We start from the raw sequence: 56,493 nt of genomic DNA on the forward strand, positions 1-56,493 counted from the left end.
AAAAAAGATAAATTAAACAAACAATATTGTTGATTAGTGGCTAAATAGCCTAGCCAATATGAAGAACTAAATCAAGAAAGTCACTCAGCTATTCACATGCTCACTTTTATCAAGCAAAATGGTTTTGATGTCTTCAAGCTTGGTTAGGAAGCGCAATCTAAACTTTGAAATCTCCTCTTCTACATATATATGCAATTTCAGCGTCTCTATGGATCACCGAATTTGCAACTAACCATGGACCTTGCAATTGATCTCGAAGCTTTATATTGGAAACGTTGAATTTCAGATTTGATAAAGACGTAGTGCCCTACACACGAATGTCCAGATAATTTTGGGTAGTCCTATTAAACCAATGGGGATGTTTCACCCCTCTACTTAAAGTTTTGAAGTTTTTAATCACCAGATCTTATAAACTAGGAACGAAATCAATTTATAAACCGATAACCTTAGAGGCTGGGCTTTACTGTAAATAATACAAATATTATTTAAACAAAACAAAAAGCTTTCCCTAACTACTTCTGAAAAAAAAAACAAGTTTATAGTATGTGAAAAACAGCTAGCATCTGGTGACAGACGATGGAACCAAGTCAGATGGGTGATGCAAGTTTTGGTGAAAAAACACAACACACACTGCTGCAGAATATATCTAATTCGTTATGCGTATCCAGTGTTGCTTGTCTTGTCGGTGGAGGGGAGATTTGATTTTATTGAATGAATTTATGATGAATAGTGGTGAGAGTTTGAGGTTAAGTTAGCTAGTGATAGTAAAGTAGCTTAAGTAGTATAAAAACTTGAAAATGGAGGATGATAACGATGATAGTACGGTTACAATTGAAGAAGATTATTACACTTTTCTCAATGTTCCTAGAAATGTGAGTATTTAGTTCTAGTAAGTACATTCAAAATAGGTTAATGTTACAATTATACATGCCGATTCGTCTTCTAAAAACATGGTTCCAAGCATTATTACAAAATCTTTTTCCTTTACTGAATTTACATAATGACTTTATAAAGTTGTCTTGAACATCCAGGATTAGTCATGGTTAATTATTAAAATTTAAATCTTAAACATTTTGTAAAACAACACCTTTTTAAGATTGAATCTGTAGACTTGCTAGGCTTTGCCAAGTATTTGAAGACATTTAATGTAATACTACTGGTGTATACAGTACAAAAATAAAGTATTAAATTCAAATGGACTACATAATTTAAGATTCTTTCTATAACTTTTAGCAGCTTCTTGTGGGTTATGCAGTTTTGTCCCTTTCTCCTTTTGTGAATTAGAAGGATTTCATAAGCAGTGCTTCAATTTTCACATTATTAAAATTCCTTTTGTCCATTATATTGAGAAAATAGAGACAATTGTATTCCAGTAGCCCATTGTTTAAATTATTAATTGAAAGTACAATAATTTTCTACTGATGCCTACTTTTATTATGTGACTGCTTATAAAAAATGTATAGTTACTAATAATACTTTGTACCTCCAAAAGTGTCAAGTTGGCAATTACATTTGCATTTTACTAATTCTAAATCCAGGATACCATCTAAAGTAATATTGATGACTATGGGGTTTGGTTAAGCTTGGATCAAAACAAATTAACTTAAAGTCAGGGTTTTTGACTATTATAAAAACTTTTATTAATATAATTGCTGAGTCTTTGCAATGCATTTAAAGAGGAATTCTTAGCATACATCTAAGTCAAGTCTTTGTTTTCAAGATATAATTTAACTTTCATTTACAAAATCCCCAAAGTACAATGAGTAAGAAATGTGTGGCTTAAATAAGTAAGTTAAAACATTAAAATTTCCTGAGGCTGTATTTGAAAGATTATTTCTTCGGACAGATTAGTTTAAAATTGAAAATTATTTATCTCACTCCGATCATGTGCAGGTCTCACTTGAGAGTAAATAAACAATCTGCGAGGTGTAACTTCACAATCTATAAGTAGACCTGAGTTCATGTAAATTTGAAGCTTTCCTTTAAGTGTTGTCTAAAACGTCTAATTTATCTAATTGTAAAGGTCTGATACAGTACTTATGATTGCATAATCATGTGATAACATAATCAAGTGCCAGGAATGTTAAATGAAAATTATGATTATTATATTGTCTAAGGCTAATTTACATATTGAAACTAAAAAATAGGAATATTCTAACAAAATGTATAACATATTTATTTATAACTGTTTATTATCATAATTATTATTGGCTTAGCATTAGCATTATTATATATATATATATATATATATATATATATATATATATATATATATAAGAGTCTTTTTGAAGGTTTTGAGATGTAAGAAGAGTTTTAGTGCTATACACGTATTTACCATATGTTAGGCCTGTTCAAAGTAATCCCCTTCAGCATCATTGCAATTTTAGTCATATTTTCTATTAATTAAAAGCATTCATCATCAATTTTGGCTTCCAAAGAAATCAATGACCGCACCAAAGTTTCTCCAGATTATAGAATAACCAGAAGTCACACATCGTGAGATCGGGTGAATAAGGTGGGTTGCTCCATCGTTTGATGCTATTTTCTGCCAAAAACTCCTAAGGTTTTATAGTTGTGTGAGAAGAAACTTTGACATGGTGCCAAATTAAACCCTTAATGTTAAGTCCTAAAGAACTTTTGGCACGCATTGTTCAGTGTATTAACTTGCTTTTATAGTCCTTTATAACTCCAGCTTAATAGTTTTCACCAGTGCCCTACATACTCCAGAAGAAAATAGTATAACATTACTTTTTTCACTGGTCGTTGTTCCTTGACCATTGTGGGGGATGGTTAATCTTCAAACACGTGTAGGTGACTCTCTCTCCTTGAGTTTGAACATCATAAAATGATATGTACGTCTCATCACTAAGGAAAATTTCAGAAAAAATCTGATGATCACCATTATTGATCAATTGGAGAGTCTGCTGGATGATTCCCATATACTTAGCTTTCTGATCATGTGTTAGCAAATACCCATTGAGAAACAATTTGCCTCACTTTTTAAAAGTCTTACAAGATTATTTGCACTGTTGCAGATCCAATCTTTCGGGAATCTTCAATCATTAAATTAGTGCAGGTGACTGTCTTCTTGGATCATAGTACGCACCCGATCAATGTTCTCTTAAGTTATAGCAGAATGAGGCCTTTCCAAATATTTGTTGTCTTGAAACCGAATTATGACCCCTTTTAAATTCTGAATATGACAAAAAAAATAGTACGAGATGGTGCTACAGAACCAAAGGCAATTTAGATATTATGTTCAATGCATTCCTCTGGAGGCTAACCGATTTTAAAATCATAGAAAATTATAGACTGAAACTGCTCTAGATAACTCCATGAAATTTATGTTTCCAGACAGACAACACAAGTACACTGTGAAACCCAAGCATAAAATTAATTACTGTCAGGTACTGATAGGTGCTCAGGCAATCAGACAAGAATGATAAGATTATTACAGTATGCACTGTCTGCTGGTATTTTAAAACTTACATAGTGACCCTCTTTTATATACATATATAAAATAATATCTCTCTTCTATTGTGTGTGTGTGTGTGTGTGTGTGTGTGTGTGTCCAATATATATATGTTCCATGTATTTGTATTGATAGTTAAGCGGAAAGTATAGTACCTACATTTAACAAGTTGAACTAATTTTATTCTAGAGATTATAATATATATTTTAATGTTTGTAGGCTTCCAATGAAGAAATCATCAATGCTTACCGTAGACTAAGTATATTATATCATCCAGATAAACATGTCGATCCTGTCCGGAAGAAAGATGCTGAACTTTTATTTCACAAGGTTAAGAAAGCGTATGAAGGTGAGTGCAGAATTTTATAATTTGACACTACGCTATATTACATCACATATTATAGACTACTGTATGTGCAGGTTATTTGTAAAATGTTGTAGTATATACGATTTATAGCAAAATGTATATGAACTATAATTATGACAGGATTTTGGATTTTTGCCATCTTTATATGTCAAGAAAGGTATAACACAACGTTTCGTGGAATGGAATCTATCCTCTTTGTCAGGTGGGGAAAGTATACATACAACAATAAAGAACAGAGAGAAAAAAGAAGGGAAAGAAAACGGTTCAAACATACCCAAAAGCTGCTTGGAGTCCAGTCCAGGCTTTGTCACTGCACAGAATGCAAGTGAAAAGAACAACTAAAACACGGATGCAAAAAATACAGAACATGTCAAAAATCTGTGACCTAGGGTGCTAAGTCCAACAGAATCTGCTGTTTTATTTAAAGGGTTAAACTTTTCCGTGGCCTGCAAGTCTGTGAAAGCTCTGGATTTTGTAACTGGAATGGAGTTGGCTGTTTCACAGGTATCTGAGGAACAGGGTGACTGAGTTCAGTGCAAAGCCAGTCCCTTACTCAACAAAATTCTTATACACACCTTGAAACTAAGGCCTGGGACCAAAACACATGGCCGGAAGCACCTTGACTTTACCCGTTCCCCATCCTGATCTTCACCTTCCTGTTCCATTGCAGATGACACAACAAGGTGCTGACGAAAGAGCCGACATCGATATTCTTATTAGTATCCGACTTTCACCTGTACTGGTGTGATTGTGACTCGTGCTCAGAATTTGCATTCTGGGCAGTGACAACGCCTGGGTTGGACTCCAAGCAGCTTTTGGGTATGTTTGATCCCTTTTCTTTCCCTCCTTTTCTTCTTTCTGTTCTTTATTTTTGTATGTATTAATACCTCCTCCACCTGACGAAGAGAATAGATTCCAATCCACAAAATGTTGTGTTATACTTTTTGTAACATATAACAATGGCAAATGTCTGAAATCCTGTTATTCTCTCAAACCTTCCATCGTCAATAATACACTTTAAACAAAGAATTATAATTATGTTTTCTACAACTACAAAATGGAACATCCATAAAACAATTAAAATAAAATCAATAATTGAGTTCTACTGCATGGGACGATATCTATTGTTAGTATACAAAATAAATACTTGCATATATTTTCTTACAAAACTAGGGACCTAAAGCATATGTGATGCATAAAAATGTTTTACATTTTGATTTTTTACTTATTACGCAAATGCAGAAATGTTTTGGATTTTCCATACAGGATAATGTTGGTGGTTGTAAGTTTGGTGTACTTACATGAACCAGAAGGCTTGAGTCTGGTGCAATAAATGAATTAAAATACAATAAAAATAAAACAATTCCAATTGTTAATTCAATTTAAAATTAAGTTTGATTAAAATAATTGTTGAAAATAAAGCGTATGTAACCAACAACTACATCAGTAAAAAGTAGCCATGTTTTATTTCATTAGTTCTTATGCCAATGTTTGTATAACAGTTGTTTTAATATAATGTCAGTTATTATTCTATGAATTAGTATTAACATTGTACACTTAAATAAAACAGGCGGATTAAAATCAAGTTTTGAAAATAAACAATGTTTGACCTTGACCCACCAGTTATATTTGAGTCCACTTAAGCATAAAACCCAAGCTATTATTTTAATTTTATGAAATAGTATAAATATTAAATAAATACGTAAATCTTAGGAACTACGTATATATGGAACATCATCCTGGTTTCAATATTACTTCTTTAAATGCTTCTAGCTTATATCCAAGGACATGCTCTTTTTGGATTTTTTGAACTTTAAGCTCATTGATGCAGGCAAAGATTGGTGTTTGCTTATTTTTGTTGTTGTTTTGTCTAAAGGGAAAGAGACACATACTCCATAAGGACCTTTTTATGGTGATGCTTTTACAGAAGCCCATCAGGTTTGAGGGGTGTTCTCTGATATCCTTAGGGCTAAGAAGATACACCCTAGAAATGTTTCCTATTTTTACATATACCAGTACAGTTTAGCCATATATGTTCCTCTGATTCTTGTGCTTCTCCGCAGAGTCTGCATTCATCACCCTGGCTTTCACCCACCTTTATCAGATGTTTCTAAGAAGGCCATGTCCTGTCAACATCCCTAATACCAGTTGTATATCCTCCTTACTTTGTTCAAGGAGAGCTGATCACTCATTTGCATAAGGAGAGATAAATATTTTAGTGTCTTACTCCACAGTCCTTCTCTAGGTTAAGGGTCTAATTCTCTTTACTCAATCTTTTACTAGAGCTTTGCTGTAGAAGAAGCTACTCCACAGCTTGGCTCTGGCCCTACCAGAAGCAATTGCGAATGCCCTCGTGGCCCAGGACCCAATTGAGTGTAACTTTGTTCCTCTTTGCCAATTCTGCTAGTACATTCTTACATTCCCATACTGCATTTGAGTCAAAGGAGCAGCTCTCTTGCATTTCTCTCCATAAATTGACTCGAGAACTTCTCATAATTGCCACTCTCACTGTGGCTCTCAGTTCTTGCAAGGCTTTATTTTATATATTTTATGTTGTTCTTGAATACTCAACCCACCTCGACTACGACCTGTTCCATAATTATGATCAATACTGAATTGCAGAAGAACTGTGTGTTGAACATACTGTATCCACAGTTTTTTATAATATTTTTGTATATGAAACTTTGATTGTAAACATCTGTTTTCTGTAATTTACTCTTTACATATAATTTCACTGTGGAGAATAGAATCTTCAGCCAGTAAATGCTAAACTGAAACTATTTTGGTTTAACCTGTTTTGACTAAAGACAAATTCATAACAAGGCTGCAACATTGTGAACTCAGTTGTGAGCAATGATTCGATGTGGTATGAACTGGAAAGCTTAACCCTTTGTGGTCAGGTACGGTATTTATAGTTTGTCCTCTGCGATTGCATGGCCAATCTGACGGGCCACAGCCATTTGCGCAACAAGTAGGAATTATTTTCATTAGAATTGTCCTCAGCGATCGCCTGGTCCGTGAGACTGCCCAATATAGATTTCCTTTTACGCTCGGTTGGCCTGTGTCACTGGCCAGTAAAACATTGTTTTTAGAAATATTTAACATGTGATAGTAGGTCTGTGAAGTGCTGAAACCTACTGAGAAATTATTGAACTAAAAGACAAATGCCTTTCATCACATTTTACCGCCTTCAGTCTTGGAAACAAAATATAAATTCACAGCTGTGTTGCCGGTTCCATCGGCACTGTTTGTTCTGCTTGATGTAAATGTCTGCACACTGTTTTGTTTATGTTTATTTATCCATTTGTTTTAAGTCGTGATTTTAACATGGGTTTTATTTGTGATTTGTGCAAATAGTTCTAAAGTTTTAAGAAAACATAGTGGTGAACCAAAAACTGTCTTGAAAATAACGAGTAAACTTTGTTACCTGGTAAAAGTAAGGTTATGCCTACCTGTAGATTTGTTGTAAGTTTATTTGTAATGGTGTTAGTTATCCAACAGTTTATAAAATCCTGTTAACATGGATAACCTTGTAAGTAATGAAGATTACGAAAAAATAATCTTTGATTAATCTAGTGATATTGACTCACATCATGATAGTGACGTGCAATCTAATTATTGTGATGACAGAATATTATGCTATAGAACAATTAGAAGGTGAATATAATGAAATTCTTCCATTAGAAGAGGGTCAAATTTTTGAAGACGATAATGTTGTTGGCGAGACAAAATAGAGATATAGTAGGAGTGGAAAGAATGGTGTGAGGGCGATACAAATTTTTATGAATTTAAATGGGCATAAGAGAGGTTACAAACTTTCAAGTAATGAAAAACCATCAACCTCTTTACAGTTTTTTCAACTATTTTTCAATGACAGCCTTTTAACTTATATAGTTAAAGAAAATATAGGTATGCTGCCGAAAAAAAACCAAGAAAAATACGCCATTACAGAAAAAATTAATCTGGCGGTCATGGGTAGAAGTAACACTTCCAGATTTAAAAAGAACTAATTTCTTTTGCGACGCCTGCACAAACAATCCGGGACTCCATATCATCGAGTGCTTTGAAAAATATCACTCCAACAAAAGGTTCAAACAAGATTAAATAAAAAGACTGTCATGTTGTTTTTACAAGGCTCAGTATTATCAGTGATTTCTTTTAATATTGAATAAGTATATAATGCCATTTAAATAAAACAACCAATGTATATTGTACTTCATTTTATTATGTTTGCGTTCATATCAATAAAACACATGTTTAAATGTAATTAGTTTTGAGTTATTTAAAGTTTAAATGCCCTATATAAACATTGAAGGTTGCTGTAAAAACAATTCCGAGTTGGTAGGAAGTGGCCGCCATGTTAAATGTCGAGCTGACGCAAGGACTGGCGTGGCCAGTGACACGGGCCAGGCGAGCGGGGAGGACTGCTCATGTTGAAATTATTCTGCGCTGTCTTTGACAACTGTGTGGCCAGTCTCTCGGGCCATCCGACAGCAAAGGGTTAAACGATAATTGAACGATTAATACGATTAATGGTCCAACAATACTAAGTTAAAATTGTGTTTGTTTATAAGAGGTTCAGAAAATAAAACTTTTAATAAATAACAATACCACAATCAATCAATATGATCTAGTTAAGCTTGGTACATTATGTGTTTTCAGTAACATTGGCCTGTTGAAGTTTTTAACAACTAGTACTATGGGAAAAAATGGCTGATTGACTCCTTTGACAATATAGTCAAATGCAGACTGATCTAAACTGAACAGCTAACATCACAAAGATCATGCCATTGTGAACTCCACTTAAGTGGTAGACAAAAATCAAGATTACTTTCTGTGTATCCGTCAGTTTTATTACTTCACTATAATAGTTAAGTGTATTTTATTGAATAATATCCTGTGTTTAAAATTTAAATTTTTAAATAAATAATACATTTTTTATTTTAGGGAGTACTTTATTCAGTTGAAAAATAGAAAACAAATTTTTATTGGATATTTTAGTTAAAAAACTATAGTATTCCTTTTAAGACTTAACTTTATTTATATTTTAATTTGTTATCCAATATATGATTATCAACCTAAGCTGAATGACTTTTTGTTTATATAGTGCTAATTGACCCCCACAAGAGGGCAATCTATGACAATCTGGGTACCAATGGTCTGGAGACTCAGGGCTGGGAGATTGTTCAGCGCACCAAAACTCCACAGGAAATCAGAGAGGAGTATGAACGACTAGCAAGGTAAGTGTAACCTTAAAACACAGTGAGATAAATTTAACATAGTGTGTATGTTTTATTTAAATGTATTTATATGTAAGATCCATTCAAAAAGTATTTGGATTTGTATCATATCTTGTTAGATAAAATATTTATTACATGTTTATTCCTATGAGTCAAACAGTCACTAAAGCTTACTATCGTGGAGTCTTATGATGGTTTCGGGATGCCATTTGTCAAAAACACAAACGCATCCAAGTGACAATTGGTAACTCCATCATGATAACACTCCAGCTCAAAAATAGCAAGTTCTCTAGCAGTTTTTGGCGAAGTATCAAATTACAGATGTCAAAGAGTCTGCTTATTCATCTGATATTGCTCTTTGTGACTTTTTTGTTCCCCATAATCAAACTTCAGCTGAAAGTACATCGATTTCAAGATGTCGTGAAGTTGTGAGATGATCACAAAATGAGACACAGGAACTTTTCAAAAAAGCAACTTCTAGTTAGTCTGTGCTTCACTTTCAAACTTGAAAATCTAAACTTTTTAATCTGAGAGTCGGATTGGCCTTTTTGTCTCCTAAACCTATGGATCAGCCCTAGTACACACACATCATGGATTTCCAGGTCAAAGTGTTTGCACGGTTTCTTTTTGGTTTCTACTTACTGGTCCACTCAGCTAATTAATCATCAGAAAGTAGTTTTAATAAAAGTATTTCTTCATTAAATATCACACTAATAATGAGTTCTATTTCATAGGAATGTACAAAAAGAGCCTTTGTGAAATATATAATTAGAAAAAGATTTTCGGTGCCTTCATTCAATTAGATTCTGTTTTAATAAACAAAATCATATTCAAATGATTCAAATTGAAATTGTTTACTTAATTTTAATTTTGTTTTAACAAGATGTATTGATGTGTGTGTTGTTGTCTTTGTCATATAGAGAGCGAGAGGAGAGGAGGTTACAGCAACGGACAAACCCGCGCGGTAATGTAACGGTCAACATCAATGCCACTGAGTTATTTGCTCAGTATGATGATGAAGACGGTTATGAAGATATGTGAGTATTTAATTATACAACTATCTAGGTTGAAATACCAATCAAAAGAGTTGTAGTATTTTAGTAAGTAATAATTGTAGATTGTATTTAAAACAAATTAAGATTGCAGTCTTTTTAAATTCTAAATAAAATGAGATTGAAAATTGTATTTTAACAAAATTAGTCTATATAATATTTTATATGTGTGTGTTGATCTTCAATAAAACAATGTTATTCTGTGGGTTATTGTAGTTATTTTTATTTTATCAATCACTAAGTATATTTAACCTACTACATACATTTCTTGTTAAGTGTTAAAACAATAAGAAGAACATTTTTGTAGTTTATTGTCAGTGTGTATAATATCGATTGTTGTGTGTACAGTGGTCTGCCGTTGGTAGAGATATCTGGTATGTCCATCTCCCAGTCTGTAGATGCACCACTGACACTACGCAACAATCTGACTATTGGAGGTGCTCTGAGCACGCAGAATGGCACAGGTAACCCTAACCTATTCGTTCTTTAACAATATCATGTTCCTCATTTTCTATTTGGATTTTTAAATGGAGTTGTATCATTTAAACAATCCTTAGATAAAAATGTCAATCCTATAAACATTACGAGTTCCAATCATAACACATTAGAGTGCTGCCAAAGCAACAAGTGAGTGAGCGCTGCTGGAGTGAAATCGCAAGTGAGTTATCTGCACCCGATATCGTCAGGATGACTTTTTGGTCTAAAGTAGTACTCTCAGACGTGGGAGTTGGCTTTGAAGTTGCAGGTTCGATTCCTGCACCTGATGTTATGGATTTTTGCAGTGTTATGTGCAATTATGAGAGTCACTGGTCTGTGGTAAAGCTTAATGTAAAAGATTGTATGTAATATAAAATAATATAACACGACCAATCTAAAGTAACGTTATGACAATAACGTACTGTAAGTGTTACTGTTATATAAAAACTTATTTGTTGATCTGGTGTTCTATTAAATATTAAGTTAATTGTAACAACTACTTTAACCCTTTGAGTGCCGCAGCGTTTTGCTATATGGTATGCATAAAATGCCGAGTGAAAATGCAAGGGTCTAGTTAAAAATTCATAACAAATTTATTTATCAGTAAAATGTTTTGGGTTTTTGTTTATTTTTTTAGATAAATATATTTTCTTTATACATATAATACATTGATCACTTATTTAACGTTTTTATACAAATAAAAAAAATCATTAACAAAAACTTTATGAGCAAAAACAGTTAGTTTTTTATTTTGACACAACTTAGTGTTAATTAAATATTTTATTTTTTCACTTTTAGTTATTCTATCTTATACTCCATTTAATTCTTTACAAAAAGACAGATAAACATTTTTTTTATACTTATAAATAAAGTTTGGAAAATAAATATGAAAATGTGAACCACTACAAAACTAAAAATTTTCTAACCTAACCTAACACTCTGTGTATTGTCTACACTGATAATGCTTAAATCTAATGCCTGCAATACTAGGTCTTCATTGTCAGCAATGTTTTTACGACTCGTTGTTTATAAATATCACTGAACGAACACAAAAACTATACAAACGTATTTAGTAAAGTACTAGATGCTTACGATCGCCGTAACTCGCGGCCGTCATTGTTCTACTTATACACAGACTAGAACAACATACACAAACGAAATAATTTGTAGATAATAACACTACAAACCCATTTACACATAAAAGCTTTCAATATCATTTGTGAAATAAACAGCAGCGCAAACAAAACACGTGACGGCTCGTCCGCGTAGCGGCCGATTCTAAACGCGACTGACGCGCTCACTTTACAACTGCCGTAAAAATCAGAATCTAACCAAAATGCAACAAAACCTACATTAAAAGTTACGTTGAAGCCTTTGGAATGCGTATGTATAGTAATTGAGCCAATTTAGATAAATACTATATAAAATATAAGCGTTACTGCAGAAGTCGCTAACAGCGATTCTGGCATTTCTTGCATATAATGCGGGATCGTTGACAGCGATGCTCCGGCACTCAAAGGGTTAATGCTTTGGACCTTGGGAAAAATTTTACTGTACAGTAGATGGAGTTCTCACATATAATGGATTGTTATCACCTGGAGTTGATAGGATTTATAATCGAAATTCTTTTAAAAACAATTTTGTTTAATATTACAAAAAATATGTCATCTAAGATACGTGTTATTACGCTGTTTTTTTTTTCATATATCAGGAAATGTAAATTATTCCAATCAAAATTTATATTAGAAGACGTGTGGAAGATGTATTACTATTACTGGGATTAATTGTGTTCACATTAACTACACAATACCTTATCGACTTCAGAATCACATAAGATTTTGTGTTTTATCATTACACAACATGTAAACAAACTGTTTAGAACAAAACAGAGACCCAAAACAAAAAAGATTAATCAGACTAGCCAACTTGAACAAATGGAATTATTTTGTTAGTTGTTACATCTTAATGCTTAGAAAGGACATTTGAATGGTATGTATTGGGAATTCAACAAACTAAAGAATATAAAGTGAAATGTGCATCATGTGTCCAGTGTGTATACCTCAATCGGTTAAGAGTTACTTTAACACCACAAATAGTTTTGAGAAAGGTACTTTGGGATTTCAAAGAGATCATGGGTTCAATTCCTGGGGAGGTCAATTGGCTATGTATTAGCAAATGGGTTTAGGCCACTTTCCTTAAAAATGCAGTACAGTAGATAAGAATGCGACTTCGAACGTACCTCTTAAAAGAGAAGGATAGAGTGGTAGTCTAGTGAACAAGCCTTAGTTATTTACTATGATGAAATATATATTACACGTTTCATCTCAGCTCTAGAGATAAGAACTGGTAGTTTTACAGGGACGGGGTCTCTGACACTGGCGGCCAAACGGCTGCTGGAGGATAATAAGTGGGTGGAGCTGGACCTGTCTGTGGGCGATGGTGTAGTGTTTGGCCTGAAACACTTTCGTACCCTCACACGCCGCATCTTCGGCACTGGCACGCTTCAGTTCCACTTCACCAACTCCGGCATCCACACCGGCGTTGAAACCAGTGAGTAATAATAGAATTACGCCTGCAACTGTAATTGTAAAAAGAGTAAACCTCTAATGATATCAGTCTCCTTATGAGTCTTTCAAGATACAGCTTACACGATTTGGTGCGACTGACTCGTGATTAGAATATTGTAATGGTTACAAAAGAAAGAACAAAGTTTTTAAATTCCTGAGGATACTTACTGGTTGTGGTTAAATTTTCAATGGAGCTGTAGTGAACAAATGATGGATGTCATTTTTATTAGTTAACAAAATATTTGATTAAAAAATAAAGTATAAACCAAGCAGTTTATTGTAAGCAGTAAAATATGTGGTAATCAAGGATAAAATGTGTATGTGTAGTTGAGTAAACTATCTGAATAATATTGGTAAAGTAGACAATCAGTAATGAAAATTAGTTTGAATTTTCTTCATTTCATAATTTAATAATAACAATGTCTAATACAGCGAAAACGACTTGCACATCTGTTTTAAAGTAGACAAAAGCAGGTATATCTATTATATTATTCATCCATCATGGTCATTTTGAATTCTAGTAACAATTTTTGTAAGCATATTACTTATAAGTTTACAAAACTTTTTTTTTTTTAATTTATTTATTCATATCATCTATTGATTTATATGGAATTGGTTAGTATAATAATGGTCTTAGTATGCCGGAAATACTACTTTTAATGATTAAAATAAAGTAGTGATGGTGATAAGAATACTTATGGAAACTAATTTATCAATATTAATGCTCAATCTGGCATTCACCACACATCTTGTATATTTATTATGTTTTAAAAATGTATCTCATGGTTTAGAGTCAAAATTAGTATAGTTTGAATGTATTTACTGCATCATAACAATAAGATATATTAGATTAGCATGATTGATGAGAGCAAAAAAATAGCATTACATAAGTAAGAAATTTTTATGGGAAGAACAAACTTTTTTTTAATTAAGAGGTTGTCTCTCTTCTTTGCAACATAAGAGACATTAAATAAATACACATAAATGTGATATTTTGTGCCTATTTGGATTTATCTCAATCACAGAGAGATTAAATTTGAAGTATCCAGTATTTGCCAAATTTTAGAAACAAAGAGGTTTTACTTTCACTAAACCTTATTTGAAGGGCTTCCAGCTACTCTGATTTTGAAACAGTTATTGAAAGAAGTTATAAATTGTAGCTGGTTGAGTGTTGGGTAACAGGTTTGTCTTCATATTTGTTTTTTATGTTATGTCAGTGGCCATTTATGTAGTTCCTATAGTAGTTGGAGGATACTGTAATAGGTCTCTGTTTTGAGGAGAAGCTTGTACACATTTGTAGCCTTAATTGAAAATGTTATTAAGAAATTGCAGGCTATGATAGTACGTAGTGATGAGCCATAAATGTTCTGTCCTGATTTTTGGGTTGAAGATGTCTGTGCTAACTGTTTGATGAACCAAATGCACTTTTCTTGGCTATATAGGATAGTTGTTTTTATGTTGGATGGATTGCAGCTATCAAAGTGGAGATATTAGAGGTGGTTGAAGGTATTGATGTGTAACCAGTAGTATATTTATCCTTGCACTATTTTTACATTTATATCTAGAAAGGTGATCTTTTTTTGGGAGCAGGTATGAGTGAATTATTAATTTAAGTGACTCTTTTTCATAAATGAATTATCCATTGAACCTATGTAGGTGAATTAATCTATCATTAATTAAATCTAATTAATATAAAACTTTGCATTTCAAATGAAATATACGTTTGTGGTTTTAAGTAACAAATATTGATGTCGAAAGATTTAAATAACTCTGTTGCTCAAACTTAATAATTTGCAGCATTTGCAATGCAGCTGGACGAGCACACAATGGGTTACCTAACGTACAAGGCTGGTGTACAGTCGTCCATGACCTCCTCCATCGCTCACAACACTGAGAACGCTCACGTGGGTGCTGCTCTCACTCTAGGTATCCCCCACTGCTTCATCTCGCTCAACTATGCTTACAACTTCAAAGAGCAGAAGCTCAAACTGCGAACCGCTCTCAAGTAAGTTTTAAGAGTTCATTGTATTTGGGGTTAGGTTTACTATTTGTGATTTTCAGTTTGCTCTCTCTGATCTCACCCAGCATCAGATTATAGCGACTCAATTGGTTAGCATAAAAAATCAGCTAAAAGCATAACACTTTTCTTAAATTATTAAAAAAATTTAAATTTTTCGTAAATTTATTATTAGTTGATTAGTAATCAATTTTAAAATTTTAATATAACTCAAATTCCTTTGCAATTAATCATTGTGAAATACTTTTTATCCCACCAACAATGTACCTTCTTATTCTTCTTTCAAGATGTTATTTTTAACATTTTAATTATTGTGTGTACAGAATCTGAAATGTTAATAGTTGAAATTGTCTACACAAATATGTTTTGTGTGGCAAGTATTGATGTTCTAAAGCTAAACTATTTGTGAAATATCTCCAAAAGGAACGATAATGTCAATAACGGTTTGTTATGCAGAGCAGGAACTTTTGGAGCGATGTTTGAGTATTCTGCAGAGGTAAAAGTGTCGGAGCAGAGCACAATGTCGGCAGCAGTCAGTGTTGGAGTACCAACTGGCGTTCGGCTCAAGATCAAGTGAGCTCAATTTTTTTAGAAAATAAGTCTATGAAATTTGCATATGGCTTTAATTGTTTATTGATTATTAAGTCAAATTCAAATTCAAAGTATTTATTGCACATTGACCTTTGAATAATTACTTAAGTAATACAAACAGGTGCATGGTCAAGTTTTTTAAAAGTATAACTAAAATACAAGTGTTTCAGTATGTACTGCATGTATTGTCTATACTGTATTATGTCTATAAAGAATAATAAATCATACTTATTTAACAGAAACTGAAATGATTAGTAAGTTATATTATTTTTAAAATCTTTCTGCATTTCATTTACACCGTTATAAGCCTTTTCTATGAGGAAGTTTTTAATACTAATTTGAACATTATAGTTTTTAAGCTCTTTTAGTGATAAAGGTTAAACTGTATATTGAAAGAAAACATATACAATTTGCATTTGTATTCTTTGTTATTTTTTTTAAGATTACGTGATTTTTATTTGATTTATGATTTATTTATATATTAGGAATACACGTTATACCAAATAAACAACGGTTCTTCGTATCATAACGAACACACTGAAATTTCCGAGCGTTGCCAACTTCTAATTTACAACACAATTAAAATAGGTAACCATATTCAATTTTTTTTACTATCAGGATTGAACCACAGGTTATGAAATGAAACATTTGACACATCTCCGACTTGTGTAGGGTAGTGAGAGCTAACCAGGTGTACCTGATCCCCATCCATTTATGTGAGGAGCCGATGCCCAGTCCAGTGTTCTATGCAACGGTGGTGCCAGTGATTGCATATGCTATCATCAAGACAACCATCATTGATCCCATTGTTGCGGATCAGAAGGAGCGTGCCAAAGAGAAGCAGAGGGAGGCCAACAAGAACAGGTGAGACAACTGCTATCCGTGTTTGTAACAGGTCCAAGCAGGTTCAGCATAAGTCATTAAATATAAATCAATATTTTTTAAATGTTTAAAAATGCTTAGTTTGTTAATGTAGTATACCAACCTTAAAATGTAGTATTCTTGTAACTAATCGCTCACAACAAAACCCAATTTCCTTCAAAGTTCGAGTTGCATTAGGAAAATTAGTTACGAGGCGTCTGATTGCCGAATTAGTGGGGGTAACGGCGCGATCTGAATGGTATTGTGTTTATAATTTTCATGTTGTCAGTTACTAATTCTTTTAGAGAAGTAAGCCATAGTTATATAATTTGGTCAGTTGTTAATGTTCACACATATTTGTTCATGTTTTATTTTCAAAACTTTAATGCTCATGCCAATCTACTTGTTTTTAAATGATAAGTTATGACACTTGGCACAGTTAAGGCATTGCAATAATAAATGTGTTATCCTTGGAGTAATGTTTTATAGCTTTTTGGGAGAAAAGTTTTTATCTATAAATGCCCAGTGTTACTCCTTTATACATTTTTTCCAACTATTTTGTATTCTCATAATACCAGAAAAGCTTCTAAACAGTGTGGTGTGTTATAATGAAATCAAAGTGTTTATTTATGGTTGTTCATTGTAAAATTTTAAAGTACTGTTAGTAGTTACTCTTTTTATTAATCTAACGTTATAGGATAGTAGCTTGTAGAAAACATTTTCTAATATAACCTTGGTACCTTAGAAACAATTTAGTTTAGAACATCTGGACAAAGAAATGGATAAATAAACATTTCTTATTTTGATGGTTTTTCAGTGGACACCAATTTTCAGAATAATTCTTGTCTATTCTAAAACTAAATACTAAATCTAATTGTAATATAACATATAAATGATTTTACTAGTTACAGTCCTATATATAGTGTATTAATAAACAAAATAAAATCGACAGGAACACAAAAATAAATCATGAAACTTATTAAACATTTAGTTCAGTATTAATATTATTATGTATTATATTCATATATTTTTTCATAATTAATATGAGAAGAGCTTTCATAAATAAAACCCAAAAGTAACTAAGAGAAAAGATGCTGAAATAATTATGTGGTGTCATCAAAACCTTAATTTTATTCTCACAACAGGATGACAGAGATGCGGCGTGAAGCAACAGCTGCAGTGAACCTGATGGGGGCCTCATTCGCTCGGATACGCTCTGACGAGGAGGCTCGTAAGGGGCTGGTGATCGTGAAAGCATTGTATGGTCGGCTGATAGCATTAACTGTGGTGGGAGAAGACACAGAGCGAACACCTACAGATGAGGTCATTGATGTTACCATTCCTCTACAGTGCCTTGTCAAGGATTCCATACTTGCTTTGCATGATGCTTCCAAGGTTAGTTCTGAAATTATTGTCAATTGTTTTCAGTAAATACTTCAGTACAATGTTCAAGTTCAAGTTCTTTATTAAGCATGTTGACAAAGTTAACAATGCATATGCCAAGTCAATACAATAAAACATTAAATCAAAACAATCATTCTAAACTTTATTTTATAAAGACTTATCATTCAAAATATGATCTACAGAATAATATGCCTTTTCAGCTAGAAACAGCCTCAACTTCCTCCTAAAAACATTGTGAATCTGTACCAACTTTAAGCTTAATGGCAGTCTATTAAATAAAGTCACTGCAGAATATTTCAAATGTTTCTTATAAAACGAGGTGGAGTGTGGAGGGATGTTCATAATGCATCTGCATAATGTATCCCCACTGTTAGAAAATCAGAATTTGAGATGTGATTTGATTTAATCCATTTGCATACTTTGAAGAGACAAATAGTGGCGAACTTCCCTACGTTGTTTGAAGATCGTACTCATTCGGGTGTCATCTTAACTTTGCACTTATATAATTCAAACTGTGAATATTTTATTCATTTCAACCAAATTGTAGGGAACATTGTTATTTATCAACGAGTACACCATAAAATGTAAGAGTGTAGAAGGATTAACTTTTACTCTCATACTTGTCTAACTAGTCAGTCTAGTTGGTATAATCTCTTGTTATCCCCTACATCCACTGGCAGTGTACAGTGCCTTTTATCTTATTCTTAATCACTGTGAGTAAAATAATGTTGCCAGTAGGTTTATGAAGTGTTCACTGAAAGAGCGTGAGTTGTGAAATGGGCCATAGTGCCTGGGAATAGCTGTAGACACGTTCAAAACTAAGCAGAGAGTTGGTAGTGGATGACCATCAGTGATCAAATGCTGCCCAAATGTAAAAGAACAATTAATTTAATCAAGTATTAAAAATCAAATACGTATTTTTTACTAATCATACCAATTGTTAAATAGTGGTTATAAAAGGACCTAGGAAATAGTAGGAACCTAGGAACCACTCTTACTTATGAGTGTAATATTATATTGGAAACTAAAGATAGCAATAAAAACTACGCTAAGAGCTATCACTTATGATGTTTTTCAATTGAGCACAATTTAATTGCACCAGCTTATGTTGTAATATTCTAATCATATGCTGGAGCTATTTAATGTTCTTCTCTCAACAGAAAATGTTGAAGTAACAATATGTACTTCAACACTGATAGGAATTACTTATTGGTAAAGTTGTTTTCCTCACCCAATCTGAGGCTCACCTGAAGAGACCTAACGAGAGTTGAAACCTGTTGTGGATGTGGAGGAATCATTGTCTTCAGGGCAATTCATGTTGATACATTTACAGTTCTAATGTGCTCGTCTTTTGTTAGAGTTAGTTATTTTTTATAAAATTTTAGCTCAGTTCATATTTTTACGATTAAGTTTAGAACTAGGTGCGTACAAGTACTGAAAAATTGTATTACTTTTAGAATGATAGCAATACAAAAAACTCTAGTCAAGTAGTTCAAACGACTGGAAATTTTAGTGAAAGACCATTATAGAGAATCAGTGCTAGAGTATCATACACCGAAAAAGTTCAGAGGTGGATGTTGCGTTTCAATGTTGTTTGTACTAAACAAGGTGCAGTCCAACTAAATTAAAAATAAGATAGTTTAGAAAAAAGGGTTCAAGTTATATCTTAGTGTTTTGACTTTGGGATTTGTCACTTTCAGAGTCAGCTACCAGGTTTCTACGACCCTTGCGTGGGAGAGGACAAAGCCTTGTATGTCCAGTATCTGTTCCACAGCCATCTTCATGAAGTGGTATCTCCTGATTTGGAGCCTCTTAGGATACCAAAGCAATGTAGGTACAAAAACTACTTACGGCGATAGTTAGATGATTTTAGATTAAAAAATAAATAAATAACATGTAATTCCCATTTTGTGATAGTACAAGTATATTGAGGAGCATGCTTCAAAAAACTTTATTTGTCTGCTTACTATGTACATGTCCTGTTATTAAATTATAAATTTATACAAATTGTGTCAAAGCACTGGATTTATGTTAAGGTTGATGTCCATGACCTTGTTGGTATTCTTAGGTAGCAATAAGTATTTTAGTTGCAGCTGTTTATTGTATTGTGTACTTAACCCTCCAAGTGATGACTAAACCACTTCAAAGTGCTAGGCCATTTTCGAGCATATGACATTTCTTTTTTAAACAACTTTTTATATACGTACATATGTTCAAATTGCATGTATTACATATGGTTTTTTACACAAACATATGTTCTATAAGATCAAGTAAAAATAAAAATGCTTATCTTTTATCATAAAAAAATCTGGTACTGCTAACCGGTTGTGTAGTTTTTTATATTTTTATTTTTCAAAATCCTTGACGTATAGTTTTTACAAAATGTAGTAGTCCTAGTTCTAAAAATATGCAAAATGTTCCAAATATAATGCTGAATAAGAAAAATATCACTTCTTAACCTTTTGCACAACATATCACAATACTAATTGGTAAAAAACAAAACAATGTTTTTTCGCAAAAATTTTACTAAAATATTTACCACATCAACAAGTGGCAGTAAGTAGTTGAATAGTGATTATTGCCTCAAAATAAACATATATTTAGTTACTGATATGAGTAAAAGTAAGAAAAATGACAGATAAAGTTTTAAAAATACAAAAAAAATGGCTTACATACATATTTACATTAGACTAAAAAAAATTAGTCTGAGTCACTCTCTGGTGGGGGTGCTGCTTGCATCGCTATCATTTCCACTCAAATCGTCATCAAAACAGCGCCTAATGGCACTTGAATTACTAAGTTCACTCATAGCACAAATAATTACTCAATAAACAATAATATAAGTCACTTACAAATCAAAAGAACGAAGCAAAACAATAACGTCACAGAGCGTCGGCCGCGAGACGACCGTAACAGACAAACACGCATCGAAATCAGCTGACTATTCTTCTTACTCTTCCTCGTAAACTTCTGAATTACATAGTTCTAATTACGTTACTTGATAGGGAATTTATTCCTACATGTAGCCTTATAAACCACGTCGTTATTGAGCGAACCGTTCGTCTGTGATATGAAAAAAACGAACATATCGCACAGTGCGATAGTAGCACTTTGAAGTGGTACGAACATATCGCACAGTGCGATAGTAGCACTTTTGAGGGTTAAAACAGAATATTCCATTTTTATATTGACTGACTTATATTAGTCTCAAAAAAGCAGGCTGCATTGAAGATATGTAGGTCAGAGCATTTTCCTTTAGTTTTGGAAAAACTTATAGAAATATTTGATAGAATCCAGGTAAATAACACTTAGAATTTCTATTGGTTAACTCATTGGTTACCAATGACATATATTGCCTATCATCAGTTAGCATTAGTGTAATTACTGATGATGGGCATTGCTCGTCACGCTAGTAATTTTTGTAGTCAAAAAATACTTCTGATAGGTTATTTTGGCATTTGTTTATATACTATTACATCGATGGTCTATTAAAATATAACATGTTTGATTTGGAAACTGGTTGACTCCTGAAATCGATTTTTGTGTCATATATTGAGTGTTTGTTTTGATTAGTTACCATCTGAAATGATGTCACGGTAAAATGACGTCATTCTTTTCTGTGTTTTAGTAGTTTTTTGGAGAACGTACTCAATGAAAGTAAAAATGAAGTGAGTCATGGTAACTTTGATGACAAAATTTTGAGTAAAAGTAGCGCTGAAGAAATTTAAGAAAAGTATGTGGCTAGGTCTGACCTTTAAACTTGGGAGTGGCCAAAGCAAACTAATGATCCACATAACTTTTGTTGCTAGGCAAGTAAATACTTAAAATATAAGATAATAAAATACAGTTTTAATATGATATATGGTCGGATTAATATAGTTTAACCTTAAACACCCACAAAATAATTCATATTGCAAAATGAAAAATTAATTTGATAACCTACAGTAAAATATTTTAATTTTAATTGGTAAATTGGCAATGTCACACTTAAGTCTGACAAAAACTTGCTTGTCTGTTATTTTATTTTTTTTTAATAATAATATTGTACATTTGTAATTTAAGAACTCAATAGGTTTTAGCTAAATAGCACCATATGAGAAATACAATATTAATGTATTACTCATGAGTCTGTACGACAAAATCTTGTAGCACTTCAAGTAAGAGTGTCTCAGACCCATCATTAGTTATATTTCCCTACAAGTTATCGTTTGTTGTAACGGATTACCCATTAACAGATTTAAACTAAGAATTTAAGAAAGTCTAATTCTATTGACTCTGTTGATGAGCACATGAGGTGTAACGTGTCAGATATATATGTGGGTATTAATATACTTATATTTAGGTATAATTTTAATATAAGCAAGACATATGTTTTTAATGATGTGTTACCGCCCAGCACATGGTCGGATGGTTAGTTAATTTACAAAGTAGTATCCCCAGAGGTGTGGATCATGACTTGAACCCAACCAGCTTTAATGATAATATAATGAATTATGATGATGATCTTATATAATCGAAATATTGTAAAACCTCAGCTGCATTAGCAATAATTAATTGATTTTAATATATAAGCATTGTGGAAGCAATCAACTCAAGCCCCCAAATCCTCCTGAACTTGCCTGGAACTTAATACATAGAAAGGACACATCTACAGTTTACAAAAACTAAAATATTAATTTGTTATAAATATACCGGCCTATACTTTCTTCGTAGAAAACTGCTGTCCGCACACATCGATGGTCATTATCTCCAGTCGTGGACTGTCTCAACTGACCTTTGCTCCCAGCCACAGAGTACATGTTGGCTTGATATCACGGTCGTACACAGCTGCACCCTGTTCTGAACAGTGACAAGCCACCACAGCTTTTAGGAAATTAAGTTTAAATTAATTATAAAAAATAAAATTCAAATGCTTCTAGTCTTGTGTATACTACCTAAACAGGTGGTTATGACATGGGATGAGTCAATATATATATAGAGTAACAAGAAAAATATAATTTAAATGATTGTACAGTATAAACATAAAAAAAATGTTATTGTATTGTAACCATAAAACATGAACATATATATATATATATATATATATAAAGTAAACTAATTTGTAAAAATTTATTTCATTCTACTTTTCAATGATTAGTTGTAGCAACTGACTTTTTTCATTGTTAGAACCAGAATCTACTTATTTTTAGTACAGACGTTATAATTATCATAACTTACACAGGCAATTCCAGTGACTACACAGATCTCAGAATGAATTGGATGATACTCAACTTGGTTCGATATATTTATGAAACACAGTTAAAAACTTCCAAATCTATTTTCTCTCAAAATATCCTCCTCCTGAAAAACGTCCCAACGTTCTTATAGCTGGTGGTCAAACCACTTTGGGAAATCATCATGTTTTTTTTAAATCTGGTTCTGTACCTGCCATATCAATAAACTAACCAGCCATTAACATAATATTGGTTGATGGTCATCAGTCAACATTTTTGAAACCGTTCGCAAACAAATTCGATGCATGTTTAAATGATCATGAAGGATGCTGTAGACACTACCATGTGATAAATTTACCTCAAATGCAATTTCATCAATCGTTAGTCTCCTGCTTGCTTGTACAACTTATTGTACTCGGTTAAGTGTTTTCATCACTAGTTGCAGTTGAAGGTTGTCCACTATGGCCATCTTCTATGCTTACGCGACCTTCTTGAACACATTGCCAGTTGTAAACTGGACTCATCTTCATCACCTCGTCTCCGTAAGCATAAATGAACAATTCAAATCTCTAGATGATTTTTGAAGCAAAACCCAGAGTATAATGTTTGATCTCTGTTCACTAATTGCAATTTTTTTTAAATCGAGAAGGTTAACTTGCAGACACACACGTAAACAATGGCAACTGGCGATACCAAGACTACAGATATCCTCCCCTCATGAGTAGTACCAATTACTGCAAAACAAATTTTCCATCGGCGAGTGCGCTAGGTGTATATTTAAATCAATTCCGGGAACTTTTTTACTCGTCCTCGTATAAGGATATTTCTTATATATTTTTCGTTCCATTTCACACATTGTGTGAGCCTTATTAATTTGTTTTGAATTAACCATAAAATATCCCAGGGTAGAATTATGTTTAGTGAGTTCAATCCATTACAGAATCTAGTTCCTTTCAACAAGAATACACACAACAAAAGGAAGGCATGATTTACTCTTGACATATACAATACGTTTATTTCTCATATTGACATTCAACTTTTATTGATATGTATAGAAATATATTTACATAAATAAACCACAGTGTTTCCAATTGTAAAGTGGGGTTTTACCTTATTTCGCCCTAATTACCATTAGTGTTTTACTTATATTCATCATCATAAGTAACTTAATTGAGTTTGTTTGTGTTCACAGCACACAGGCTGAATACTACCTGACAGCCCTTGACTGCCCAACCAACCACATGCTAGTTACTGTTATATACTGTATTGTTAGTTATGTCTTGTATAAAGTGTAAAGTTGAGTTATTAAAAGGTTGTCTTTGTAGAAAATTTGCTTTCTTTATAATCCGCTTACTTTTTTATCCATAACGATTCCAACAACGCTCAGCGTATCACTCGAGAGGCTGAAAACCTTTCATTTTTTGTCTGTCTCTCTATCTGGCTGCACGATATCTCGAAATGAACTGACCTATAGACTAAATTGTACATGTAATATCATTTATATTTATGGAGGAGGAGGAGGCAGTTTAATAATTTAAGTTATCTGATTAAGTCACAGTTCTGTTGGTCTGAATGTCAAATGTTCAAGTAGAATGGAGAAACTGCTTCATTGCTCTGAGGGCCAGGTGCAACTGTGAATCGGCTTGGCTGCTCTACATATAGAAATGCAGTCACTGTAGCACAAATTATCTTCAAGAGATTTTTAAAACTTTTATTTTTATTGTAACAAAGAAACTGTATGTATATGTAAACTACTATAAATTAAACCAGACTCAAAAAAAATGTAAAAGAACAGTTATAGTAAAGCAGAATGTACTATTGTCAATCACTACTAGCCATATTTTAAATTCTACATTAAAATGTTGAACTATGATAGTAGCTTCTCAAGATGTAACCAGAAAGAAGTTTGAGTCTAGAAAACACATTATAGAATACTGCTTGTTGAAATTGTATTTGTTTAAAGAATGACATGTTTTAACCTATGAAAAACATTAGTACTGGAAAAAGTTAATTGTTTTTATATATTTTAAATATAAAACAAAGAAAAAGCTAAAGTAAGCTGCCTACCCAGTTGCCATTGCCTGTTCAAGGTACATTACTGCTTTTGTGCTTCAAGAATTACTTACAAACAGTCAAAAATAGCTTGTACATGGTATGATGTATCCTTTGTACAGTATCCTGTTTTAGAATATCCAATGACTCTTCATTGTAAATTAACACTGTATGTTAAATATAACAATTTGTAAAATTAAAAATCCATTCTTCGGAAACGTTTTTGTCACTAATGTTAGCACATAGAAACAAACCCATATACAGGGTGAGGCAAACTACCCATCCATGATGTATAGCAGCTGAACTGAGAAATTTACTTTCTTTGTTGTAATGAAAACCTCAAAGAATTTGGGAAAATAATTTTGTACACCCAAAAATATCTCAAAATTGCAATTTTGGGGGTACGAGTATTTTTTTAAAATGTAAAGGTAGAGGTCATGTCATACCTCATTTTAAAGATCTCTATTTAATGAAAATTTGGAAAAAGGTTTGAATTTATTTCACTTCTTGTATACAGGGTGATCAAAAATTTCAAAATTGTACAATTTCAATTTTTTTACTGTTACTTCATTAAAAATTTTAGCAAATCTAAATTTTTATCCAGGATTACCAAAGAAATATTCTTTCTAAAAATATGTTACAGTTGTCTCTTTTCAGTACAATTCCAATTTTTTTAATGGTTCAAATTTAGGATAGTTCAATCTTGTAAAACTTAAAAAAATCAAATAGCAAGTTATGACTTTCATCACACCTATGAATAGCTCTCTTAAAAACTAAAAGTGTTTTAATTTTTAGTTAACCTTTATCTTGGATGGTTGAAAAATAGTACCAAAGATACTAATTTTCATGATGTTTTGTTGCATTACAGCATTGTGAACTCCAGTATTTGTCGTACGTTCTTAGTGATTTAATTTTTTAACCTTTTTCTAAAAAAGTTTTCTGTAAGATACTGTAATTTAAGTATTTATTATTCCAGCAAATTTCAGCAAATCACAATAAATTGTACCGGTTAAAGAATTCTCTGCAAAGAGAAATGGCCCAAACATCCATCGTACATTAAAGCACACCAAGCGTAGACTTTTGGAGTGTCGTGTTTATGCTCAACAAACTCATGTGTTGGTTCTGACCCACAAATTCTACAACTATGACGATTTGCATGACTATTAATAGATGTGAAAAGTTACTGTCTGAAAAAATAACTTTAATGAAATTCTCATCCTCTTTTTGTTATCATTTTAGGTTTATCTACTAACTTAATGTGATGTAATATCTAGTTTTTGTTATGTTGTGCATCTTTTTTGGCATAATTATGATTACATAAAAGAAATGTTACATATTTTTTTATACATCATTAGTTCAGTAAAAACCATAATTACAAATTTATATGCAGAAATACTCTTTCATTTTCAAAGAAATGTATGTTGGCAGCTTTAACATTTTGCACTGGCTAAACCTTTTATTTATACGTAGTAAAACATTTTTGTTTATAGTTTTTTATTATAGATTTTTTAAAATGCAAATGTATAATATTCTGAGTCTAAATTATATTTGAATATTATGATGAGTGTTTCAAAATTTTCCTCAAGAATAAAAAACTTTTGTGTTTAAATAAAAAAGTTTTTGCTAACTAAAGGACATGACAATTTTTGTTTAAGTTTTATTTTTACAGATTATTAAATATTATTATTCCTTGTAATTCACTGAAAATATTCGTAATTATACAGGGTGGAGTGCGGTAATTTGCTGATTTGGAAATTAAATAAAACAATTATGAAGCTTAGAACAAATATTTTTTTATTTTAATTATATTGAACAGTAAGGGAATTTTTAAATTACATGGTTTTAAATAATGTATTTGGCAAATGTCGACCTTCGGCATACACGCATTGCTGCATACGTTTTCTGAAGTTTTCATTAACTCTAACAAGCATGTCGACTGGTATTCTGCCAATGTCAGCCTCAATATTGTTCCTTAGGTCTTCCAAGGTGTTGGGACGGTTGATATACACCTTCGACTTCAGGTAACCCCAAAGGAAAAAATCGCATGGGGCTAAGTCTGGTGAGCGTTCCGGCCAGTTCACATCACCCCTCAAAGGGATAAGCCGTCCAGGAAACATTTGCCTCAAACAATTCATGGTAACCCTCGCTGTGTGTGCAGTGGCACCATCCTGTTGGAGCCATGTATCCTCTAATTGCATTGCCTGAAGAGCCGGCTGAAAAAAATCCTGTATCATAGTCAAGTACCGTTCGGAGTTCACAGTTATGGCACGACGGTTATCCTGAAGAAAGTAAGGGCCAGTGATGCCTACTCGTGATACGGCGCACCACACAGTGACGCGGTCCAAATGCAGAGGTCTCTGGTGGACTTTTCAGGAGTTTGTTTCACTTCAGTAGCGCATGTTTTGCTTGTTGACACGCCCACTGAGGTGAAAATGTGCCTCATCAGAAAAGAAAAGAACAAGCATGTCTTCACAAGAAGTACGCCGTATCAAATAGTCCCGTGCTGACAATTGATGGACCACGCACATTTTATACAGGTGAAATCTCAGTTCATCATGAAGAATCCGGTGGAGAGAACGTCTTGAAATGCCAAGAGCAAGTGATTGCTTCCGAGCAGAGCGTTTTGGAAATTGCAGTACTGCTGTTCTATCTCTATCAATGTTTTCCGGTGTTGTAATCGTTCTCTGAGGTCCCCTTCGTACACATGACACATTCCCTGCTGTTCTGAATGCAGTTACCCAATTTACAATTGATTGCCGACCAGGAACACGTCTGCGTGGGGGAACAGCGAATCGTAAACGAAAAGCACGCTGCACTGCAATGATCGAGTGGGCATTTGAAAAATACGCTTCAACACAAAACAACCTCTCCTCTCGTGTCCACTGCATGATGGCAACTGTAACGCGGAGGGATACAAATCTCCTGTCAGCTACTAAAAGCCACGCCCACTCTCCCCTCTCTTCGACCAACAGTGCCGCCACAGCCTGCAGTGCAAAAAAGCAAATTACCGCGCTCCACCCTGTATATAATACGTGGTATATTGTGTGGCAAATTATTTTTATTTTTCAAAAATGTCACTGTCTGCATCTATTTGCTTAGTTTGAGATTTCCTCACTAGATTATAATTTGAACCTTGTAGATATTTGTAAGTGCACATGAACCACGTCTTATCTATGTAATTATTAAATTACTGATGAATAAAAAATAAAAATATGTATAATAGTAATGTTATTATCATACACTATTTAGTAGACTGGACACTATTTAAGGTAAGTTTAGAATAGAAGAATAATAATTATTGCTATTTTCCATATAGTCCAGTCAATGACAATTTTCCTGTGTCATCCTGTCATTCAACAGCACAGATTTTCATAAATATTTGGATTTAGGTTCTACTTGTCCTCTATTTCAAAGTCTACCCTGTGCCAGGGGTTGCTTTTTCCCTGGGGGAGAATGCTACCCCTTCTCGGGGGTGAGCAAATTTCTCATTGAAAATAAGTGAGGAAATCGGTAAATTGATTAATTCTAAGTATTTTTTGTTCTATGAAGTTTTTTCTGACAAGTTAATATTTTTCGACTTATTCGCAAGTAAAACTGTCAGTTTTCAGGCAAAAAAAAAAAAAAAAACACATTTCAGACAGGTTTTCGCGAATGGGAAAAATATGCATGTAATTGAAAAATTTGTAGAGAGCAAAACTATACCTTACAAAAAAGCAAAAATAAATCATGTATTAATGATATATGCAGACCCAACACAAAAGGAATTACAGTAGACTCCCGTAAGTTCGGCCTCGGTTAGTTCGGCCGCCGCTTAGTCCGGCCGGTCGGCTGAGCATGAGTCACACGCACTTGGCGCCAGCCAGAAAGCGGGGCAGCACGTCTCTCTACTAACAGTGCCGTTGTATTCTTTTGGTTAGTTTACTGCTCTGTCAAACAGCTCATCAGTTCGTCTCGAACATTCATACTGGGTGGTGCTCGTCATTTTTACAGTAGACCTACAAAGTCAGTTATTTTCTTTTAGTTTGCGTTTTGTACTGTTGTTTATTTACTCGTGGGTTTCTGTGATTTCTTTTGTGTATGTACAGTACTGTTGTTTTCATAGTTTTTGTGTGTGTGCGTGTGTGTTTGAACAAAAACTGTTTTGCATCGTGTTTTAATCTGTTTTTAAAATGAGTGAAATGCGTAAACGTAAGTACAAGTCAATGGAACAGAGTACTACAAGCTCTGGAGAGATTAGACAAAGGAGAATCCGTGCAAAGTATTTGCAAGGATTTAAACGTGGGCAAAAGTACAGTCAACGACTGGCGACGCAACAGAAAAAGTATTGAAAGGCTTTTGTACACAAATTGATACCGAAAAAAAGTTCTAGAAAAGCGTTGCACACTAAGGAAGGCCAAACACGAATTGGTGGAAGATGCTCTATGGTTGTGGTTCGTTCAAGAACGAAGACGAGGAACGCCATTAAGTGGACCAATATTAAAAGAAAAGGCCATGATCTTACACTCAAAGCTTCAACCAGAAGAGGCGTTCGTGGCTAGTGATGGATGGCTCTCTCGTTGGAAAAAAGAGACACGGCGTACATTTTATTGGAGTTTGTGGTGAGAAGTTATCAGCAAACCCAACAGCGGCCACCGACTTTTCTGCAAGATTTTTAAAAATTATCGATGATGAAAACTTTTGCCCAGAGCAAATATACAACATTGACGAAACTGGGTTAAATTTTAAACTTCTGCCTAGAAAAACATTTGCCACCCCGCAAGAAACGTCTGCTCCAGGGTTTAAAAAACCAGCAAAGACAGGATAACAGTCGCCTTGTGTTCAAATGCTTCGGGGACTCACAAGTTACCCCTATTTGTCATTGGCAAAGCAGCAAAACCGAGAGCGTTTAAGAACATAAACATGGACGCTCTCCCAGTGTATTATCGGTCACAGAAATCAGCGTGGATGGACACGTACTTGTTCAGAGAATGGTTTGTATGCGAATTTGTTCCCAAAGTGAAAAAAACATTTGGCAAAAATCGAAAAAACTCCCCGCCAAAGCACTTCTACTTCTTGACAACGCGCGCCTACTCATGATGAACATCTTCAGTGTGACGATGAAAAAGAAATTAAACTGCTGTTCCTACCACCCAATGTAACCAGTCTTCAACAGCCGATGGACCAGGGGGTCATTGAGTGCTTCAAGAGGGAAGTATCGTCGTAAGCTACTTTTCGGAAGTTCTTTCCAAACTGGAGACTGATGACAGCTTAGACCCTTACCAAAGTGTTTTGAAGTCAGTTAACATGAAGGATGTTGTGTACATGTCGGCCAAGGCATACGACGAAATACCACCATCCACGTTTGTAAAGTCTTGGAAAAAACTTTGGCCAAATATAGAAGATAGCGTAGATCAAAACAACACAACAGCAGATGAGCCAAACAACATTCTTGATGGCGAACCTGATGACAATGCAGCTCTATTGCACGACCTTCAGCAACTACCGAACTGTGGTCCCATTGTTGAAGAAGATGTTTTGGAGTGGATCAACATGGAAAAGGAGCTAGACAACGAGGTTCTGAATGATGACGAAATCGTCGAGTGTGTCATTCGCCAGGACAACGAGATGAATAACGACGCAGATGGTGCTGAGATTGAAGAGGAAGACGAAGAAAATAAAAATGAGCCACGCTGAAGGAAAAGCAGCTTTGCAACTGGCAGCTACTTACATCGAACAGCAAAAAGAAGCAACTGCAGTCGATGTAATTTTTTATTAAGAAGTGGCGTGAGTTTGCACATAAAAAAATCATTTAGAAACAAAAATTCAGAAAAAAGTGACAGATTATTTTAAGTGTTAAGAAGCTAAACCACCAATGTACAGTGCAGTACTGTATTATTTTATTTTATTTCATTAGGTCTGTGGTTTTGTAAATAAAGCGTTACTCTGTGTTGTATTCTATGTGCAAGTGTTTGATTCCTACACGCATTGATTCCCAACATATGCAGTATTACCGTGTTTTATTGGTAAGTACAAATTTTAAAATTAGTTTAGTAGTTAATTCTGTGTTGGGTAATGTTTGGAAAGGTTAATTTTACGGTTTATTTCATAACTTTTATTGAAAAATTACCCTTGCAAACAATAAATGGGCATTTTTTAAATAGGCATCGGTTAGTTCGGCCGCTTTTAAGTTCGGCCTAGGGTCCGGTCCCGAGGTGGCCGAACTTACGGGAGTCTACTGTATTGCTTGTTGAAAGTTGATTGGTATTTTCAAATGCCAAAATGGATAGTTTCTTTGTACAATAACTAAAAACCAATCCATTTTTCAGGGAAAACTCATATAAACTTTTTTAATGTCCTTTAAAAACCTTGTTTTTTATAACATTTCCTAGCATTAAAACTAAGCGAGTTATGAAGAGAATAATGTTGATTTCCAATTTTTTTATGGAAACAATAGTGAAAATCTCACCCTCTCTTCCGTCCCATTTGAAAAAAATTGTTGCACCTTAACAATTAGCTTCATTTACATTCTTATATTACAGGGTGTTTACTAAAGGTGTTCCAATATTGTAGTATTTTGTTCTACACATGAAAATGAGCAAAAAACTTCATATGGAGGTATGTCCTAAAACTTTTAGTTTTCCGTCTATCTGTCTGTATGTGATTTTTACCAAAAAAGTTATATGTTTTATACCAGTTAAGATAAAGCTATGCAACTTTGCAGTTGTGTTAAATTTTTGTATACCCATTTGAGAAAAAAATATGAACAAATTATCTTTACCCGTTTCAAAATGGCGGTACTAATCAGGTAGTACTAATCAGTTGATTTTTATTCAATTTAATGAAACAACTACTGTTAGATTTAGAATAAAGTTTACAACATTTTAATATTATTGTACAATTTTCATACAGGGTATCGATTTTGCGGGATTTAACATCAAAATTTATGATTGGCCGCCATAATTTAATTTAACGTATTTAAAGATGACTCAAAACAAGCATTTTATGAATTTTTTCGAATTGGGGTTATTTTCACCCTTAATAAATAAAAATCAACCCCTGGCACAGGGTCAACTTTGAAGTAAAGGGTAAATAGAACCTAAATCAAAATTGTTATGCAAAGCAATACGGATAATCAGTTAAATAACGGCTTAATAACATGTTTATTATTATTTTTTAGTGATTTCTGTCATAAGTAGTCGCTGTAGAGGGCCGAAACTGATTAATGAATCATAAATTATATTAAAAGTTGTCAACTGACGTTCATTTAACTTATATTTAAATATGATTTCAATTGATTATTACATGCTCCAATTAAAATTTTTTTTCTAATGGGGGTGGTGGTTTTTACCTCTAAAAAAGAGCAACCCTCGGCACAGGGTAGGTTTTGAAACAGAGGGTAAGTAGAATCTAAATTTTCATACAAATCAGTGCTGTATGGGATAAATACACAGTTTACACTTTTTTTATCGTCACTGACTGGACTAATAGCATTACTAACAAATTCGTCTCCCAATCACAGCCTTGAACCATAATAAACTGCACACTTGTTCACTGAATTTCAACGTCATTTGAGCCTAACTGTAAAAACAATTACAATGCCAATTCTAGAGCACAATATTTGACATTAGTTTGAAAACTTTGCTGCTAATATTTAAACAGCAATACATTTGTATCAAAACTGAACATACAAAATTAAATTTATATTATGTATATGTATGGCATGTCAGGTTAAATGGTAAAAGAATTCAGATCAGCCAATCTAATCAAAACAGATCTATTCAACAATTATACAAAATGTTTACAAAATAACTCTCTAACAATGACTCACTGTACCTATAAACCTATTACATACATACACGTATATGAAAATTGACCAGATATCAATAAAACATTGCTTCAATTAAAATATTAATGTAAGATATGAAATCCTAATAATAAACAATAAATATACTACATATGACTTAAAATACAGATAAATTCATTACATCTGTATTGTAAATTCATGTATCAAAGATAAAAGGCTGGTGTGAATTATTCAGTCTTAATGTTTATACCTCATTGTTAGTACCCTTTAACATTATACATTAATAGGAAATAAACAGATGAATTTATTTTTGTGAATTAAATAACAACAAATACATTATATTTATGAGGTTGGTTTGATAAATAGCTTCATTTGCATGATACCAAATAGCACTAGCAGTATGTGAATTACATGCAGTAATTTTATATGAATATCGAGCATTATGAAAGTAACTGGTTATTTGGCAAAGTGTTTCTGTGTCACTAATTTCTTTCCTACAAAACTGTTCTTGCTTTGGGTGAATCAATTTAAAGCATGGGAAAAAAGCATCAAAGACGTGCCATATCAATGCTGTGACAGATGAAACCTTCAATAAATTCCTAACCTGGATTGAGTTGACTGACAAGTAAAAGTGTAGTAGTAATTAGAGACCACAAGCGTTTCAACTGAGGTTTATATAATTCTGCACAATATTCTTTGAAACGTACAACTTTTCTAGCATGGTGGACATGTTAGTGAAATGAATATGCCATACAAAAAGTAAAGAAGTATTTGAAAGGATTTTTCAAAATTCATCTCTGTGAAAATATTGAGACGGTAAAGAATACTTTGGGCTGCACTTGAACTTCAAGGAAACTATACCTAAGAAATTAGTTAAAACTTGACAAACTAAAGTTTTTCTTTAATTTATAACTAAGTTACTTATCAAACCATCCGTAAATTACTAAATTAAATGTAATAGCAGTCAAAATACTAATAAAAATATATTCTAATTAACTCTCCCAATATATGAAAATACAACATAAGTTTTATGTTATGAAAGCCACTTTAAGCTGCAAAGAATAACATTTATCTTAAAATGACATGTCTTTTTTGATGATTAATTACTTATTTAACATGTAATAGATTAAAATTGTTTATATTTTCTGTAGAAATGTTTCATCATATTTGACATTTAATTTTCCTGTGTGGGAGAGATGCTGAGATGATGAGTGTGTTTGAGCTTTGCTGTGGAGAATCACATCTTTAACTCTTACAACTCGAGAATCACAGCTTTGTCTTGAGTGAACCCATGAGTTTCTCTAGTTTCATAGCTTTCTTCAGGTCTCCATGTATCTTCAATTTTCCAGTCATAAACGCAGCAGCTGGTTTCAAATTTCCTGTAAAGAATTAATTTACCAGGAGTTTATTATTTTTAAAATATTACATTATTAAATTAAATTTAGGCTTAGATGTAAAGAAAACTAAGAGAAACCATAATAAAGATAAAACCTTTTTGTAGATTAGTTGTTTTAAACCTAGATTTGAATACTGATATTGATGCAAACAGACAATAAATTGTTCAAGTTCTATAATTTTCACATTTTTTATCATCATTTTTCATTTGCCCAACTTGTCTTATTGTTCCTGCAAAAGTAATGCAAAAGTAGGTTATGCAAAAGTAATTTGAAAAAGGAAAATAAATGACCCTAAAATACGCATCTATACATTTTACAGAGTGGAGATTGACTCTGTACCCAAAGACAATTTAAAATTATTTGCTGATCAAACAACGGTCCTAACAAATTACAAATTAATATGATGGTTGCTAGCAACCTAGAATTAGGCCAGTGCTGTCAATACATGCCCTTGTACATGTTAGCTAATTATATATGAGATTCTTGAGATCTAATATTGGAGACCAATCTCCCTTTTCTTGATAACGTCCAGAACATCTTACTTGTTTCTTTGTGTGTTCACCATGACTATGAGTTTTCCATTTTAATTTGATTATTTCAAACAAATTAATCATAAATATCATCTTAAGTTTTCTGGTTCACACAGTGTTGAAAACACAATTAACAGAACTTTTTGAAAAATTTTGACATCACTGTAAACAGCCATATTCCATAAACTAAACGTAAGCCTAAGAACTAAAATTAATTATAATTCCGAGTGTGAGCAGGCACAAGAAAGTGTTGGACAATTATAATTACTTTGAAATCTTACAATTTGGAAGAATAATACTAGTAACGCCATGTGCAATACTAATTTACTGTCAAACTGAAATTCTTCTCAACATTCTTCTCCTACTGAACCCATGATTTTCTATATCATTCTTGTCCTAGCCATCAAGTCGTCAATCCAGTACATAAAGTGCTATAAAAATCTGATAAAACATATCTATAACGACCCAATAAATAATATGCTTGTACACATTTGACCTTACCACTCACTCATATTTAAAGATATACTTATTACCTCTCCTGTAGAAAGATATATGTGTGTATAATATGTATCTAAAATAAAATAATTTTGGATCAACTTTAGTTTTAGCATCTGTGTTAGTCTTCCGTGATATTTAGTAATTGACTAAACTTGTTGAAAATTCTAAAATTGCAATATTTATCTCATATTAAGTACTGCAATTCATATTATAACAATAATTTTAGCAGCATTTTGATATACTTATACCACTAAGTACAACAATCTGTGTATATTGTACGTTCCTGAATATAGTTGATTTGTATGTTAGGGAAAAGGAAAGTTATAAACCTTTAGTTTGTCTATGCCTTCGGAGACTAAGCAGAAGAAGTCTGTATTGAATTGACAGCAAAGTCAAAGCAAGGAATTACCATAAGCTAACAGTTCTCATTGGTGGACTATGTGGCTACTTGGCTACTAGCAGTAACCAACCTGAGAATAGTTTGTAGAAGTTGACATCAGACATTGCAAGAGTGGCGTCAGGTGTAGACGGAGCCTTGCCTTTGCCGCAGGAACCGAGACCATTCTTGAGATCCAAGAACCAAGTCCTTTCCTCCGGCCCTGTTACGTTGAATTGGTACATGGCTTGCACCTATTACAATAAAATTGATAAAATTAACAAGATCATTAATATTTCAAACAAAAATTAAATTCAATGTACAATAGATAATGTAATATATGTATTTGTATTATAATGCAATATAGATTATACTAACTAGTGAGAAACCCAAATATCAATGTATTCAAAATGAAAATGAAATGAAATTCAAGAATATCCATAAGGACAAATCAGTTTTATGATAATAAAATAAAATAATACCGTAACAAATGAACATAATATACAGATATTGTGATATATAAATAGTTTTTTTAACCAATATTTCACCCCCAAACTGCATAAAATGAAAACATACCTATATATTTGCATCAGAATCGCTGACAACTCCTTAAACCTTTGCCCAATAACAAACACAAATTAAAATTGCACACTATCTTAGAGATTTAGATTCAGATAAATGGCTATAATATAATAATATCTGTATTTTTAACAGCTAGTCCTGTCTTCTACCTGTTATTGTTATTTAATATATTACAAAATGGACTCCCTAAATATATTCATTTTACATAAAAAGTGTTTTAGATATATATACAGGGTATAGAACCACATTTATATCTTTGTATTTGTTATGGATCAAACTCAAAGCTGAATCCACAGAATCTTCAACAAAGATTCTGATTAGAGAATTGATCAACGGTACTCGACATTTGAATCCACAAGACCCCCAACTGGGCAGCATTACACAAATTACCGATCACTAATACGTCTTTTTGCTGTAAGTGGAATTTTTTATATAGAAAATACATAACCTAATTCAATAATTATTGTACTTTTGTAAATGTTTTGGTTGACATTGGGTATTTTCTACATTTTATATTCGTGCAGCATCCTGAGCCTGCTGTGTTTATTCGTGAACGACAGCTGAGCGGCATTACACAGATTTCCGATCGTGAAAAAGTAATTTTTGTACATTGTTTACGAAAACCTGTAGATAAATATAACTAATGAACAAAGTATCGTACTTTGGTAAAAATTAATTTGTTTCAGTTAGTATTTCTATATTTATATCTGTGCAACACCGTGAGTCTGCTGTATTTATTCACAGATGTCAACTGGTTGGCATTATGCAATTTACCAATCAAGAAAACATGTTTCTATCATATTTTGTGTTTGAAAATCCAAAAAGAAATAACCTAATTCACAAATTGTTTTATAAATTAATATTTTGTTTGCAGTTAGTATTTTCTATATTTATTTTTATACATTGCCTTGAGTCTGCTTCGTGTATTTGCAAACAACCACTGATCGGTATTACATAAATTACCGATCGCTAAAACATGTTTATGTTCTATTTTGTTTATGAAAAACTGTAGATAGAAAACCTAATAATCAAAATATCATGCTTTTGTAAATATTTCCCCTGTAATTTATGTTTGTGCAATGTCACGTGTCTGCTACATCTATGCATGTATGTCAGCTGCTAATTTTTGTTCACTTCATGATTCTTGTAGTTATATTATTATTTCTTCTATAAAATATATTATTTTTATATTTTAAATTATTTTATATTTTAAAATCATGTCTAGGGGTGGTTTGAAATTTTTTAAACATTTGAAGTTTAATTAGTGATAAAAATGTATGCCCATATATTTTGCAGATTAAATCCTTCATCTGGTAGCCCATATTATAATCTATCACATTACACTATCATAATCTATAAAATTAAAGTAAAGAAGATATGACTTTGTTCTTAAAGTATTTTGAAAGAATGTAAATTTATACTAACAGTATATAAAAAATAATTAAACACTATCTCTTGGAGCAAGACAAAATACCTAATATACTAACCTTCTGCACCAGCTCCTCATTGAGGTTAGCCTGTATTGCAGAGAAGATGTGTTCTACGTCAGTTGGTGGTTTCTCTTCCTTCACTTCTACTTTGGGCTTGGGTTTGTCGACTTTCACATTGTGATTTGAAATGATTGTGTCCGGGTTTACATCCAAGAAGAAATCTGGCATCAGGTTCTCCTTGTTTGCTGATAATATATCGCAGAAAGAATTCAATAACAACAAACATTATTTATTAATTAGAACTATTTGACAAGCAAGAAATTTTGTACTGTAAGCCAAATCTATTAGTTATGTATTTCAACAGAGCTACTAATAAGTGCTGCTGTAGTTAGTGATAAAAATAGTTACCAAAATGCAGATCACAAGATATAATTTCTTCTACTGATGTATTGCTGATCAGTTAATTACTTGTGTAATTTTGTAACCTTATTATAAATCACACCTTATTGCGTCTAGATATTGTAGATGTCAGTAGTTTTGAACTGCATATATATATATAAAAAAAAAAACAGAAAATGCATAATGATTTCCATATTTTTGTGTTTATAATGTCTAGTATATCAATTGTATATATGGTGTTAGTTTTTTGGAACATTGTAAACCTTTATTTATAAACTTAAAAATTCAAACTATTTTCAACTTATACATATATGACAGTTTTGTATACTTTTCAATATCCTAACAATATTAAGTATGCTGATCATATAGCTATTATACTAGGAGTAAGGCAAGTAGGCTAACTACAATCAATTTCTGCAGACTAAATAAAACCATTAATAGTCACCAGGTTGTTTCACTAAAAATGTACAACAAATTACATAATGTAATAAATATACGAGGGGGTACCCAAAAAAAACCGGAATTATTTTATAAAAATTATATATTATCAAATTTTTTACAATACGACCTTATCTCCTTCAAAATAATCTCCATTACAACTAATACACTTGTCCCAACGGTATTTCCATTGATCAAAACATTTTTTGTAGTCATCTTTAGAAATGGCTGCAAACTCGAGCTTCATTTTTTTTTAACCTCTTCAACGCTGTCAAATCGTTGACCTTTCAAGCCTCTTTTCATGTGTGGAAATAAAAAAAAGTCGCATGGAGCGAGGTCAGGCGAGTAAGGTGCGTGGGGCAGCGGAACCATGCCGTTTTTGGCTAAAAACTGCCTAACTGAGATGGCTGTGTGTGCCGGTGCGTTGTCGTGGTGGAAGAACCAGTCTCCAGTCTGCCACAAATTGGGTCTTTTCTGGTGAACACTGTTGCGCAATCTTCTTAAAATCTCTTCTGATAGTTCCTCAATTGTCTGTCGACGGTCGGTGAGCACAAGTTCACGAATTTTCTCAACATTTTCGTCCGTTCGAGAGGTTGATGGACGTCCAGAACGAGGTTTGTCTTCAATCGACATGTCGCCATTTTTAAATCGAGCGAACCACTCGTAGACCTGAGTTTTCCCCATAGCATCATCTTTGTAAGCTGTATTCAACATTAAAATAGTTTCTGCAGCATTTTTACCAAGTAAAAAACAAAATTTCACAGCTGCACGTTGTTCACTTAAATTTGCCATAACAAAAAACTAAACAAGAACAATACAGGGTTAGCGAAAACAGTCACTACGAACGAACAGAATGTATTAGGACAACGAAACTGGGGTCACTGAGCTCGCAATAGGTTGCGCGACACACGCCTAGCGGCAGGAATGTGTACTACACGCTGCCGGCTGCCAGCAATACAATTCCGGTTTTTTTTGGGTACCCCGTCATATACCCTAAAAAAGTGTTTTGCAATAAATTTCATAATTGGCTTCTGAACAATCCTTTTTATTCTCTAGATGCATTTTTTGCCGTATCCCATATTAATTTATAATTATATTTAAAGCTAAAAGGATAATTGTTTATATTTCATGGATGTGTTTACATATGTCTTATATTTTAGTATTTAAACATGTATTTATTTATTTTGACTTGGCTACTGGCTGAAAAGTGACTTTGTCGTTGAGTGCAAAAACGTAATATGACAATAAATATTATTATTGCTTTTTAGTTGTCTGATGGTGAAACTGGAACTAGTTTCATTAACACATTTGCTGCGGGTGACGACAATTGTTGTCATGCAATACTGGCGCACTATGTGGATGACAACAATAGCAGACATCTGCTCGCTTGGTTGCCATCGCCTCAGTATGAGCTTAGCAGTTGCCGTGGAACGTTGTGCTGTGTGCCTGTTTCATACGTTGTTTATTCGCAATCCATTCATGGTTCGCAATTTTTTTTACTAGCTGTGCTGTATTGTTTATTTGTGTAGTGTATGGTGTAAGGTGACTGTGTATGTGTGTTTATTATTGTATTTAGGCAATATGGAGGATGACAATGAACTAGTGGAAGACTTTATGAGTGAACAGGATGATTCCGATTCAAGTTCAGAAAGTTCTGCCAATATGAGTTCAGTCCATGGTTATGCATTGTTTTCAATTTTTGACACAAAACAATTTTTTTCACTATTTGTGCAATTGACAATGTCTTCCGTGTCCTGCGGTATTGATTAAGCGGGGACCAGTGCCAGGTGCGCGGCTGACCACAATTGTCACAGCTATGACATCACCAAATCTGGCAGTGGGGTTACCTAGACAATCTTGTACAACCTTATGGCTGATCTGACTTTATTTTGGGCAAGTTAAAAAAAATTCCAGCATTTACCATAACTGGTCAAATTTTTTCCAGCAGCAAATGTGTTAATATAATATTAGCCAATTTTCAAAACAATTTTAGTTTTCTTTCTAATAAATTTATTTAAGAAATTTAAGTGATTTTCTTGTAAATATTTCACAATACAAATTTGTCCTTTTTCAAGACTTTGAAGTAAAAAAAAAGGCACTAATGTAGCACACTCACAAGGTTCACAGGCATATTGGTCAATCTGAACCTGACTAACTCCTTCTGCCCTCAGGATATCTTCATCGATGACAAACTGTCCGGTGAAATTCTTGGCATCCTTGCAGAGAATGGCGTAGGCAGCATCCGCAACAATCTCAGGCTTGCGTGAATGTCGTGCTGATCCCTTGCCCGTCAACATCTCTATTGCCGCAGTCAGAATGGCTGTAACACAATATTTCAACAGTCATTGCCCTTGTTTATTACCTTTATACCTTTTACATTAACAATATCTAATAAATATAATTATTAACCTAATATAAGTTTTGGAAGTATATTAATTTAAGTTGTTATATCTAATTATATATAACTACAATAATAGGAAGCAAAAATCTGTATTGAGGCATTACTCAATTATATGTAATGTACGTATGTGTTGTTAAATAGTATAGTGTTATTTTAATTTTTCAACACTGCCTTCCACAGCTAAGTTGAGTTTAATAAGGACTACTACAATTTCTCTCAACTTCACCATACAGATCTTCATGGGATGAGGTGAATAAAAAGAAGTAAATAATTCAGCAAGTACTCTGAAGCAATAGCATTTTATAGAGATCTTGATACTGTTAATTGAATACCAGAATTGATGCACCCCTACAAGTAATTTAAACTAAACTTACCAGTTTTTGGCCAGAGAGCATTGACAGCAATGCCGTCTCTCCGAAACTCCTCTGCCATGCCGAGAACACACATAGACATCCCGTACTTTGCGATGGTGTAAGCCACGTGGTTCTGGAACCAGTGGGGTGCCAAGTTCAGAGGTGGACTCAAATTCAGAATGTGTGGGTTTGAACTCTTTTTCAAGTGAGGAATACACATCTTAGATCTGAAACCAATAATGTCATTTATATGCCTATTTGTTATAACAAATATTTCTATAAATTGATACATTTTCCCCCTCCAACACGATTCAATAAACTGTAATAATACTTAAGGTCTCCATATAAGACCTCATAGAGGGCAAGGTTGACATTTATAACACCCTTGGTTACGTCACTGACTCCACTGTCACAGAATGAAGGTGTTCCACAGTGAAAAATCCTTAGCCAACTGATGTTTATTTTGTTTAGAAACAACCTGAAAGAGTATGGCCAAGTGATAATGTATGCTAATGACTCTTCATAAATAATATGGTAGCCAAAAAACAAGTTTCTGAACTTGAATTGTCATTGTGTGACTCCGAATATGGCAACACAATAATTCCATCAAACTTACCTAGAGTTCAACAAACGAAAAAATCATCTTCTGAATGCTTGACCACAGAAAACTTTGGACTTCAAAATTTGAACTTACAAACAAATCAAAACTCTAAAAATTTCATTTAAAAACCATCACGCAAACCTCACATAGATCAAAAATGCAGAAAAGATTGAAAAACATATTGAACATAGATAAAGTCAAAATAGTATATTCCTTTATTCAAATAACATTAAGGATACATTCTGACAGTTTCGTAAAACAGCTCAATCGCAAATCTAATTTCACAAACCTCCTTTTCTGGTATTCTCTTGTCTTCCAAAAAAAAGAACAATGAGAAAACTAACAAATCTTAATCCTTTTGATCCTTGCTGAACAGCTTTTAAAACCTCAGATTAATTGCATCTCAATATACATAAGAAGTTATCTCCTATGCTACTTCATGTAATCTTCCGAGATTGTTCCATTTTGTCTTACATTGTACGAGAAACTGGAAAGTAACAAGGGATGGGAACCCTAAAATCTTCTTCCAGATTATTTGAAGAAGATCAGTCGAGAAGAGACCTCCAAATTAGATCTGAAGGAGTTGATTCTTAACAGGGCATTCACACCTGAAGAATTTATTCTATGGAAAAACTAACTCTTATCATATTGTATCTACATATTTTGTTTGTTGGCCAGGGTATTTTAGACAATTTATTATATAAAATAAAGAACAAGACAAATTTTATTTCACTCTGTTTCTTTTGAGTTAATTGCATTAGCTTACCAAGTTGTGTAGCTTAAAATTCATTAATTTATTCAAGTACTTACTAACTTTAATTTACTTTTGGCCTCAAATGGGCCTTCATGAATCATTTTATGTATTTTTTCTCTGAAGTAACCACAAAAAGAACTCACACGAGGAAGGTGCCACGAGTATTGATGTTCTGCATGAGGTCATATCGCTTCATGTCGGTATCAGTGGTGCCAGTCAGGCTAATAGCACTGGCGTTGTTAACAAGAATGTCGATACCTCCAAACCGCTCCACCGCCTGGTTTACTGCTGCTGCTACTTGACTCTCCTCTCGGATGTCCACTACACATGGTAGTGCTTGGCCCCCTGCTTCCTCCACTGTAATATTACCACCACTTCATCTTTCTATAATCTTTAACTTTGCAAAAGTTTTACATTAAACATAATCTCATAATGTACATTTTATGTCTTAAATTTACTTTAGATTAGGCGAAATGGCCACTTTGCATTCTGAAAATGTTTATGGAAACTTCAAGACTTTTCTTAAAGTGTAAAAAAAATCTCAGTAAACTTATTACATTTTATGTTTTTATTGTATTTACATTCCAATTAGACTTAAAATAAAGTTAAAAATTAAAGTTAATTAATATTAATAAAGTTAAAAGCATTAATAAGTTGTTAAAAATATAGATAATAACTTTTAGTCTGTGTCACCAGCGGTGCTGACAAATATAAGCTTCGGATGAACTAAACTACTTTGATATATAATATTTTTTGCTATAAGAGATTGTTCATATTTATTTTTCAGCATTAAACGTGTTAAAAGTAAGCAAAAGTCACAGTAATAGTTTTAAAAGCTGACTCACTTTAGAACCTTTATAAAAGACTTCATAATAGATTATTTGTTGAATAGTTTAAAATCTGAGGGATATATATCCACTTTCATTTTATAATCCTGTAAAAATAGTGATTTTATAAATTTTCAAATCGGCTAGATTAAACTGCAATTATTCAAAAAAGAAGTCAAAAAATTTGTATAGCAACAAACTATTACAATTTGATCACCACGACTTTGCTTATATAGAACAGTATTTATCTAAAAATTATGCAAAACTACTATTTATTTTATGCTATAATATTATGGGAACTGTTAGAACTAATTTTTTAGTAAACCTTGTCATTGTTCAAAAAATTAAGAGAATCATTTAAATATCGACCTTTTGATATAAAAGAATGAATTTTAAACAGTGTGATTAATTAGCTTCAATTGTTCCATCAGTCACTGTTAATATAAAATACTGCCTGTGCAATCCATTGTTCTAAAAAATATGCATTTTGTACAGTATTAAACAAAGCTCAAGGATGTTTTATGATAGTGAAAAAATAGTGACTTATATAAAATATACTATGATTATGTGTTGGTGAAGCGTGAGTGAATAGTTTTTGAAAAAAAAAAAAATGTATAAGTAGTACTTCCAGTGATTGATGATATAGATAATGAGGCTTTACACAATGGCTAAAGTAAATTTACTGCTGAAATGAAAAGTATAATGATAGCCATCCAAGGACCGTACAATCAGCATTACAAACCATATAAAAGCACTTACTAAAAGATCCCACAATAGAAAGTGATCAATATTGTAAGCCTGCAGAGTTATTAGAACCCACCCTCCTTGGCTGCAGTGTAAATGGTACCAGGCAGCTTGGGATGTGGCTCAGCTGTTTTGGCAGCGATGACAACGTTGGCTCCATCTCGTGCAGCCTTGAGCGCAATTGCTTTGCCGATGCCTCGACTTGCACCCGAGATGAAGATAGTGCGACCAGCCAACTTTCTGAGACCAAAATGTCACAAAAGTGAGTTACAATACGTTTTTCAGCTATAATTATAACTTTGGAAAGAAAACTTAGATTAAACATTATTATAAAAAGGTATATTAAATGGAATAAATAATTGAAAAGCAGCTATGGCATGGTCAAACTTATACAGCGTGACAACATAAATAATAATAGTTTGGTAGCAGGATCTAGACACCTATTTACCTTCAGTACTAACTTAAACTACTCTTAACAGATTTAACTAAAGTATATACAATAAAGTGAAAAAAATTTGGATGTCAAAAATCTGGATAAAATACTGATGAACAATATTTTTTATAAATTTATAGTACTTGTATTAAAAAAACTCGCCATCCCAAAGCGTGCACTGACGTGTTGTGTTAGTGATTGGGCATTTTCCAAGTTTTTTTCTTAATTGGTTTAGAGATGAATTTATCCCTAGTGTAAGAAAGTCCCATGAGTATAAAATCAAGGGAAAGTTTTCCTTATGATTGATATTGCACCCACCAAGCCCCCTTTCAGTATACATGAAATTGATCAGATATTTAAAATGAAATTTCTTCCTCCAAAAGTTTGATGGTATGGTTGAAAAATGACTGAAAGCACACCAACTCAGCTTGTTCTTAACCAATAAAGAACTTGGATGTAAAATACAAACCAATGCGGTGGTTCAGAAATCCATTAAGTTATTTTTAAACTTCAAACATTTTGTAATTTAAGTTATTTATTAATAACAGTTTTACACTGAATGGAGTATTTTAGTTTTATATAGCATAGATGTATTTTAGTTTTATATAGCATAGATGTATTTTACACAAAATATGACTGCTGTATTTTTTCTGTAAGGTTAACATTTAAAGCTTTATTATACAACAATGAATAGTTTTATTTATCCGCTCAACTCCCATAAACAACAACATGATTTATGTTTGATTGCACATAACTTTTTATTAGATCTGTCATTACATATTTTTTGGTTGATTTCAAAAATCTGCAAGGAGTCGAGTCCCAATTAATCCGGATATTGGTGCTCTACTGTAATTGGCTATAACTAATCTACTGTCTATCAAGTAAATTGACAATTTAATAGTGTGTAAGTAGAAAAGTCAAGTTTAATAGAGCAGTAGAAAGTAAGATGTGCTTAAAACTATATTTAAAGAATTTAATTAAGCTATGAAATATGAAGACATTGAACAGTTTACATTATAGAAATTTATTAGTACAAACATGCAATGGACTTGTACATAATCTTGCTTTATTTATATTATTATATAACATTATATTTAGACTAATAACAATAACACTTATATAAACTAACCTTAAAGGACCCATTGTGAAAATATTATACTTCACCAATACAGTTAGTTTTGTTCAATAATATTTATCTCTGATATTAAAAAACTTAGTTTTACGTTTATGAAGCCATGAAGGAAAATTTAGTGTTGCAACCTATGATAAAGTATGAACTTTGAAATGGTTTGTGCCTCTTGATTACTATGACATAAGACTATTATCTATATTAAGTGCATAAACTGAATAAAAATAATCAGTACATTTAAACATTTTTTATATTAAACATTGAACACAATGCTTAGGGCTAATTAATTGATAAAACCTCTGAATCTTGTAATTTTTAATTCTCCAGGATCCATTATTTACTTGAAAGTTTAAATAGGCATACAGAAAAATGTTATTTTGACTTAAAAACTTACTTCACTTGTTTATAATTTAATTCATCCAGCTACCCAGTTATTTTATGTAAATAAACCTACAATATTACAAAACTTATAACAATATAATTTTACTTTATGTTTTATAAAAATGAATTAAAACTCATATAAAACTATTTTTTCCTAAAAATTTAATTGATCTTAAGAAATTATGAAAATTCTTTTTCTATTTTACCAAAGAGATATAATATAAATACCTACAAGTTGTACCTTCACAAATCAAAAATTCTCACAAGTTTAACATTGTCCTAATGAGAAAAATTTCACAGTAATTTCATCACGGTTGGTTTGTGACCCTTTCAATATTTAACTTCCTTTTTTTATAGTCATTGCACTTAAACTGATCGTATAGTAACTTCTATACTGACAAGCCCATTTAGGACGATTTTTGCAAGGATCTTTCTGAACTGCTTTATACAAAATGTACATGCTTTATACAAACCTAAAATTATTATATAAATTTTTCGCTAACATATGTAGAATTTGAATATTGAACTGGAAAATAGTGGTTGCTGAGCACGCTTAGTGCAAACAAACAAATATTGATTTCTGTTGTGTACCAAAAGTATTTTGGAAAATTCCAAAATAGCTGAAGACACAGAATGTATTATCAAAAAATAAAATATGAAACACTGTGCATACGTATATCACATATACTTATTATAGAAACATATATAAACATTGTTAAGTAAATGACCAAAAATGCAATGGTTTTTTTTTGATAGGTCAACATAAAGTATTGCTTTACGTACAAATCCAGAAAATGTTATACAATAGTAATCCCAAATAAATGTTCTATTAGGTAAATGGAAAGTTATAAATCTAAGCTAACAAATTAAAAATACAAAAAAATGTTGATTTTCAAAAATATGAAAAGTTGTGATGAAAAATTGTGCTGTATATGTTGGTATTTTTTGTAAAATTCTTTTGTAAATTCAAAAATTGTCTAATTAGTGTAGAATTTAAGTGTTTTATTGATATATAATACATGAACATTTTTATTCTTAGCAGTATAAAGAGTAATTCAAAGTAATATTGTTTCATATATATAAGAAAACAACACAATATCTACGATTTTCTAATAATAATTGTCATGTTTTAGTATAAAATTAATATAGTCACAAAAAAAAACCCATAGAGATTTTAATCAGGAACTAATTTTAATTGTTTACACAATAAGTCTGTATAATACACTATGTATCTTTACAATCGGAATTTTCAGGTAATTTTTTTTGGTAATTTTTAGTAATTACTGGGCCAACTTCAATTTCTTTCATACTTTAGTTTCACCAGATGGTCCTTAGAACGTTGCTGAACGATAAGAAGGCTCCGAGTCCATGCGTTATCACCGGCAGATGGGACACAGTGAAAACAGTCATGTGCGTGAGGGAGTGAATAATACATATTCTAGATGGATAAAAATGTAAATGAATCCTTACCTTACTTAAAAAATTAATGCAATATTGAGTTGGGGCTAATATGATCTGAGCTTGAATTTAAGTATTAAACCAAGGGATGTACTTCTTTTAGTGCCACCTAAGCGGCACTAATGGTCAAGGGCAAATCTGTACATGGTACTTCCTCGTGCGAACTCATTCAATGTAATCTGATCACAGAGAAGTACCGATCATAAATTTCCCCAACAAACAGTGTGGGATTAAGAGGTATCTTTGGCACCACTCCGCGATGTTGGTCAAAAATTAAAAAAATTTCCTCCAGATATTATATAAGAAATCAAGCTCAGATAGATCACACGAGCGCTCTGAGCCCACTTCAGGCTGGACAAGGTAAGAAGTCGCACAGCATGTGGACAATGAATCTTATTATCGCTGAGCACATTATTGTCAACACTGGCTATCTGACACTCAATTTTCTTGTTTCTTACTGAAACTGATCGTCATACTAAAATATGAAAGAAATTAAAATTTACCCAGTAATTGTTTAGAATTACCATACATTTGAATCACAACAACACAAAATGAAATAAAAAGGCTGTACATATGTGGCGACATTTTTTTACTAGTAGTCTACATAGGCCTACCTTAAAATTAAGTTAATGTTTGGAGGTAATTCTATACATTTGAGTATTGTATGGGGTAGGGTACGATAAGCGAACCCGGTTTTTTATATCGAAAAATGTAATCATCGATACCTAATATTCGCATCTCAAATCCTAGACTATCAATCGATATAAAAGTATCTATAGTCCTCAATAACAATCATATGTTTTAAATTAAAATATGGATTTAATATTTACAGTGATGAAACAAATAACTATTATAAGCAAAATTAGGAAAACTGAAGACGACCATATTTGCTCCTCTCACAGTTACAGTTGTTTCTTCCCCACAAATTTAACATAATGGATTTTTCGGTATGAGTCCAACATGTTGAAGCCACGTAAAACATGTCTTATCATCTTACAAAGCAACGTCGTGTAGTTTACTAAAATTGACTGCCATTTTTAATAATCAAATGTTACTTATATGTAAATTTGAAATATTACCTTACGTGTATAATTTGAAAGCGTTTACTGCTGTTGATATAGATTAGTTAAGTTATTTGTTCGAAATAATTAATCAATATCGATTGATTATATCGGTGGTTATGATTAAGTAATATTGCCTGCCAATTTCGATATAAAAAACCGGGTCCGCTTATCGTACCCTACCCATTGTATGTAAGTGCAAAATAAAAACATACATGGGAGTAACCTAGATGCAGACTGAGATGATTTAAATCTAGTAAGTTCATTACCAGGTTACTAGATGCATTTTTATATAATTATTTACACAACTTATTACTCAGCTAAAAATATCAATGAAGCCTATTTTGTCTTATTACTTAAACATTTTGTCCTCCTGAACGTTTGCTTTTAAAACAGCTGTAAACAAGACACAATTTAAAATCAATATTACAATAATAATATTGTAACAATATTACAATATTGTAATAAAAATACATTTAAAATTAAAATCATATGTTTCATTATTGACTAATGGCAACAAGAACAGTGACGCGTGTGTCTTCTTTGTTTCACCAGCAGTCACGTTTATCCTTGAAAATACATAAGGTAAGAAATTTTATTGGTATCAATTTACATTAACGTGACCATGGAAAGGTATGTTCAATTTTTTTTCCTGAAAACAATATTGAAGAAAAAATTCATCGGCAACGAAAATCAAAGGAGCTACGATTTTTTTTAATCCTCTGAAAACTCCGTTTTTGACAGTTTCCTATAACTCCGCGTCTGCTCAAAGTCAGTGTAGCCAGATTTTAAAAACCGATTATCATACCAACAACGAGAAATTATCGTACTTTCATATAAAATAATCGTACCAAACACATTTAATGAAAAAGTATGTTATGTTCGTATAATAAATTATGTTACGATTAACTTTTGGTTTGTTACTTGTATAAATTTGTCAAAAATATTTCATGGTACAATAATAACTACCCATCGTGTATCTTACCGGCACATAAAATCAATGAAATTATCGTACCTCTGGCAACACTATCCATATTTGACAGTTTGGTATTACTCCGCGCATTCTCAAATAAAGAAGAGACGCCATTTTGAACTACTGTTGTTCCTCCGTGTCTATTCTTAACCTCCGAGTTCAGTAGTAATGGCACACCTTTGTGTTGGATGTTCGGTATCTCACGTTAATCCTGTCAACGATGCCTGCCCGCTGCGCAGTGCTGTGCACTGCTTGCTCTTTTAGAGAAAAAATTAACTCGAGCTTGCAAAAGTCGAATCTCAGTTCACGTGATGCCCCTGCTCCTTAACGCAATAATGTCCGAAAGCCATCAATATAATACAATAATATACTTTCCCCCTAGTTCATATGCACCTGTGATAATAATACTTGGCTATAAATGCCCAACCCATGAAAAAAAGTCCATTTTCCATGGTCACGCTAATCTAAATAAATACCATTTTATTGTAATTATATATCATATTTTAACTTGTAAATTATATTAATATCTATATGTTCACTTCTAAGATTGAAAATCAGCAAAACTATATTGTTCTTTGAAATATCTATTACTTAGTTCACAATTTTGCTTTCAGTTGTTTGGATGGTCATGAATATCGATGATTTCAATCAACGGATAATCATTATCTGATTGTGTTGGTGGCCGCTTATTATACTGCAGCCGATAAAAATAAGTATAACAATTAGCAAATCTTGTACGTGGTGATAAAAAAATCAAAAAAATCTTGCAAAGCGCTGAGAATGGTGTAACCATTTTGAACATTTAATATTGCACAGGTCTAGGGTTGAACAGTACACTTTATTGTAAGCTACTTAGCCTAGTTTACAAGTTTTATGGAAATCTATGAATGATAACAACCAAAGTTTGAAAAATACACAGCCTCAATCTGGGCAATAACCATAAAGTGGCAATAAATTGTGAGGCTATATTCCTCCAAACATTGTTAGGCCTACCTAAAGGTTAAAATAGTTTATAACACTTCATACAATCATAATGTTAGTACAAATTCAAATATAGAAGGTCGTCTTATAATTATGTCTTATAATATCCTTATGTTTCATTGATTGTCGTGAAAATAATTTTTTCAAAGAAGTTGACCAATTGGCCTAAAACTCTGTGCAACTAGGGAATATTGTGTTACTTTTAAGGTTAATTACAAGTTATTAAGATGATACAAAGATATTTGGAATTGAAAACTGTACGTAAAATGACAATACTAATCACTTAGGTAGAAATCAAAATTCAATAACATGATGGTTGCTTACCCTGTATTAATCATCCTTCAACGTTATTAAACTAACCACAGCAAGATTAAACGAAACCAGTTGACTAATTATCCAAACTTATCAGGCCCGATGGTTTATTTCAATTGACAAAGGTTAAAGGCCTTTCACCATTCAGGCAGTCACTGTCAACTGGCACGTCACAATGCCAAAGCAAAACAACATAACAGAACGATTAGATTGGAAGAAGGGAAAGTATGTAAGAACTGGGTAAAAAACATGTACAATCACAATGGGTAGAAGACTAAATGTTTTGACCCAACCCAACGTGGAATATTAAAAAGGCAACATCAAGAAAAGAGAACTTCGCGGCTTTATGTTTTGTAACTTGTAACCAGACAGTCTATATGACAAACAAAATAAAATCATCAGGAAGTTATTTATTATTTACAATATATTCAATAAAATATGAATAATAAGTTAATTTACAATATTTTATTTATAATCTGTTATAACAAACAGTAAATACTGTTGTGGGTAAATTATTGCATGATATAATAAAAAGTGAATAATCTTGAGGCCCAACAACATGGATAAACTATGTATGTTTTAATTAAAATCTGTACAAGTGTAATTTGTTTTCTAAAGTTGGAATATTTTTGCCAAGAAACCAATAATTGGCAGTATTTGAATTATTCAATTTACTAGATTTTAGATTTAGTTGTCTTCTGGTACATATGTGATGATGCTAATTCAGTATTTTATCGAGGTGCGCCCTTGATATTGAGCATCTCTACTGCATAAAAATATAGCTGTGTCTGCAAACGTATCAATCATAGTTGGTATGTCCACTGTAAATAAAGATTAAAGAAACGGGTCAAGGAAGCTTCCTTGAGAAACGCCTGACCCAATTGGTGCCAAAGCCGTGATAATTCCATCATATATAATTCGAAAATATCTGTCACTAAAATATGATTCCAGAATATCATACATTGAGGATGGTAAATGGCGTTTACATTTAAAAAGCAGACCAGGATGCTACACCTTATCAAAAGCTTGAATGTTTGATATTGTAACAAATTCTATGGATTTGTTCCAAAGTAGAATGATATTTCGGAAACGAATCTGGGGATGCGGAACTAAATCACTGGTATTAATGTATTCAAGATGTCTTAGGAGACGACCTTTTCAAACAAAATTCGAGTGTTGAAGTTTCATTTGGTGGTAAGAAACCTCCACTGAAAGTGTGCGGACTATCAGTTGCTAAGGTTAAACAGTACGCTTGTTTGAAAATCTTACTCTCGACTTTAGACATATTGCTGTAAAATCAAGGCGTTATCGTTATTCAAAAGAAGATCCAGTATTCATAAAAGAAGATGTCCAAAGTCTATTGTAAGAGGTATTATTGAGCCAAGCTGCATAAAATGTTTAGTACTATAGACCTCAGAAGTGTGTACCATGAAATACCTATTGAAAATAAGGGCATGCTTATATTGCTAGTGGGCGCCTTTATCAATCTGGTAGAATACTTTTTGAAATTGTTAATGGCGCCTTCTGTTTGCAAAGAAAACTTAATTCTATAATACAAAATGAAGGACTTGAGTGTACTATAGCATATTTAAATTATGTGACTATTTGAGGGAAGGGCAAAAATGAGCATGATAAAAACTTTTTAAAAGATTTTTAATACAGCTTAGAAGTACAATTTAACATTGAACTTCTGTTGTGTATTGATGAAACCAACAAATAATTATTTAATTTTACCAATGTTTGAGTAAGATTTCTTGAGATTGATAAGATTAATCTACTTGGATATGTAATAACAAATAAAGAAATTCTACCTGATCCAGATCGTTTTCAGCCTCCTACTAACCTGCATCTTCCTCATGATGTTCAATCATTGAATCGAACGCAAGGTATTTTTGCTCACTAACCTGTTTTCATAAAGAACTTCTCAGAAAAAATACAGCCTCTTTCATCCTCCAAATGTTTTCCACTACCTCATGAGGCAATCAATTCATTTCATCAGTTAGAAACGATATACTCTTTGCTATTAAAACACCTATCTGGAATAACATACCATTTACTGTGGAAACCGATGTAGGTATCTAACTTACAAATCGGATCGACTCTCTAACAATCAGGTCGACCTTTCATTCTAAAGCCTTATCCAAGCCTGAAAGAAATAATTCATCTATTGAAAAGGAAGCCCAAGCAATAGTCGAATATTTAAAAATAAAAGTGGATGCACTACCTCATTGGTCGGCCATTCCATCTCATTATACCGATCAAAAATCAGTTTCTTTTATGTTTGACAACAAGACATTTGGGAAAGCAAAAAATGAACAGATATAGCGATGGCGTTTGGAATTACCTTGCGTTAAATATGATGACAGTGGTTACCGTCCGGGGAAGGAAAATGGGATTGCATACACAATGTTAAAATTGTGTGGATCCATAACTGGTAGATCAAATTTAGTTGTAATTCATAGGAATCTGTGTCATCCAAGTATTACCAAATTCTATCACTGGATTAGAACGAAAAACTTACCCTTTTCACTAGAAGAAGTTCGCCGCACAATAACGCAATGTCGAGTTTGTGCAGAATTTAAGCCAAGGTTTTGTAGGTATCAGGCTACCTTAATGAAAGCAACTGTACTTTTGAACGTTTAGACATATATTTTAAAAGCCCTATCCCAATTGCAAGTCATAACAAGTATATACTAACTATAGTAGATGAGTATTCACGGTATCCTTTTACTTTTCCCTCCCGTGATATGGGTATGACCCATGTTGATAAGGGATATTGCCCCGTAACACCTGAAGCGGTTATAACCACGAAACATGACCAATGTGAATTAGAAGACCAAGTGCTTGAGGTTGGAGAAATTAGTTCTTCATATCAAAACCAACAAGTTTCACTTGAACTATCAAATGACTTCGGTCGAAGAAGACACAGATCCGACGAAGATCCTGGACCAGACAATAAGTCATGAGTCAACAGACATATCCAAACTAAACTCAGTTGCATCTGGCCCTCTTAAGTTATTGGCAAAGACCAAAATACCATAATGACTATGTCACTTTCTAAGGTGGGAAGAATGATATAATAGTTTTGATAACATATGTTGTTTAAAACAATACAGTATACAGTTAATAATGCTCTCACCTGTATTTGACACTTGTTTGTGTTTTCTGAAATGTATCAGACTTCAAAGTTTATTAAAACCTATATTTAGGTAATTTTATATAGCAGTTTTATTTTATTACGATGTATATCCCGAATTATCCCATCTTTGACTTCATTTGGCGTAAAAGATGGAACAGGCAATGTCATTTGATGAGGGAAGTCTAAAAACTCAAATATTTCACTGTCCTCATTTGAGTGTCTAATTGTGGGTATGGTTGAAACACACGGGAAAAGTGATGTAAAAAAGCATACGCTTTTTCATTACTGCTCTTGGGCCATGAGCCATCTCCATTTTGTATTGGTGGAATGTGTGCTAATGGTCTGTTAAAAACTTGGTAACTTTTCACAGAGAATAGTCAGTCGCATTAGTAGCAACAAGATTTGTTGTGTATTGGTTATACCAACCAATCATTATTTAAGTTTATCAATATTTTAGTAATATTTATTGAGGCTCGGTTAAGCCTTGTTTTAACTTCATTACTTATTGTACTCTGCCAAAGGTGCATAGGTCTACACTTTTCTGCTACAAGTCTTCTTATATATACCGAAGAGATTATCGGTACATTATCGGAACATCCCAGGGTTGTTTGTGAGATATATCAGGTATTGTTGCTCATTGTCCAAGCGACGTTCTGAATAATTGTGGTGAGGTGATTAACAGCTTCTTTCAAGGCATCAAGGAATTTTAAAGGAATCTTGGGTTGGGTTCACCATTATAATTAATTTCCTCCTTAAAGATGCCCCAGTCAGGTATTTTATTTCTGTCAGTTGGCCAATAAGTAGGTTCACCAGTTGAAAGCCAACCTAGCTGGTTCCCATATCCCATATAATATAAAGCCGCATGTGTAACTGACTCACTGACTGATGTATATATACAAATTCTAACGTACTTCTAGAAGTGCTGGAAACTTGAAATTTGGCACGCGGGTACCTTTTACCGTGTAACCAACAGGAAAAGTCTGAAAACCGGGAATTTTTACTTTTAAACCCCTCAAACACTTAGAGAAATTTCGCGCATTTTTCACCCTTGCAGGCCTTTTTTGTAAGCCCGATAGCGGGCGAACCGTTGGAGCTAGCTCGGATCTGACGAAAAATTATCAGTCAGGAAGGAAGTGAACTACAAAAAAGGTCTAGTGACCTTTTGTCCTATCTCTTGTGGTTAAGCGACAAAACGCGAAAATATTTGACATTCCAGACATTTTTTCACTAAAAATAATGTTTCGAGCCCGATAGCGGCCGAACGGTAGGTCGTAGCTCAAATCTTATTAACCCATCAAATTAGAAAATTGCGTGATCTACAGAAAAGGTATAGTGACTTTTTGCTCTATCTCCATTGGTTTGGCCGAAAAACGCATTTAAGTGCAAATATTTTGTAATTTTCATGTGAGAATTTAGATTTCGGGGTCAATAGCGGCCAAATCATTGGTCGCAGGTCAACACACAATTTAAGTGTAATTTATGAAATTACATGATCTACAAAAAAGGTCCAGTAACTTTTGGCCCTATCTCCATTAGTTAAGCCGCAAAACGCGATTATGTGCAAATTTCTTGTAATTTTCTTATAAGAATTTAGATTCCGAGCCCAATAGCGGCAAAATAATTTGTCATAGCTAAAAAAATACTGAATACAGGATTTAGAAAATCTTGTGGACTACAAAAAGGTATAATAACGTTTTGCCCTATCTTCAACGGTTTGGCCGTAAAACGCGTTAAAATGTAAATATTTTTTATTTTTACGTGGAAATCTTGTTTCTTGAGTCGATATCAGCCGAACCGTGGATCGGAACTTAAACCTTTATCTCTTAGTAACTAGAAATATATGAGATCTATAAAAAAGGTTTAGTAACTTATTGTCTTGTATCCTTTAGTAAGCTTGAAAATCTCTTTCGAGGGTAAAATATTTATCGTGTTTATTCAACACCTAAAAAGAACTGCACAGTTTTGGTGTTTTAAAATTTTGCTATTATGATTTGTTCAATTCATTCTGGTTCCGGATTTAACATATATTACTACGTTACCGAGTGACTACCCCACTCGGGAATTGGCTGAGCGTTAGCGAAGGTAAATAATAATTAGGAACAGAGTGAATTTTATTTATGCTCACAAACACAACACCCTCCGAAAGAGACCCACGTGAGTCTTAACCCCCAGTAACATTACCCCCTTCGGAATTTACTTG

The 56,493-nt window shown here is 32.8% G+C and overlaps 2 protein-coding genes across 3 annotated transcripts; one reads left to right on the forward strand and one right to left on the reverse strand.

The window, feature by feature from the left end:
- The first annotated feature begins 642 nt into the window (after positions 1–642).
- On the forward strand, positions 643–24,590 carry LOC124358965 (dnaJ homolog subfamily C member 11). The gene is made up of 12 exons (XM_046811256.1): positions 643–872; positions 3,692–3,821; positions 8,947–9,079; positions 10,000–10,116; positions 10,480–10,595; positions 12,967–13,158; positions 14,973–15,180; positions 15,649–15,765; positions 16,456–16,647; positions 17,790–18,039; positions 19,749–19,878; positions 24,454–24,590. Exons 1-12 carry the CDS (start codon positions 798–800, stop codon positions 24,474–24,476), a joined length of 1,683 nt encoding a protein of 560 aa, XP_046667212.1. The 5' UTR covers positions 643–797; the 3' UTR covers positions 24,477–24,590.
- An 8,460-nt stretch (positions 24,591–33,050) lies between these two features.
- Positions 33,051–51,396, reverse strand: LOC124358975 (hydroxysteroid dehydrogenase-like protein 2). 2 transcript variants are annotated; one of them, XM_046811269.1, is made up of 8 exons: positions 51,167–51,396; positions 44,503–44,666; positions 42,999–43,212; positions 41,522–41,727; positions 40,863–41,066; positions 37,967–38,154; positions 35,992–36,151; positions 33,051–34,475 (listed from the first exon to the last, which is right to left on the reverse strand). In XM_046811269.1, exons 1-8 carry the CDS (start codon positions 51,178–51,180, stop codon positions 34,363–34,365), a joined length of 1,263 nt encoding a protein of 420 aa, XP_046667225.1. In that variant the 5' UTR covers positions 51,181–51,396; the 3' UTR covers positions 33,051–34,362. The 2 variants fall into 2 exon arrangements, with proteins under 2 accessions (XP_046667225.1, XP_046667234.1); XM_046811278.1 differs by lacking the exon at positions 51,167–51,396 and adding an exon at positions 45,989–46,113.
- Between the last annotated feature and the right edge of the window lie 5,097 nt (positions 51,397–56,493).

Source organism: Homalodisca vitripennis, chromosome 1, assembly GCF_021130785.1.
Source record: "Homalodisca vitripennis isolate AUS2020 chromosome 1, UT_GWSS_2.1, whole genome shotgun sequence".
Classification (NCBI taxonomy): Eukaryota; Metazoa; Arthropoda; class Insecta; order Hemiptera; family Cicadellidae; genus Homalodisca; species Homalodisca vitripennis.

Bases quoted from the DNA above. Each gene is read 5' to 3' on its own strand.
- LOC124358965 (XM_046811256.1), top strand. From the start codon at position 798: ATGGAGGATGATAACGATGATAGTACGGTTACAATTGAAGAAGATTAT. The intron at 10,117-10,479 runs GTGAGTATTTAA...TTGTGTGTACAG, and splicing joins GAAGACGGTTATGAAGATAT to TGGTCTGCCGTTGGTAGAGA. The intron at 16,648-17,789 runs GTGAGACAACTG...TTCTCACAACAG, and splicing joins AGGGAGGCCAACAAGAACAG to GATGACAGAGATGCGGCGTG.
- LOC124358975 (XM_046811269.1), bottom strand. The intron at 43,213-44,502 runs GTGGGTTCTAAT...GTAATATTACAG, and splicing joins TTACACTGCAGCCAAGGAGG to TGGAGGAAGCAGGGGGCCAA. The intron at 41,067-41,521 runs GTAAGTTTAGTT...ATTGTGTTACAG, and splicing joins TGCTCTCTGGCCAAAAACTG to CCATTCTGACTGCGGCAATA.